Source organism: Vipera ursinii (genome assembly GCF_947247035.1).
Source record: "Vipera ursinii genome assembly, chromosome: Z".
NCBI lineage: Eukaryota > Metazoa > Chordata > Lepidosauria > Squamata > Viperidae > Vipera > Vipera ursinii.
In genome coordinates, this window is record NC_139517.1 from 125,691,395 (window position 1) to 125,763,483 (window position 72,089).

Consider the following 72,089-nt stretch of genomic DNA (forward strand, 5'->3'; position numbering starts at 1 on the left):
CTGAAGCTAAAACTCAAATACTTTGGCCACCTAATGAGAAGGAAGGACTCACTGGAGAAGAGCCTAATGCTGGGAAAGGTTGAGGGCAAGAGAAGAAGGGGACGACAGAGAATGAGGTGGCTGGATGGAGTCACTGAAGCAGTAGGCGTGAGCTTAAATGGACTCCAGAAGATGGCAGAGGACAGGAAAGCCTGGAGGAACATTGTCCATAGGGTCGCGATGGGTCGGACACGACTTCGCAACTAACAAACATTTATAGTGGCCCCAGGCATGGAATGCCCAATGATTCTAGGACTGGAATGGCTGAAGAAATGGAACTCAGAGATAAACTGGAGGACAGCAGAACTCAATTTCCCAAAGGGGGGGGGCAGAAGAACTTAGACTCCAAAAGCACCCCCCCAACCCGGAGGGAGGAGGCAGCAGCAGTGGGGGAAGAGAAGAAGTTACCAGAGATACCGGAGGAATACAGGGACCTTGCTGAGGTTTTCAGGGAGGAACGGGCAGATGAAATTTATTTATTTTATTTATTTACTTTATTGGATTTGTATACCGCCCTATTCCCGTAGGACTCAGGGCAGTTTACAGGGCAGTTAAAACCATGAATACAAAAAATTAAAAACAATTAAAACAATTAAATTAAATTCAAGCCCCAAGAGTAAATCTAAAACCCAGTTAAATTAACAACCCCACAGTCTAGACCAAACAGATCGAAGAGCCAAGTTTTCAGGTCCCGGCGAAATAAGCGAAGGTCAGGGGCAGTCCTAAGTTCTGTGGGTAGTTGGTTCCATAGGGCAGGCGCACCCACAGAGAACGCCCTTCCCCTGGGAATAACCTGCCGGCATTCATTAACCGGCGGTACCCTGAGAAGGCCCTCCCTGTGGGGGCGCAGAGGACGATGGGAAGATGATGCCAGCAGCAGGTGTTCCCTTAGATAGTCCGGACCCAAGCCATTTAGGGCTTTATAGGTCATTACCAACACCTTGAATCTCACCCGGAGGGCAACCGGAAGCAGATCTCAACAAAAAAATAGGTATCGGTTCTGCTGAACCGGTGCAAAGCAGGTGAATCCCACCACTCGACATGATAGCTGTGCTGGACCAGACTGTAGCCAGCTTAGGAGTTAAGAACTGTGTTACAGGGTTAATGTTGTATCATTGAAAGAACTGTATGTAAGAACATTTAGCATTTAAAGGGTTAAATGCCATTTCCTTAAGAGATGGCTTCTGGGAAATGTAGTCTAGTTCTTAGTAAATCCTATAGCTCAGACATATCAAACTTGCAACGTCATGTGATATCACGCAATGTATCGGGATGGTTTTTGCCATTGCCAGCAATAGGATGGGTGCGGCTTCCGCATGATGCATCTGGCCCGCGGGCCGGCAGTTTGACACCCCTGTTATAGCTTATCTAGCCAGTGGGAGTTTTAAAGTTTATTGCAAGACATCTTGTTTATGTGCCAGGTCGTAAAAAGCCTTTGTCTAATGAACCATGCTGCATGCATTGACTAAACAGCTGTAACCACGAATAGCTGAGATGGAGAAGTATCCCTTTTTACCTACAAAAATGAACAGATATCAACATTAATATGTTGTAATGACAGGGTGTCTTTTCTGCAAAATGTAAGTCTTTGCTTAAAGTTCCTGGACAATAAAATTATCTGTTATACAATTATTTTCATTGAGTAATACTATATGGATTCTAGAGTTATAAAGCATCGTAATTCTGGGAGCCAGAACAGTAAAAAGGGGTACTTATCTCCATTCTTCATCTGGCTGAAGTAAAAGAAATGACTTAATGTCCACGTCTCTGGCAAAAGCAAAGCTGTAACTCTATCTTCCTGCTAGCCCGCCTTCACAAGCTCCATCTGCTTTGAGTTAACTTTGAAAAAAAGTTAACTAAGCAACTTGCCTACTGCAAAGAGACTATTTGTATGTGTCTAGCTATATCTTCAGTAAGTGGCTGCAAAGGATTTGATTTTTGCAAATAAGTTTCTGCTTGCCACTTTAATCTGGAGAGACTTTAAGCAGCAGCCAAACACTCCCCTGTTTGTGCAAGAAAAGAAACAGCATTTCTGATGTTGCTTCTAAGGCTGAGATCCTGCTCCTTTTGTTCCATTACATTGCTCAGAACAGTTCAGCCAAGAAGAGGCACCCAGCCTCTTGCTCAGCAATAAAGTAATAAATTGCAGTGGCGTAGTGTGGGTTGTCAGCACCCGGGGCAAGGCAAGTAATTTGCGCCCCCTAACCCGTGGATTTTAGCACTCGAGTCTCTTCCACTAGATTAGTTAAAGAAACCCTTACCCCCTAAGCACATGTATTGTTTGTTATGAAAATACTGATGTAATTAAAGTAAAATGCATCTAATGCGCCCCCCCCAGATGTTGCGCCCGGTGCGGCCGGCCCCCCCTGCACCCCCCACGCTACGCCACTGATAAATTGTCATGGTAATCAGGCAACTGGTAGGAGGAAGCTGACTTCTAGCCCAGGCAACCCCCTCCCCTTGGAATGCAGAAAGAAAGAATGACTCCCATTTGTTTTTAACTTGCAAGCCAGTCTTCAGAAAATAAGAGACTCAAGAGAATTCCTTAACTTGTTAATGAAAGGAAAGGTACCTGTTTTAGAACCCAACTCCTGGTAGCATACGTTTAAGATTCCAAAGGAGCCACAACTCATAAGAGGGATCAAACAGCAAAACCTATGCCAAGCATAGTCTAAATGCAGCAGCGCCCTCTGTTGGCCAACCTAAAAACAAGACCTGAATTCAAGCTATCTGCAGACAAACACTTTATCTTTTAAACTGTTTGTGAACAACACACCCCAGGAAGCCCATGTGCGGTGCTCTCTGGTGGCAACCTGCAAACAACATGCCTACATTTATGTTACCTGCAAATAAAGCCTGAGCCAAGCTGCTTATGTAAATGCTACCCAGTCCCTACTAGATCAACTCAAGGGAAACAAAGCTGCAAATTAACTTTCATTAAAACTACAAGTTTTCACAGCCCATGGTTGGAATTTGACTGTAGGACAGGCAGATCCTTAGAAGTTCCAGACTGGCTTACAACTTGGTGGTTCTAAGAAGAAAAAATTTGGCTGACCTTTCTTTCCATGTGAAGTCTAGGAGCAGCACTGACTGGTAGCAACTTGCAAACAGCATGCATGCATTTAGCCACGCAGAACAGTGCACCCCACGTGGCTGATCTGCAAAGAGACTTGTCTCTACCCACAGACAGCACACCCCGGTGGCTGATCTGCAATAACAGGCATGTATTCATGCCATGAAAACAATGCCCTAGTGGTCAAAAACTGAACTTCGCTGTAGTCTCTAACCACGCAAACAGAGCACGCTAGTGGTCAGAGTAAACTTCGCTGAAGTACCCACTCAATGCAAGCAGCACCCACAGTGGTTGATCTGCAAATAAAAAGCTTGTCTTCAAATGTGCAGACAATGCAAACAGTGTCCCCTGGTGGTCAAAGAGCAAAGTTCAGTGAATTAGTTCAAAATAGCTAGGAAGTTTTCTGAGCCTGTCATAGCCATGGCGGAGTGCTCTATTGATTCAGAACAGCTGGTTCAACCAACCAACCTTGGAGAGCTACTCCAAACAACCAGCCATGGAGAGCTGCTCCAACCAACCTTTATTTGTACACAGAAGTTGATGTCCAAGCTTCAGTGAGCACCAGAAGATCTCAGAAATCTTATGATCTGAGGCAACAAAGAAAGCCTACAGAAGTCATGCGGTCAAGCTTGATGTAGAAATGGAAAGTGTTTCATCAACACCATGAAAGAAATGGAGAAATTACAGAAACTCTGCGGAGCATCCATAGAGGAGCTTTTCTACGAATGCGCTCTCTTCTTGAAGGAGTTTTTCTTCAAATGGAAAGATTAGATTAGATTAGATTTATTGAATTTATATGCCCCCCTTCTCCCTAAGGACTCAGGGCAGCTCACAACAAAAATTTAAGAAACATGGAATACAAAACTTTAAAAAGAATTAAACAATAAATCTAATAGATACATGACAATTTAACTCAATAAAAGCCAAATTTAAAAAACATAGTCAGTCCAGACCCGCTTGTTGGAATAACCAAGTCTTCAGGCCGTCCACAGTTCATTCCAGAGGGTCGGCGCGCCCGCAGAGAAGGCTCTGTCCCTGGGGGTCAGAGAAGAAGGTTAAAGAAATGCAAACGCCTATAAAATGTTCAAATTCTTATGTGAGAGATAATGGTGGGGTCCGTTCAGCAAAAATTTAAGGTATATAATTTTGTGTCAGATTGTGTTCAGTAAAGAATAAACAGTAATAGATGTGCACATAACATAACTGAAAATTATTAGGTGCAATGGAAAATTGTAATAGTTTTTGTTGCATTAATTTTCCATTTAAGTTTGTTTCATGAAGATGAGACACATGTGTTCTTTATTTAAAATAGCATAAGTGTGACCTATTTATTCATCACATTTAATTTGATTCCTTAAGTGCTTATCTGCAATCAATATGGCTTCTGAAATAAAGAATAAATTGTGGGTATATATAAAGTAATAAGGAGAGATGCTCTCTGAATTCTTATTCATTGTAAAACAGGAATCCAGGACCTTGACTACAATTCCCAATGAGGTTGGGTATTCACACCAGTGCACGCATGCACTCCCTCACTAACTCACTCCAATTAAAGGAAGAGGTCTTTAAAACATAGAACAACAGGATTGGAAGGGACCTTGGAGGTCCTCTAGTCCAATCCCTTGTTCGAGTAGAGGACCTTATATTATTTTGGACAAATAGCTGTCCAATCTCTTCTTGAAAACCTGTGATAAAGCACCCATACCTTATATAGGCTCCACTGATTGTTAACATTACTTCTTTTGAGCACCTTTAAAATTTATCTTACTAGTTTCTACCACTTGAGTGAGAAGGACTGAGGCACTGGCAATTTATTATAATGCCTTGTTTTTCAAAAGCAGAAAATGTGATTTCAAACCAGTTTGCAAATTTAAGCTGCTTTCCAGATGCAACTGAGTTTATACTTACTTTTTCATGGCAGAGATTGTGCCAAGCATTTTATAGGTTTTCTCAAAGCTTTTAATTTCTATTTGTAGAATACTGCTGATGTAGGTGTGTTACTGCTTTTCTTGCAAAGGTCAAGGGGCTTTTTGCTTTTTCTCAGAAACAACTAAATGTAGTTGCAGGAGATCCACACCTGGACTTGTTTGTTTTACAGTTATGAACCTGGGAGTTATTTATTTATTAGTTGAATTTATATACTGCCCTATTCCCGAAGGACTCGGGGCGGTTCACAGGGCAGTTAAAACAGTACAAAAAAGAATAAAATGGAATTAAATTAGTAAGGTAAAAAGGTAAAGGTTCCCCCGCACATGCATGCTAGTCGTTTCCGACTCTAGGGGCCGGTGCTCATCTCCGTTTCAAAGCCGAAGAGCCAGCGCTTGTCCGAGGACGTCTCAGTGGTCATGTGGCCGGCATGACTAGACGCCAAAGGCGCACAGAACGCTGTTACCTTCCCACCGCAGTGGTCCCTATTTTTCTACTTGCATTTTTACGTGCTTTCAAACTGCTAGGTTGGCAGAAGCTGGGACGAGTAACAGGCGCTCACTCTGCTACGTGGCACTCGGGATTCGACCCGCCAAACTGCCGACCTTCTGATCGACAAGCTCAGCGTCCTAACCCACTGAGCCACCGCGTCCCTTAAATTAGTACAAGCCCACAATTCATAATAACAATAATAATAAAAAAAATAAAATTTAAAATTAATTTATATAATTTAGTATAATTTAATTAAAATACTTTAAAATTTAAAATCCCTCAGTCCAGGCCAGACAGTTTGAACAACCAGGTTTTTTTTTTTTATTGAAAAGTTTTAGAATACAGTTTTCCTTTAAGAATCCCCCCTTCCCCCTCCCTCCTCCCCCCTCCCTACCTCCCCCCTCCCCCCCCCGACTTCCCAGAGCTAAATACAAGGTATATATATAAAAAGCAATCATAAACAATCATATACTAACAATTATAAACTCTAAAATCAATCACTCTCTAGCTTATATAGGATAAAACAAACCTTAATAATATTGAATATGTATAAAAAGAAACTAAGATAAGAAAAAAAAAAACGAAAGAAGACTTATTCAAATGCTACATAAAACTTCTTAACCCTATACTTGTTCTGGATAAAATCAATCCATTTTCTCCATTCCATAATATAGCGTTCTTGCAAATGATCTTTCAAATAGGCCGAAATCTTCGCCATCTCTGCCAGGTCGGAAACCTTTAAAGTCCACTCCTCTATGGTCGGCAGTTCCTCTTTCTTCCAATATTGGCCTATCAAAAGTCTTGCCGCCGTAATTAAGTTCAGCATCAACTTAATGTCCACAACTGTAGCGTCTGCAATTATTCCCAACAAAAAAAGTTGCGGACAAAACTTTATCCTCTGTTTAAAAATCTTCTGCATATTCCACCAAACTTTTATCCAAAAAGCCTTAACCTTCTTACATGTCCACCATATATGAAAATATGTTGCATCTTCATCACCACACCTCCAACATTTAGGCTGATAATTCGGATACATACTTGCAAGCTTTTTAGGATCTAAATGCCATCTATAAAACATTTTATAAAAGTTCTCTCTTAGATTTTGAGCTTGAGTAAATTTTACATTCCTCACCCAAATCTTTTCCCACGTGTCCATTGTGATAACTTCCTGGATATTTTGGGCCCATTTTATCATACAATCCTTAACAAGCTCTGTTTCTGAGTCAATCTCTATCAATGCAAGATATATCTGTTTGATATGTGCTGGTCCCTGATTCCTAATTTGCTTTATCAAATTTTCATCAGTCATTGTAAATCCATTTTTCTGGTCTTCTTTCCACCTGGCCCGTAACTGAGTATATTGAAACCAATTTTGAACAACCTTCTCTTCTCGCAAGAGGCTATATGATTTCAAACACCAAACGTTTCTTTCCAAACTGAGAATCTCCTTATACGTAGTCAGATCATGTTTGAAGCCAGCATGTATATTTTCTATTGCGTGTTTTGGAATTGCCCACAATGGTATCTTGCAACTTAACTTATGTCTATACTTCTTCCAAACTCTCAGCAATGCCTGTCTTAAAATATGCAACAACCAGGTTTTTTAAGTCCCGGCGAAACGAGCGAAGGTCGGGGGCAGTCCGAAGCTCCATCGGCAGTTCGTTCCAAAGGGTGGGCGCACTCACAGAGAACGCCCTCCCCCTGGGAATCACCCACCAGCAATCTCTAACCGGCGGAACCCTAAGGAGGCCCTCCCTGTGGGCGCACACAGGATGATGGGAAGCTGATGCTAGTAGCAGGTGCTCCCTAAGGTAATCCAGACCCATGCCATTTAGGGCTTTATAGGTCATCACCAGCACCTTGAATCTCACCCGGAGGGCAACTGGAAGCCAATGCAGCTCGCGGAGAAGAGGTGTTACATGAGAGTATCGGGACACTCCCATTACTACTCACGCGGCTGCATTCTGCATCAGCTGAAGCCTCCAAGTGTTCCTCAAGAGCAGCCCCATGTAGAGAGCATTGTAGTAGTCTAACCGGGAGGTCACGAGCGCATGAGTGACTGTACGCAGGGCATCCCGGTCCAGATAGGGCCGCAACTGGTGCACCAGGCGAACCTGGGCAAAAGCCCCCCTGGTCACGGCACCTATATGATCTTCCAAACTGAATCCAGGAGGATGCCCAAGTTATGAGCCCTATTGACGGGGGGGGGGGGTAACACCTCACCCCCTATCATTAAAGCTGGAGAAGAGTGATTCACTCGAGATGCCGATACGCACAGCCACTCAGTCTTGGCAGGATTGAGTCAGAGCCTGTTTCTCCCCATCCAAACCCGAACCACCTCCAGGCAACGGGACATCACGTCGAGTGCATCACTGAGTTGGTTCGGGGTGGAAAGAAAAAGTTGGGTATCATCAGCGTACTGATGATACCCCACCCTGAAACCACGAATGATCTCACCCAGCGGCTTCATATAGATGTTGAACAGGAGGGGAGAGAGGACCGACCCCTGAGGAACTCCACAAACGAGAGGCCTCGGGGTGGACCTCTGCCCTCCCATCAACACCGACTGCGAACGGCCCAGGAGGTAGGAGAACCACCGTAAAACAGTGCCCCCACTCCCAACCCCCTGTTGTAATTCCAAAATATCTGGAGGACACCAAATTCAGCAAGATTGATGTAAGCTATTACATGATACATTATCATGAATGCTACTTGTGAAATCTGTTTATACAGGTTACTGGGAGGCTGTGGTAGATAGATTCTCTAGTTCAAATTGCCAGAATATTTAAAATCACATTGTCAGGAGGATCCTTTGGCATACCTTCAATTTGAGGAAATCTTTGAGAACGGATATGGAATTATTACAGTGGAAAGAACAGAAGAGGATCAAAATAACAAAGGAGTCAAACAATATCTGTGCTATTTGTTAGTTACAAAACAGCATTTTTATAGCATGTAAATTAGTTATACTAACCATTAACATTCAGTGACTCAATATAATCCTTTTAGACCTGAACACCACAAAACCATTATTGGCTCAAAGAGATTTAAAATCTGTAGCAAATTAGCAAAGTCAGATTAGTGAAATTGCTTTTGTCTCCTGTTGGGAGACAAATCAGTCATACTGGTAGATAACTTCAATAAAGGGAGGCAGAGTGAGTGTGCCACTATTGATCCTCGACATTTCAATGTGTTTTGATACTATCATCCATCGTATTCTCCTGGACCATCTCCATTAATTGAAAGTAGCCGCTTAAGAGTGGTTCTTGTAGGAATGACCTAAAGGAAGACTACTAGACTTCCAACTAAATGTGCATAATTTTAAAGCAATTTAATCAAGTCTCTCGATTTCAAGTGCACTTGGCCCGAATTATCTTTTCTTGAATTGTGGTTCCCCGTCTTTGCAGATCAAAGCATTTAATGAATAGCTGATCACTGGAACTGCCCAGGAACAAAAGATGTTTTTGTATCTGAAAAGAGACAGTCAATGAAGTTGATTGGTAGAACATTAAAAATTACGGTAAAACTTGACTCAAAAGTATTAACTGTGGGAGAGATCTAGGTATCCTAATGGACCACTACATAAATAGTGATAACATCAATAATACGAGAAGTGCCAAATAGAAAAAAGACTGAGACCTTAGAAAGTGTGCAGAGAAAAGCAACAAAGATGATAAAAGGTCTGAAAGCTAAGTCATATGATGAACAGTTGAGGGAGCTAAGTACTATGTCTAGTTTTGGGTGACCCACAATTCCCTATTTCAATAGAGAATAATTCGTCTACAAAACTTATATTGTTCATTACAAAACATTCATATGTTTTACCATTAAAGTCTAATTTTCATCTTAGCAAGTCACCAGTTATTAGAAATATATTTTTTGCCTTAACCATTCAACAATTATTAAAATGCTATCTTTTATATATAAAATTCTAGATTCTATACTATAGTTCAAAAATAGCCACTGAATATTCTATAAGGCAGGGGTGTCAAACTCAATTTCATGGAGGGCCACATCAGCATTGCGGTTGCCCTCAGGGGGCCGGGTGGGGGTGGCCAGGGTGGGCGTGGCCTACTGGGTGGGCGTGGCTAGAGTGCATGTGGCCTACTGGGTGGGTGTGGCCAGCTCTACATCGTTCGCATCAAGGGTACCTATGGGGGCCTGGGCAGGAGTGGGACAGATCTGAGGGTCTCTGGCAGAAGGAGGGTCTCTGGGCCAGGGCCAAGGCAGTGGGGGCCGTTCCCTCACTGTTTCCAAGATGGCTTCGCGGGCCACATGAAACCACTTCGCGGGCCGGATCTTGCCCCCGGGCCTTGTGTTTGACATGTCTGTTGTAAGTGATCTGTAACTGAAGGTGAGGAGGTTCAAACTTACGTTTAGTGCAGGTGAAAAAGAAAAGAGAAAAAAGGGGAAAATGAAAAAAGTTGAGAGGTAGAAAAGGAAAAAGCAGAAAAAAATGAAGAGAGAAAAAAAAGATATAAAGTGGCTTCCAATCTTTACAGCAGATATAATTATAGCACAATTATAAATTGTACTAAAGTTACATTGTGACTGTCTTCTTTCTATAGTCTAGCCCAGGGGTAGGCAACCTCGGCTCTTTTATGACTCATGGACTTCAACTCCCAGAATTCCTGAGTCAGCTGACTCAGGAATTCTGGGAGTTGAAGTCCATGAGTCATAAAAGAGCAGAGGTTGCCTACCCCTGGTCTAGCCCAGGGGTGTCAAACTGCCGGCCCATGGGCCGGATGCGTCATCTGGAAACCACGCCCACCCTATTGCCTGCAATGGCAAAACCGTCCTGATACATTGCGCGAAGTCACGTATTGTCGGGAATGTGACATGTCTGGTTTAGCTTATCTAACCATCGAAACCATAAATCATAAGCTCATTTTTTTTCTTTTTTATGCAAAAAGTTATTACCAGTAAATATAGATACAGGTTGTCTTTGACTTATGGCCACAATTGAGTCCAAAATTAATGTTGCTAAATGAAACATTTGTTAAGTGAATTTTGCCCCATTTTATGACTTTTCTTGCCATAGTTAAGTGAATCACTGCAATTGTTAACTTAGTAACATGGTTAAGTGAATCTGGCTTCCCCATTGACTTTGTCAGAAGGTCACAAAAGGGGATCCCCTGAGCACTGCATCTGTCATAAATATGAGTCAGTTGCCAAGTGTGTGAATTTTGATCACGAGACTATGGGGATGCTACGGTGGTCTTAAGTGTAAAAAGTGGTCATAAGTCCTTTTTTTCAGTGCCGTTGTAACTTTGAACGGTCCCTAAATAAACTAAACTGTCAAGGGCGTAAGTTGTAGGTATTGCCAGATCTTTTCATCTTTGCACATATAATAATCTTGCTACACTTATTTTATATAAAAACAATGTTCCATGACTTGGAACAACAGAAGCTTGGTCCTGTTCCAGAGGGCATCAACCATTGGTGGAATTCAAATATGTGTGTTATGTATTGTGGGCAGACCGGTGAGACAGATGACGAGACGTCGAGGTTTCAACTGAAAACTTTATTGTGGTTGAACTGAGGAGCCTTCACAACTCGGCTCCTTTAAATACTGTTGCCAACAAACCAGTAACCAATCCACATCCTTAAATGGTCCCGCCAGAACGGGCGGTCCAATGGGACGGGAGTTAGGACGCCACCTGTTGTTGCCAGGCGCCTCAGCCAGCTGAACATCAGCTGGCTGTCAACTAAGCTTTAACTATCTTACTATATAACAATGTGAACAACCGGTTCTCTGTGGATGTTGTTTCCGGAAGTCCATTCTGGGCCTGGGCAATAAAAAACTAGTTCCCGTTTCTGCCGAAGTGGTCAAAGTTGCTGAATCCTACCACTGCAGGGGGGGCCGGCTGCACCGGGTGCAACATCTGGGGGGGGCGCGCTCGCACTTGCAACTCTCTGCCCCTGCCTGGCTCACTCACTCTCTCTCACTGCAGTGCTGGCTGTGCGAATCTGATCTGAGCTGCCGGGTCGCCGCCCACTGTGGAGGGGGGGTGCCAGGCGTGCGGTTAGGGAGCGCAAATTACTTGCCTTTCCCCGGGTGCTGACAACCCACGCTACACCACTGCTCCAGGATGGGGAGATTATGCCATTGAAATTTGATGTCAAAGTTTGGGGGGCATTTTATTTAATTAGGGGAAGTTTTAAAAAGGGATGTAATAACAGTTTCCTTTCTAAAGGCCTCATGCCACTGTTTCCATTAGCTGCGAATCTTGGAAATAGGCTACTCACCATCCACAGATAGCACAGAATTTTTGGATTCTTTCCTTCTAATCCAAAAATGGCACCTCCAGGGCAGGTTTGAACTGTGCACAGTCGGCAAACGAGCACCGCGCAACTCGGGTCTTCTGAATGGCACTTCCAGTGACCCCGAGCCTGGGATCCCAGCTTGTGAAATTGGCTCGGAGTTTCCATTGCAGTACCATGAAACTTGCCAGAAGTAAATGGAGAATAAACTGATGCACCAAAGAACAGCAGAGAGGCAGGAGAAGAATACACAAAGAAGAAAAGGAGAAAAGACGTCAAGCAACAAGTATTTGCCCAAACCCAAGAAGGCATTCATCCAGACACTCGTGGAAGTTCTATCCGTCAACTGTTGTGTGATGATGCAGACTGTAGGGTGTGTGGGCATGCTGCTCAGGAAGCCCAGGCGTTTATCTACAACTGGGGAACCAAGCAGGATAGATTGAAAGTCTCAAGGCTGGTGTTTTCTCGTACTGCTGCTGGCACAAAACATAACTCAAATGTTACGTTGTTATACATTTCTGAATTGTTAAATGATATACATTTCTGAATTGTTTACAGGAGTAAATATCAAAGGAAAGCAACGACTTCAAGAGTTTATACTTCCAGGAGTGCAAGAATGAAATGGCAGTTACTTGAGCGGCGATTAACAGAGATTATTATGCAGAAGATGACCGTATCTAATATGGAAAGCGATATGAATAGATTATTGAAGGTACAGCTTATTTCAGATACTCTATTATACATTTTGGCTTTTAAAATTGTCTTTTTTGCATTACCCCCCCCCCCAGTAATATACATATAAATGTGATACAAACTCTAAAGATTTTAAAGACCAACTACCTTTGCGTTATAGATGCTGAACATTGTTTCTTTCCCACAAAAATACAGTGAACGTAATAGATTTAATGTTCTTCCTTTCCCACCATAAAATATCGGAATGTCTATATTTCCCAGCTGATATGTTCTGTACACTTCTGAATTTTAGCAACGTGAAGAACTTACCAAAAGGAAAGAAAAGCTTGCCAGAAGAAGGGAGAGAATAATCAAAGAGGGTATCCCAGATATAGATAAAAGCATCCATAATATCAACGAAGAGATGGAGTCACTAATGGCCAATATAGATTACATCAATGAGAGTATTTCTGACTGCCAAGCAAATATCATGCAAATGGAAGAAGCAAAGGTAGGCCAGCCCCACATATTTTAACAAAAGTATTAAGTTTCAATAGACAACGTAATTATCTTTTTGAGGCTTTTACTTCCTATGAAATTAACTTTACGTAGGGCTGACTTTGAAAATATTGTGTCTGAGCTGCTAACCCATGTAAGATATAGGGACTGTATGATAACTGAACAGAACAATCTGGATTGGTGAAAACCATTTAAGGTGTTGGTGTTGCTCTTAAAGCTTAATAGAAATTCTGATCCCAGTTTTGGGTTGTAAATTGAGGACTACTTGCATTTTATTAAAACGGGTATAATTTTTCCTGATTGTAATTTTATTATGTTGGTCTACGACTGAAATGAAAAATGGATTTTATTTTTATTTTGCATACAGTTTAGTTGTGTTGGTAACATTTTTTATATCTTTCTTTGTGAACATTTCTTACTTGAAAGAGCAATGAGGCAGTAGTTGGAATTTTGCTTCATTTGTTATTAAACTTCAATATACAGTACATATTTATAATATATTCTGAATATTCTGATGCCTTGTGCAAAAGTATGCATAATTGCTTGCATTGGAATTACAACTAACCCATTTGATTAATACATGTTCAATTTTATAGAAAGTTTTTGTCTTATTAATAAAATTTCCAATTATAAAAATTCTTAAGGTATAATATTTCTGACTGTTTCCTGTTGTTGGTACAGGAAGAAGGAGACACTTTAGATGTTACAGCTGTTATTAACGCCTGTACTCTCACTGAAGCTCGTTATTTGCTTGATCATTTCCTTACTATGGGCATTAATAAGGTAATCAACAGAGTGAAGGGGTTTTTCTGGAATTAATAACATTGAAACCATTGTTTGACTAGGAGGCAGAGGATATATTTCTTTCAAGTTCAATATTTGGTGATTATTCCATTGACTTTTAAGTGGGCTCCCACATCTAACAAAATGTATTCATTTGTGTTGTCAGGACCCACCCCAAACCACGTCTTAGGAAGACAAAACTCTTGGAGCCAAATCTTAGTCCAAAAGAAATCTTTACTATGACATGCTTGGTTGTAGGAATACAAGACAGGACTTAATATTGTTCTACAAACTAAACCCTTATAAAGGGTTTGGTCAGTCCCCCATCATTTACCTCGTATCAACCCTCTCGTGGGAAAAAGGAACTTAGGACCTTTCCCCCTAAAAGATTTCAGTTGTCTATTGAATTGCACAGCTTGTATGTTATATAAAAGGTGAAAAGAATTCTGAAGTGATTAACTTGGTCTTATTTTTTTACATCTCAAAAATTTGACATTTTAACGGGCCTGTATAGATTTTTTTATATCCACTGTAAAACCACTTCTGACAACAGGTAGATCATTCTTCTGGGCACTTTCCTAGTTACTATAGTATATACTTTCTGGAGAGCTTGAAAAGAATTGCTTGCATTTCAGATCCCCACGCTTCTGATGTGCAGAACTAATTTGCCAATTTTAAGACGTGACTCACTCTCCTATTAATATTAGAAGTATTTTGTCAGTGAATTAACCAGTGAATTGGCCTTTTCATTTGACTGTATTTTATTAGCAAAGCAGTACAACTGCTAAAGTTCTCCAGAGCTTCTTGAAAGCTAACCACAATAAATAATTGCCTCTGGTAGAATAGTTTGGATGTGATCCCCAGGACAGATGTTTTGCCGGAAATGTTGCATTTCTCTATCAGTTATTTACAGGTATTTGTGGATTGATTTTTGTTTTTTGGTACAATCCTCTTCTGTAAGGCTACTCCTTTCAGCATACAAAGCGAGTCTATATTCCATGTCTGATAACTTATTGTTAGGTTATTGTAGTGTGATGCATGTGAAATTTCTTCTGAAATAACTTGAAAATTCACTTGCTATAAAATGTAATTATAGGATGTTGCATCTAGCCAAAGCATCCTACTTTCCATTTTTAATTGAAAATATTATTGTCTGCTCTCAATTTTAATATTTCTTTACAAAGAATTTTTGCTGCCTATGTGTTTGTTCCTTTGCTAGTGTTGGCTGTTTTTTTGGAGCAACTTTAAAGACAATTGTTAGATATCGATTTGTATCTTTTACTTATATTTGTGAAAATAGCAATTCATTATGAAGCAACAAATAAACTGAAGGTATGAATGCCTGTACTGTGCAAAATCATCTAGCATGTTTTATTTGTTGCATTTTTTTTTCTTTTTAGATCGCACTTGTAAAGTATGGAATTTGGTTACTGGACAAGAAATCATGTCTCTGAGTGGTCATCCTAACAACGTTGTATCTGTGAAATACTGTAATTATACTAGTTTGGTGTTCACAGTCTCAACATCTTATATTAAGGTGTGGGACATCCGCGATTCTGCTAAATGTATCCGAACATTAACGTAAGTTGGGACGCTAAAAAGCAAAAATGTAAATTTGCAACATTAATAGATTTTGCAGTAAGTGCTAAGTCAATTGTAATTATGCAGAATGTACAGACTCAAAAGAGCTATTTTATTTTCTTTCACTTTGGGGTAAATCTCACTGAGCTGGCAAATTGAAAAATTACTTGTAAGGTGTGCTGTCTAAGGAAAAATAAGGCCCCGATGCGGCATAAGTAAAGAGAAAAAGAAATCCAAACTTCTGCTGGTGAGGAGTTCGAAATTAAACAGTGTAAGCAAAAGTGAAAAAATGATTCAGATTGTAAAAAAGAGAAGTATGTAATTTCTCTTCTGATTTTTCTTATACTGCACCAGCCTCTGAATCCAAGTACATTTTGAAAGTCTTATCAAAGTCAGGGCAGTTGATCTTTATTCAGCCAGAGGCATTTCTCATCTTTTTAACTAGAAAGTTAAGGGCATCACAGATCATGGAAGAAGCCACCAAATTAGGCGTCTTCTATCTCAAAGGTAAAAGAGAATCAATTCACATTAGATTGAGCCTCAAAGTCTACCTGAATGTTAGAACACTGAATGTTAGCAAGATGTGTGATAAATATACATTATTTTTCATATTTTTTATCAAATGTATATAGCTGCCCTCTCATTGATGTACTAGGCGGCACACAATAAACAAAACAAATCTTAAATAACCCTTAAAAACAATCACTATAAAATATAAATAAGATCATGGGAGAATGCACTCAATTCTCACATAGAGTACAACCATCTTGTGGGCTAGTTGCATTATTGTGTTCGTTATTGCTTGTATGCTTTCCAGAGTCACTTTTAGTGAGAAGGGCAGTTTTATAAATGTGTTAATTGAATAAATAAATTGGAAGCTTTCCATGTAAAACAATGTCTTGTCAACCCATCATCTTATTATGCTCGGCAATGGACAGATGAAACTGCATAATGGCACAGTGGTTAGAATGTAGTACTGCAGGCTACGTCTGCTGACTGTCGGCAGTTCGATTCTCAACGGCTCAAAGTTGACTCAGCCATCTATCTTTCTCAGATCGGTAAAATAAGGACCCAGATTGTTGGAGGCAATACGTTGACTCTGTAAATGGCTTGGAGAGGACTATAAAGTATTGTGAAGCAGTATATAAGTCTAAATGCTATTGCTATTAGTACACATTCTTTTTAAAAATCTAATCCAATCTTATCTTGTTTTGTTCTTTTCTCTTATAAAATGTAGATCTTCAGGCCAGGCAATGCCAGGGGACGTTTGCTCTGGAAATACCAATAGAACAGTTACAATTCCAGCTGGTGAGAACCAGATAAATCAGATTGCCTTAAATCCAACAGGCAGCTGCAGGAAATGTGGTCAGAATGTGGGACCTTAAGAGGTAATATTTCCAAATTATTTACTGACCAGGCTAGAACATTGTTGTTATGATTCAGGGTCAGCCTGTGGGTTCGGCAGTTGGGTCGGACGACTCAGAGGAGGAGGAGGAGGATGTTGAAGACCTTGCAGAGGGGGTTGAAGATCTTGCTGATGAGAGCCCTCAGCCAGGCCCCTCCCACTTGGTCACCACGGAGACCCAGCTGTGTGAGCCTGACAGTGTGGATGAAGATGACCCACAGCTGGCCCTGTTCAAGGACGCCCGACGCAGGAGGCAGTCAAGTAGGAGTAAACAGAGGAAGGCAATGGGGCTTCTCGGAAGGAGGCAGAGAGAAGCCATGCCCTGAACTCTATATAAGGGGAATGTCTGGGAGGGCTGGTTTGCTGAAGGCAACCGCTCGGATAGTTCCTGTTTCTTAAAGCTCTTGTTTCTTGGTTTGTCTTGTTCCGTTTGTTTTTGTAGTAATAAATTTGGCAGGTGTAATTCCAGCCTCTTGCCTTCTTGTAAAAGGGGTTGTCCCTGCCTTTTCTGCAGGGCCGTGAGCAGGCTGGTACAGAACAATTGTGATATCTGGTGCCAAAATGAATTGGCAGTTACAATCTGCACTAGATTTCTTCAGTTTGGAAACCAGCAAGGACTAGACACTAACAGGGTTTGAGTCCTTTTCATTAAATGTTTTTGTAGTGAGGACCCTGGTATATCATCATTTCTTCCCATGGCTCAAGTATTGAATTGCAAATGCAGTTGCAATGACTTTGGTCACTATGGTGACAATATACAAGTGTGCTGACTATATGTAAGAGTATGGTGACTATAGTCTTGGAAAAATAAAGGGACAAACCTGAAAAAGGCTTGTCCTTTATTTTTCTTTGCCAAGAGAAAAGTTTATCCTTTTTGCTTTACAAAGGGAAAAGTCAAAGAACAAAGCCAAGAAAGATGCAAATTCTAATAAAATTATGTAAAAAAAAATAGAATATTTAAATTTATTTTAGAAAGACAATTCAGTTTCCATATTTTTCACATGAATAAAGGACAGAAGTGAGTTTTCGAAATATAAATCTAAGGGACAACCTTCTGATGTAAATGACTGTCCTTTAAAATAAAGTTTGTGTAGTCACTGTATATATGAGCAGAACTCTTGATTTTTCTCCCAAAGCCACCCTTCCTTCATAGTGATGCCCAAAAGACATCTGCTGAGGTGCAGGCTGACTCTGCCAGTCTGTACCTTTACCTCCAAGTAAACATACTAAATGCTTTACCAACTATTCTTGTGGAAATATCTTTGGTGCCTGCAGATACTCAAGAGGCCAGGAATTCCTCAAAGCAGGCAGAGAGAAGTGTACAGCTGTGCATGACTCATATCTTCAACAAATACTGTAGATCCAGACAGATGTTAGACTTCTTCGATGATTTGCATTGGCCTAATGTTAATATAGTTCTGAAAAAGAAGTAGTTGAGGTGGTTTGTTTGATTTTGAAATAATGTTAAGTTCTTTTATGTCTCAAAAGTTCTATCTTTTGCTATTCTTCTAGATTTCAGTCTACAGGAAAACTAACTGGTCACTTGGGCCCAGTTATGTGCCTCACAGTAGATCGTATTTCTAACGGACAAGATCTCATAATTACTGGCTCCAAGGATCATTATATAAAGGTAACCTCTTATGCATTTGTTAAACAATCATATGAAAGTAAACTTCTAGAATGAATTTTCCCTGTTTCTCTCCTGACAAGATTTGGAGAGATACTTGTATGAAACTATTTATGGAATTCAGTAGAGTGGAGTGCATTATCAACCTGTCTTTTACAGTTGAAAGGCTTTTGTCAGGCTGACATTTTTCAAGCACATTTATGTATGAAAAATAGGAATTCCCTATTTGCATTGGAAAAACTTCATTTTTTTTCTTTAAATTTATACAGCAACCCATTTCTCATATATATGGCTCTGTTGTATAAAAAGAACAGTACAACAATTAAAAACAAAATAATAATAATAATTAAAAAAAACATAGTAAAATACCTAAAACTCACAGCATAAAGTCATCTGAATAATCAGTTAGTACTGCAACTGCACTGACTCCATTGTGGATCTACGTGCCCATTAATAAATCTGTCTTCAGAGCCTTGTGAAAAGCCAGCGATATCAGGTCCAATCTGATCTCAGGTGTGTGTGTGGGGATGATGTTCCAAAGCTGGGGGCAGCCATGGCAAAAATATCTTTCTTCCTGGGTCTCTCCAGAGAACAATCCCTGGTTGACAGGAATCTAAAAGTGTTCAACTTTACATGGATTTTGTTTGAATGTTTGAGAGTAAAATAGTTTGGTGTTACGTTTTTAATGAAAACAATATTTTCTGTCCACATTTTCATATATAAAGACCCTTAACTTCATAGTCTTATGCTTGGATACATATGTATAACATAACAACCCCAATCAATCCCCAATAATTGCTGCTACTTAGAAATATTTTAAAATGTTGCCACTGACATATTGCATAATTAGTATGTGGACAAGTAATAGTTAAACCATGGTTTAATTTTTGAATAGAATACTGGTATTCAGTAGGTTAATTATTGTTACTCTGTTGCTCATTTGATTATGGATAGAAGCAGAAACGCTTGAAGTCCATTCCTTTAGATACAATGGTAGTGAAATAATTTCAGTAATGAAACTTTAAAAAATATAAATAAAATTAATCAGGCATTTGTGATTGCTGACTGCCCACGTTATTTGAACTCACAAAAATTTAAAATCAGTAATTACTACTAATACATCATCTCAAATTTTCAAGAGATTGTTAAAAGACTATTGTATGTTCATTAAGAATAATGGATGCATTTCCTCAAACATGTTTGTTTAATTGCTAGCAAAAACAATTCTGCAGATATAAAAGTGTATTCTCCCATTCCAGATGTTTGATATAACTGAAGGAGCTCTTGGAACTGTAAGCCCTACACACAACTTTGAACCTCCTCATTATGATGGCATTGAAGCACTTACTATTATGGGTGACAATCTTTTTAGTGCATCCAGAGATAATGGAATTAAAAAATGGGACTTGGCTCAAAAAGACCAAATTCAGGTAATATTCAAGCACAAAAGGCATTAGGATATAAGAGCCGTTGTCAAAATTATTATTAGAAAAATTATAACTTTAAAAAATTACAACTAAAAGCCAACATGGGTTTGTCAAAAACAGATCATGTCAGGCAAACTTTATTGCATTCTTTGACAAAGTAAACTCATTAGTGGTTCAGGTACAGACATAGTTTACTTAATTGTCAGTAAGGGATTTGACAAAATAGACAACAACCTATTTCTTGGTGAGATAAAACCATGTGGGATAGACAGTACTATCCACCAGACCATTACTGGCTGAACAACAACATTCAACATGTAGCCCTCTGTTATATATCTAATGTTAAACAAGTTGCACACCTCACACGTTCGTGAGGAAAACACGAGTTCAGTCTCCTCACACGTTCATGAGGAAAACACGGCAGCCCGTTGACAGCTGTCAAAAGGGCTGCCGCCGCTCACCCCCCCACCAACACAGCAAGCGGCTGATTTTGACAGCTGTCAAACTGCCACGCAGGCGCAGTACACTGACAGCTGTCAAACCGGCCTGGGCCGCGCATGCGCATTCAACCAGAGCTGTCAAAGCTGCCAGCTGGCCACGACAACAGCTCGCTGACAGCCGTGGCTGCCACAGCTGATCTCGCCCGATTGGCTGCCACCGCGTGGCGGGAGAACACCGCCTGATGATTGGTTTATTATTGTTTGTTGTTACCACAGTTCAGTATAAATAAGGGTGAACCCTGGCGGTGCCTCGCCCGGGACCTGAGCCCAAAAATAAACTGTTAACCGTGCCTGCTGTCTCCTGGTCTTCCTTCGGAATAATCCACCTGGCGACGAAGGTGGGATGCGGGTCTGTTTGTTAGAGCTGAAGTCACTGAGCTGAAGCCACAAGCGAAGGAGGGAAGCCGTCCCACCAGCCGACATTGCTGAAGTCGCTCGCTGGCTAGGGAGAGCCCTCCACCTACGCAAACCACAAGCAGACCTGCAGACCGGACAGCATGGCCAATCTTGGGCACGTCAAGAGAGTTTGACGTTTTCCAGCCAGAAGGCTGGGAATCGCATCTCGGGCAAGTTGAGGGGTACCTCCTCGTCAATAAAAGCTTCGAGGACCGCCCCAGGGCCGCGGCGCTCCTCTGCCTCAGCGGGCCAGCGGTCTACGATGTCGGCGTAGGACTCTGCAGCCCGGACCCCGTGGCCGCCATGCCCTACGCCGAACTACTCGACCGCCTCAACTGGCACTTTTCGCCAAGACGGTCCGAACTGTACTGGCGACTGAATTTCGCTCGCCAATTCCAATGACCAGGTGAGTCAGCCAAGTCCTTCATCGCTACGGTCCGCCAGGCAGCCCGCCGCTGTCACTTCCCGGACCTTGAAGACCGCATTAGGGACCAGGTCATCGTTGGTCTGCGGAACCAGAAACTCCAAAGAAACTGGTCACCAAGCCAACTATGGACCTCGCCGAGTTGACAATCAAAATTATGGCTTACAAAGACAGCCACAGGGAAGACGCGACCCCGTCGGGGAACCCCTTCAGCGGGTCAGTCCATCAAGACTACCCTAGGAACCCCCACCCGGGAGCACCAGAAGAAAAAACCGAAGTGGACGCCATCCGTCCGAGACCTGGCAACCCCCAAGCTCACCGAGAAGGCGACAGAAGACCAGAACGGCCGGCCGGAGGCATGAAAAACCCCGCCATCCGCACCAAATGTGCCAGCTGCGGCGGCAACCACGCCAGGGCCTCTTGCAAATTCCGCAATGCCAAGTGCCATGGGTGCGGCAAAACCGGCCACATCCGGTCCGCCTGTCACAACACGAACCGCGAGACCCTCAACGATCTGGAAGTCGCCCCGGAAGGTTAATACTCCCCCCCTAAATTGCCCAGGGAAACCCTAAGGTCATCTATCTTGACCACTAGCACGGACCAGGGGCCCTTAACCACCAGCTACATCCGCCCAAAGGTTAAAATCCAAATCCGCATACAGGGAGTCCCATGTGAGATGGAGGTAGACTCAGGGTCCTCAGTCTCCATCTTATCTTGGGACACACTGCAAGGAATTGCGCATCAATGTGGACGCCGGTTCCCTCTTAGCCCCTCAAAAAATTTTTTAGCTGACTTCCAGGGCGCCCCGATCAAACTAAAAGGGGAAACCAGACTTACGGTCAACTACAAGCAATTTCATGGTGAACTGACAGCCCAAATTGCAGTAGGGAGGCGAGCCAGCCTCATTGGCCTCGATTGGTTCGAAGCCCTGGGCATAAAAATCATTGGCATCAACCACTCTCAGTCCCGTCAATTAGAAGCTGTCTGCCACCAGTACGCTGACGTGTTTGACGGGACTCTAGGGAAATACAATGGCCCCCCCAGAGGTCCTTCCTATTAGAATCAAGGCAAGGAGAGTCCCCTTCGCCCTCAAGTCTAAAATTGAAGCCGAACTCGACAGGCTAGTCGGCTTAGGGGTAATAGAACCCACTGAAGGGGTCACTTGGGAGACCCCTATAGTCACCCCGGTTAAGCCCAACGGGGAAGTCCGCCTCTGCGCGGACTATAAAGCCACCCTAAACCGTGCATTAAATCCCCACGCCTATCCAGTCCCAGCTGTCAGGGACGTGCTCTCCTCCATCCAGTTGGGCACCATTTTTGCCAAACTCGACTTGGCTCACGCTTTTTTGCAATTGCCAGTCTCCGAAAAGACAGCTGACGCCCAGACCATCGTTACCCACCGCGGGGCGTTCAAGGTGAACCGCCTGCAATTTGGGATCGCTGTGGCACCTGGCATTTTCCAGGAAGCCATGGAGAGAACCCTTAAAGCAATTCCCGGAGTCTGCCCCTACTTCGATGACGTGCTCATCGCAGGGGAGTCTGAGGAAATTCTAGCAGGCAGGCTGCAGGAGGTGCTGCAAAGGTTCCGCGCCGCCGGCCTCAAACTGAAAAAAGAAAAATGCTCCATAGGAGTCCCTGCCACCGAATTCCTGGGCTACAAGATAGATGCTAAGGGAATCCATCCCACGGATTCTAAAGTCCAAGCTATCAGGGCAGCCCCACCCCCCAAAAATAAGGCTGAACTTCAAGCCTTCTTAGGACTCCTTAATTTTTATCACGCCTTCCTCCCCCAGAAGGCAACCATAGCAGAACCACTTCACAGGCTGCTAGATAAAGGAGCCCCCTGGCTCTGGACCCAGTCCCACAATGACAGTTTTCAGAAACTAAAACAGCTCCTATCCAGCAAATCCACAGTCACCCATTACAGGGAAAAATTGCCCCTCTACGTTGCTTGTGATGCCTCCCCCTATGGCATAGGCGCAGTCCTCAGCCATCTCCACAGCGATGGAACACAATCCCCCATCGCTTATTACTCCAGGACCCTATCCAAAGCTGAGCGTAACTACGCTCAGATAAAGAGGCCCTAGCAATAGTGGCAAGCGTGAAAAAATTTCACGACTACCTATACGGCCGCTCCTTCACGATTTTTACCGACCACAAACCACTGCTAGGGCTCTTCACCTGGGACAAATTAACACCACAAATCTTATCCCCCAGAATGCTGCGCTGGACCACGTTCCTAGCGGCTTATTCATTCAAACTTGAACACGAACCCGGGAAGGAAATGGGTCACGCGGACGGATTAAGCAGGCTGCCCCTGCCCACTCTCGAGCTGGATCCTGCACCGGCTGGCCAAATCCTGGCAATCCAGGAACTGCCGGATCACCCCTTATCCGCCAGGGACATAGCCGCAGCGACCAGCAAGGACAAGGTCCTTGGAAGGGTCCTAACCTCGGTCCTAACAGGCTGGCAGTCCACCCCCCCCGGGCCAGAATTCCAACCCTACTTCCTCAGGCGGCACGAACTCTCCGCTCACCTTGGCTGCATCCTATGGGGCAGCCGGGTCATCATCCCAAGCCCCCATAGGCAGCAAACTCTACACTCCCTCCATGAGGGCCACCCAGGTGTGGTTAAAATGAAATCGCTTGCCCGCAGTTACCTTTGGTGGCCAGGGCTCGACGCTGACATAGAAAACCACGTAGCCGCCTGCTACATGTGCCAGCAAACCAGACCACCCCCGCCACATGCCCCCGTCCACAAATGGGAGGTGACTAAGAACCCCTGGTCCAGGGTCCATATCAATTATGCCGGCCCCTTCCAGGGCCAATACTTCCTCATAATCATTGACAGCTTCTCCAAATGGCTAGAAGTCATCCCTGTCACCAGCACGACCACCGCAGCCACAATCAGGGGATTGAGGAGGGTTTTCGCCACCCAGGGGTTACCCGATGTCCTAGTATCCGACAACGGCCCCCAATTTACCTCTCATGACTTCCAGATTTTCACCAGGAACAACTTGATTAGGCACACCACGTCCGCGCCCTTTCACCCTTCCACGAACGGCCTCGCAGAGGTCATGGTGAAGGCCACCAAGGACTCCCTGAAGAAAATCATCTCTGGAGACTGGCACTGCCGGCTGGCACAATTCCTCCTAGCCCAACATTCCACTCCTTGCTCCTCCACCGGCAAGTCACCGGCTGAACTCCGCTGGGGTCGCCGCCTGGTCACCAAGATGGACCGTCTACACCCTGACAGGACAGCCGCGGAATCAGACGACACGCCACCTGTCAAAACCTTCCCTCCCGGCCAACTCATCTGGGCTAAGAACTTCGGGGCTGGCGACAAATGGCTTCAAGGCGTGGTATTAAACCAAACCGGCCCAATCTCCTATCTAATTGACTTAGGGGGAGGAAGGCACATCAAACGACACGCCGACCAGCTGAGACCCAGAGTGCTGCAAAGCCGCCTTCCCCAAATACCCCATCACGTCGCTCAACCCACCCCCACCACAATCACCGCCAAGCCCAGCGCCGCGCACCCGATGTCCCCAACAATTCCGAACCTCCAAGCCCAACAACTTCCACTGCCGGGGGAAGGGAAGATCAGCTCAGCAAGAATCTCCGCCGCTCCACCAGACCACGGAGAACTCCAGCATACTTAGCCGACTACGAATGGGCCGGTAGCAGAACCAGCGAAACTGAGCCAAATTAAAAACATCCAAGGGGAGGGGGAAAGGGGTGTTATATATCTAATGTTAAACAAGTTTTACACCTCACACATTCGTGAGGAAAACACAAGTTCAGTCTCCTCACACGTTCGTGAGGAAAATACGGCAGCCTGTTGACAGCTGTCAAAAGGGCTGCCGCCGCTCACCCCCCACCGACGCAAGCGGCTGATTTTTGACAGCTGCCAAAACTGCTGCGCAGGCGCAGTACACTGACAGCTGTCAAACCGGCCTGGGCCACGCATGCGCAGTTCAGCCGGAGCTGTCAAAGCTGCCAGCTGGCCACGGCAACAGCTTGCTGACAGCCGCGGCTGCCACAGTTGATCTCACCCGATTGGCTGCCGCCGCGTGGCGGGAAAACACCGCCAGATGATTGGTTTGTTATTGATTGTTGTTACCGCAGTTCTATATAAATAAGGGGGAACCCCGGTGGTGCCTCGCCCGGGACCTGAGCCCTACAATAAACTGTTAACCATGCCTGCTGTCTCCTGGTCTTCCTTCGGAACAATCCAGTCCGGGTCCTCCTGAAACCTTGGGGGGGGAGGAGAAAGGTAAAGGAATCAGCGGGTTAATATAAGGAGTGATAGCCTGCGGAGTCACAGGCTATTTCGGGCTCTTCAGGGTCTTTCCAGGCTCCGATGGTTTTCTCCAGGGCTCCCACGGCACCGACAATAAGCTGGTCTGTGCCGTCTGGAGCATAGTTAATCCAGGCTCTTCTGGGCCTTCCAGGCTCCAACGGTCTTCGCCGAGGCTCCTACGGCACCGACAATCAGCTGGTCGGCGCCGTACGGAGGGTGGTTATGGAGAGCGGCTTTTTTGAGCTTTTCCGGTTTCTCCCAGGCTCCGATGATCTTAACCGAGGTTCCCACGGCACCGACAATCAGCTGGTCGGCGCCATATGGGGCTCGGCTATTCTGGGATCTTCCGGGCCTTCCCAGGCTCCAGCGATTTTCACCGAGGGCTCTCCGAAGGACCGGGGATTCTGGAGCAGCTCTCATAATGGAGAACTGTATAGCCGCCTAAAAACAGCCGTTAGCAACTTTTCCTCCATCTCCCCATCACAGAAGATACATACGCTTTTGTGAGGCTCCCTGGGACGCCAGGTTGCCGAGACTCCTCATGGAGCTCAGCTGATTCCGTCCGCCATCTTGGGCAAAAAAAATATGCAGATGCTGTGTGCTGATGTTGAGAAGCAAAAATCACATTAACCAGGTAAAATAATTATTTTAATTTGCTATTATTTTGCAAATATATATTTGATGTTCTTCAGTGAGAGTGCTTTTTTTATTCCTTGCCAGCTGACTGCACACTCCAGTAGAGATGGACTGGCAGACGGGCACATGGACTGGTGGACGAGCAGACGGACGGACAAGCGGACGCATGTGCAGATGGACTGACGGGTGGACGGACGGACAAAACGACAGAAGCAGACAGCATTTTTTGGTTTGCTACAGGCGGATAAGTTAAGTTTGGATTTTTATTTCATAAATATGAGGACTCAAATAGACGTTGAGTATTATATTTGAAATTGACATTTAACTCAGTGTCTTTTTTGGAGTTCAAAATGTTTCTGTTGCATGCTGAAATAAAAATTGGCTATTATTTTGCAAATATTTATTTGATGTTCACTGAAATAGACCTTTTTTATTCATTTTCAGCTGACTGGATGCTACAGTACAGACATATGGACTGGCGGAGGGGCAGACGGACGGATGAGCAGGCAGATGGACTGGTGGACAGATGGCAGATGGCCTGGCAGGCGGATGGACAAGAGGACGATGGGCAGATGGACTGGCAGACAGGCAGATGGGCGGGTGGGCAGACGGACAGAATGACAAGCAGACAGCATTTTGGGTTTGCTGCATAGGGAAAAGTTAAGTTTGTCTTTTTATTTAATAAATATGAGGAGGACTCAAATGGACATTGAGTATTTTATTTGAAAGTAAACCTTCGACCCAGCGACTTTTTTTTGGAAGTTCAAAATGTTTTTGATGTATACAAAAATAAAAAATTTTCTTTGTAGTTCATTGATTTCATAAATTTTGCAGCTCCCAATGTTTTGTTTTTGGTGAGAAACGGGGACGCCAAGTGTTATATATTCAGACACAAACAACCCCTCACACTCATAAGGAATCCCCGGCAGCCGTTTGACAGCCGTCAAATGGCTGCCGTGGCATTCCCCCCACACACACACGCGGCGAGCGGCCGAATCTGACAGCTGTCAAACTGCCACGCATGTGCAGTGCAATGACAGCTGTCAAACCAGCCGGCTCTGACAGCTGTCAAACTGCCTGTCAGGACCCACCCCAAACCACGTCTTAGGAAGACAAAAACTCTTGGAGTCAGGTTTTTAGTCCAAAAGAAATCTTTACTATGACATGCTCGGTTGTAGGAAATGAGACAGGGCTTAATGGTTCCACGATGTAAATCCTTATAAAGAGTTCACGGTTTAACCCCCCTTAATCCCCATTTGGTCAGTCCCCCCATCCTTCCTCTCGTGGGAAAAAGGAAGTTAGGACCCTTTTGTTTATTGCTGTCTACCGTGACAAAAGCCAGATGCTAGCCCCCCCTTTTGTTTCCCCAGTTCAAAAGGCTTCTCCTTTCCTTTGAAATGCCTATTGCCGGTTCAATACACATCTATCCTCTTCTCTTCGGGAGATGGCAGAATCCATGGGATATGTTTGAAACATTCCATTTATGAATATGATATAAATGGATTCTGACAGTCCGCTCTCCTTAGAAGAAAGATGTGTCCATCTGTAGGGGGAGAAAAGAAAAAATAACATGTGTAAATGTTAACTCGGTTTGTTTGGATATTCTGTATGAAATCTCTTAAGCAGCTTTTGTGCTTTAACGTGGTGTTTGCTGACCCATTCATTTTCTGAGGAGGGGAGGTGTTTCCAAGCCACTAGATATTGAGTTGTTCCATGATGTCTCCTGGAATCCAGAATTTCCTTCACCTCGAAATGTTGTTCTCCTTCCACCATGATGGGAGGTGGTGGTGGTGGAATTTTTGTTCGTAGGGGAGATTGTGGTTCTCTCTTTATTAGACTGCAGTGAAAGATTGGGTGTATTCGTCTAAGATATTTAGGTAGTTCTAATTCAACTGTTACTGGGTTTATGATTCTTTTAATTGGAAAAGGTCCAATGTATTTTGGTCCTAGTTTTTTACAGGGTTGGAGAGACTTAAGGTATTTTGTAGACAGATATACCATCTCTCCCACCTTGAACGGTGTGGGATCAGATCTTTTCTTGTCTGCCTGTGTCTTGTGTGCTCGTCTAGCCTCTGTTAATGCTTTTCTGACAATAGGCCAGGTGTATTGTAACTGAGCAATCCATTCCTTTAGTTCTGGAATTACCGGTTCTTTTGGAGTTAGATCAGGTATGGGGTTGAAGCTCTGGCCTGTGGCTACTTGAAAAGGAGTGTAACCTGTGCTGGAGTGAATTGCGTTGTTATATGCCACTTCTGCGAAAGGCAGCAGGTCTGTCCAATTGTTCTGCTGAAAATGTACATAAAATCTTAAATATTGTTCAAGTACAGAGTTAGCCTTTTCTGCTTGCCCATTACCCTGAGGGTGATGACTAGATGTCAGTCCTTGGGTGGTTCCTAACAGAGATAAAAATTCCTTCCAGAATGCTGAGGTAAATTGCACCCCCCTGTCAGATATGATGCGTTGTGGTGCCCCATGCAATCTGTAAATATGTTGTACAAAAAGTTTTGCTAATGCTTTTGCAGTAGGAATTTTTGGGCAAGGTATGAAATGGACTTGCTTAGAGAACAGATCAGTAACAGTCCAGATAACGGTGTTTCCGTTGCTTTCTGGTAGTTCCACAATAAAATCCATGGCTATTTCTTTCCATGGGGCTGAGGGATTCGCCACTGGTTTTAACAGTCCTGGCGATTTCCCTTGTAACCTCTTGGCCATTGCGCAAATTTGACAGCTACCCACATAGCTTTCTATGTCCTTTTTCATAGATGGCCACCAAAATTGCCTTTTAGTTAAGTGTAAGGTTTTTACAAAGCCAAAGTGTCCTGCTGATTTTGTATCATGGCACAGTTGCATGAAATTGATTCTCTGTGTGGCCGGTATATATAGCTTCTCCCCCACCCACGGCAGTCCATCTTTAATTGTGCACACATGTTTATTTTTCTGGAACCATTCATCACTTTCCAAAGATTTCCTGAATTCTATTCCAGTTTGGCTATCTACCTTCGGCTTCATTTTTTCTTGTGCCCTGGTGGTGACTGGTGCTGCCAGTTGTTGTTCCGGTACAAGTGGTTTAAAGTCAGTAACTCTTGTGCTCTTATATTGGGGCATGCGGGATAAAGCATCTGCCAGGAAGTTCTTTCCTCCCAGTAAGTGTTTGAGAGTGAAATTGAATCGGTGAAAGTGTTGGGACCAGTGGGCTTGCTTAGGAGTGAGCTTCCTGGGCGTTTTTAGTGCTTCTAAATTTTTGTGGTCAGTCCAGACTGTTGTGACTCAGGGCCAGCCTGTGGGTCCGGCAGCCGGCTCAGATGTCTCGGATGACTCAGATGAGGGGGAGGAGGAGGGTGTGGAAGACGAACTGGCTGATGACGGCTTGGAGGCTTCGCAGAGCCCCCAGCCGGGGCCCTCTTCTCAGCTGCGTGAGCCCGATAGTGCGGAGGATGATGACCCACAGCTGGCCCTGTTCAAGGACGCCCGACGCAGGAGGCAGTCGAGCAGGACCAAGCAGAGAAAGGCTGTGGGACTCCTCGGGAGGAGGCACAGGGAGACCACGCCCTGAACTCTAAATAAAAGGAGTGTTTGGGGAAGGGCTGGTTGCTGAAAGCAACCCTTCCGTTTGAGGATTCAAGTTCCAGTGTTTTTGTTTCTTGTTCTGTTGTTTGAGTAATAAATCTTGGCAGACGCTTTTCAGCCTCAGACGCTCTCCAGTCTCTACTGTTTGAACAGGGGTTTGCCTTATTGCAAGGCCGGTAGCAGGCTGGTTCAGAACACAGACTTGGAAAGGTATTTTATTTCCTTCCAAAAATTGACGCCAAGTTAATAATGACCACCTTAATGAGAATGCTTCCTTCTCCCATATTGGCCATCGTTGTTCAGTTTCTGTAAGTTTCCTGGATGTATATGCGCAAGGTTGCAACGCCCCCTCATCATTTTCTTGTAGTAATACGGCTCCGACTGCTACGTCGCTCGCATCTGCCTGTATTACAAAAGGTTTGTTGGGATCTGGGTGTTTAAGTACAGGTTCCGCAGAAAAGAGTCTCTTTAGCCTCTCAAATGCTGCTTGACATTCCATTGACCATTTCAGAGGCTGGCTGGGCTTCACGGGTGATCCCCCCTTCGTTTTCAACAAATTTGTGAGGGGCATGGCTATTTGGCCAAATGCAGGGATGAATTGGCGGTAGAAATTTGCAAACCCCAGGAAACTTTGCAATTGCTTCCGTGTGTGGGGGGGTGCCCACTCTAGTACTGCCCTGACCTTCTCTGGGTCCATTTCGATGCCCTCTGGGGATATGCGATATCCCAGATAGTCGATTTTTTCCTGATGAAATTCACACTTCGATAATTTAGCATATAAATGGGCAGCTCGCAATTTCTTCAGGACTGCTCTGACTAGTTTGATATGTTCCTCTTTGGTTTCTGTGAAGATAAGGATGTCATCGAGGTAAACCAGGACCCCCTTATATAGGTGCTCTCTCAGCACGTCATTAATTAATTGCATAAAGACTGTGGGGGCCCCTTGCAGTCCAAATGGCAATACTTTGAATTGATAGCACCCCATTGGGCAGTTGAATGCAGTTTTCCATTCGTCTCCTTCCTTAATCCTAATACGGTAGTATGCTTCCCTCAGGTCTAGTTTGGTAAAAATCTTTCCTTTCGATAGGTGGGATAGCATATCCTTCATTAGGGGAAGGGGGTATAGATTACATTCACTAATTGTATTTAGGTTCCGGTAATCCACAACCAAACGAAAGGAACCATCCTTCTTCTCCCTGAACAGAACCGGGGCGGCTACTTTGGGTTTGGCGGGCTCAATAAATCCTCTTTCTAAGTTTTTCTTTATGAATCTTTCCATTTCTGCCATTTCCCTTGGGCTCATGGCATACATCCTGGGTTTTGGGAGTTTTGCCCCAGGTTTGAATTCTATGGTGCAGTCTGTGGGGCGGTGGGGGGGGAGCTCATCTGCTCTTTCCTCACTGAAAACCTCAGCCAGGTCCCTGTATTCCTCCGGTATCTCTGTTAGCCCCTTCTCTTCCCCCACTGCTCCTTTTTCATCCCTCTGGGTTGGGGGGGGTGTTTGGGGGTTTTACGTTTTCCTGTTCCCCTTTTGGGAAGTTGAGTTCTGCAGTCCTCCAGTTTATCCCGGGGTTCCATTTCTTCAGCCATTCCAGTCCTAAAATCATTGGGCATGCCATGCCTGGGGCCACTATAAATTTTATGTCTTCCTCATGGGACCCCAGGGACATGTGGAGTGGTAGAGTGGCTAGGGTAGCTGGTCCCCCCCTGCTATAGACCCGTCTAATTGACTGAAGGAGATTGGTTGTTTTAGCCTCCTCACTGGGATGCTCAGTTCCTCCACCAGCGTTGGGCTGATGAGGCAGCGGGAACTCTTTATAAGGATTTAAACGTGGAACCATTAAGCCCTGTCTAATGTCAGGACCCACCCCAAACCACGTCTTAGGAAGACAAAAACTCTTGGAGTCAGGTTTTTAGTCCAAAAGAAATCTTTACTATGACATGCTCGGTTGTAGGAAATGAGACAGGGCTTAATGGTTCCACGATGTAAATCCTTATAAAGAGTTCCCGGTTTAACCCCCCTTAATCCCCATTTGGTCAGTCCCCCCATCCTTCCTCTCGTATCATCCATCTCGTGGGAAAAAGGAAGTTAGGACCCTTTTGTTTAATCCACAGAGCCGCGCATGCACAGCTCGGCCGGAGCTGTCAAAACTGCCAGCTGGCCCCGGCAACAAGCCGCCTCAGCCGCAGCCGGCCTCCTGCTTATTGGGTGTCCTATTCTGGCGGGAGATTCTTGCCTGTTTATTGGTTTTGAGTGTTATTGTTGCTATCCCAGTTTACTATAAATATGAGATCCCCGGCATTGTTTCGCCCGGGACCTCTGCCCAAATAAACGCTATTGTTTTGAACCTGCCTGCTGTCTCGCTGTCGTTCCTCAAGACACTACACCTGGCGACGAAGGTGGGATGCGGGTCTGCTTGTTAGCTGAAGGTCACTAGCTGAAGCCACAAGTGAAGGAGGGAAGCCGTCTCACCAGCCGACACCGCTGAAGTCACTTGCTGGTCGGGAGAGCCCTCCACGCACGCCTTACAAAGCAGACCCGTGGTCCGGACAGCATGGCAAACCTTGGGCACGTCCGAGAATTCGATGTCTCCCAGCCCGAGGGCTGGGAATCGCATCTCGGGCAAGTGGAGGGGTACCTCCTCGTCAACAACATTGTCGAGGATCGCCCCAAAGCCGCAGCGCTCCTTTGCCTCAGCGGCCCGGCGGTCTATGATGTCGCCGTAGGACTCTGCGATCCTGCTCCGGTGGCTTCTGTGCCCTACGCCGAGTTGGTCGACCGCCTCAATCGGCATTTCGCCCCGAGACGGTCCGAGCTGTACTGCCGGTTGAACTTCGCCCGCCAGTACCAACGTCCAGGCGAGTCAGCCAAGGCATTCATAGCCACGGTCCGACAAGCGGCCTGTCGCTGCCGTTTCCCGGACCTCGAGGACCGCATAAGGGACCAGGTCATCGCCGGTCTGAGGAACCTGAAGCTCCAGAAAAAGCTAGTCACCAGACCGACGATGGACCTGGCCGAATTGACTCTAGAAATCATGGCTTATGAAGACAGCCATCGGGGAAGACGCGCTGCCACCTGGTCATCCCTTCACGGGGTCAGTCCACCATGACTGCCCTAGAGGTATAGACCCCGAAGCAACCGAGCAGAAGACAGATGTGGACGCCATCCGCCCGAGACCCTCAAACCCCCAAACCCGCCAGGAGGGAGGAAAAGGGCCAGATCGTCCAGCCGGAGGCCAAAGGCAGACCACCAACCGCTCCAAGTGTGCCAGCTGCAGCGGCAATCATGCCAGGGCATCTTGCAAGTTTCGAAACGCCAAGTGCCATGGCTGCGGCAAAACTGGCCACATTCGCTCCGCCTGCTGCAGCACCGGCCGCGAGACCCTTCACGACTTGGAGGCAGCCCAGGAAGGTAATATGCCCTTCCCCAAATTGTCAGGGACGGCCTTCCGGTCATCCGTCATGACCACTAATACGACCCAGGGGACCCTGACTACCAGCTTTGTCCGCCCTAAAATTAAAATCCAGGTCCGGATCCAAGGGATCCCCTGCGAAATAGAGGTGGACTCTGGCTCCTCAGTCTCCATTTTGTCCTGGGACACCCTCCAAGGGATCGCGCGCCAATGCAGGCGCCGTTTCCCTATTACCCCCTCAAAAATTCTGTTAGCTGATTTCCAGGGCGCCCCTATAAAATTAAAAGGGGAAATGAGGCTCTCTATTAGTTATCAACATTTCCAGGGGGAATTAACAGCCCAAATTGCAACAGGGAAACGAGCCAGTCTCATTGGCCTCGACTGGTTCGAGCCCCTAGGAATAAAAATTTCCGGCATAAACCACTTCCAACCTCGCCATTTACAGACCGTCTGCCAACAATTCGCAGACGTGTTTGAAGGGTCGCTGGGGAAATTCAATGGCCCCCCCATTGATTTAAAATTAAATCCAGAAGTCCTGCCCATTAGGATTAAGGCTAGGAAAGTCCCCTTCGCCCTCAAACCCAAAATTGACGCAGAATTAGACAGACTAATCGGGCTAGGGGTCATCGAACCAACAGATGGGGGCACTTGGGAAACCCCCATAGTCACCCCCGTCAAGCCAAATGGGGAGGTCCGCCTCTGCGCGGACTATAAAGCCACCCTGAATCGGGCTTTAAACCCCCACGCATACCCAGTCCCAGCTGTCAGGGACGTGCTTTCCTCCATTCAGGCAGGAACCATATTTGCCAAACTGGACCTGGCCCATGCATTCTTGCAGCTGCCAGTCTCAGATCAAACCGCCATTGCCCAAACTATAGTCACCCACCGCGGAGCGTTCAAAGTGAACCGCCTGCAGTTCGGAATAGCGGTAGCACCTGGAATATTCCAGGAAACCATGGAGCGGACTCTTAAGGGAATCCCTGGGGTTTGCCCCTATTTCGATGACGTGCTCATCGCAGGGGAATCGGAAGACATACTAGCTGACAGGCTGCGAGAGGTGCTTCAAAGATTTCGCACCGCCGGCCTCAAACTAAAAAAAGAAAAGTGCTCCATTGGAGTTCCTTCTACGGAATTCCTGGGGTACAAAATTGATGCTAATGGAATCCACCCCACGGATTCCAAGGTCAAATCAATCAGGGCAGCACCACCCCCCAAAAATAAGGCTGAATTACAAGCCTTTTTGGGATTAATAAATTTCTATCATGCTTTCCTCCCCCACAAAGCCTCCATAGCAGAGCCGCTCCACAGGCTCTTAGACAAAGGAGCCCAGTGGCTCTGGACTCAAGCCCACAAAGATAGTTTCAATAAATTAAAACAACTTCTTTCTAGCAAGTCCACCGTCACACACTACAAAGACAAAATGCCTCTCTGTGTCGCCTGCGACACTTCCCCCTACGGCATAGGCGCTGTCCTCAGCCATCTCCACAGCGATGGGACTCAGTCGCCCATCGCATATTATTCCAGGACCTTGTCCAAAGCCGAGCGCAATTACGCGCAAATTGACAAGGAAGCCCTAGCACTGGTGGCGAGCGTGAAGAAATTTCACGATTACTTATACGGCCGCCACTTTACAATCTTCACGGACCACAAACGCCTGCTAGGGCTCTTCACCTGGGACAAATTGACCCCGCAAATTCTATCCCCTAGAATGCTCCGCTGGACAACATTCCTAGCAGCATACTCCTTCAAAATTGAGCATAAGCCAGGCAAGGAAATGGGCCACGCAGACGGCCTCAGCAGGCTGCCCCTGCCCACCCTCGACCCAGACCCTGCACCCGCCGGCCGAATCATGGCCATCCAAGAATTGCCTGACCATCCTATTTCAGCCAAAGAGATAGCTGCAGCAACTTCTAAGGACAAAATCCTAGGCAGGGTTCTGACCTGGGTCCAAAGCGGCTGGCAATCCACATCCCCGGGGCCAGAATTTCAGCCTTTTTTCCAGAGGCGCCTGGAGCTGTCAGCCCACCTCGGCTGCATCCTTTGGGGCAGCAGGGTCATCGTACCCGCCCCACACAGGCAACAAGTCCTAGCCTCCCTTCACGAAGGCCACCCAGGGGTGGTCAAGATGAAATCCCTCGCCTGCAGCTACTTGTGGTGGCCAGGGCTCGATGCAGACATCGAACACTTTGTTGCAACCTGCAACATGTGCCAACAGACCAGGCCACCGCTCCCTCACGCCCCTGTCCATAAGTGGGAGGTGACAAAAAACCCCTGGTCCTGAATACATGTCGATTACGCTGGCCCCTTCCAGGGACAAAATTTCCTAATAATTGTAGACAGTTTTTCAAAGTAGCTCGAGGTCATCCCGGTCACCAGCACGACCTCAGCAGCCACAATTAGGGGTTTGAGGAGGGTATTTGCCACCCACGGGTTGCCTGATGTCATCGTATCTGACAACGGCCCCCAATTCACTTCTACTGACTTCCAGGTTTTCATCAAGGCCAACTTGATTAGGCACGCCACCTCCGCGCCTTTTCACCCCTCCTCGAACGGTCTCGCAGAGGCCATGGTAAAGGCGACCAAAGATGCCTTAAGAAAAATCATCTCCGGCGACTGGCACTGCAGACTGGCAAAATACCTCCTGGCCCAGCACTCCACACCATGCACCACCACCGGCAAGTCTCCGGCAGAACTCCGTTGGGGGCGCCGCCTAATCACAAAATTGGACCGATTACATCCCGACAGGGCAGCCGCCGAAGAAACCATTGCACCGTCCACAAAGGTCTTCCCTCCCGGCCAGCCCATCTGGGCAAAGAACTTCGGGGTCGGCGACAAGTGGCTGCAAGGCGTGATCTCCCACCAAACTGGCCCAGTCTCCTACCTCGTCGACCTAGGAGATGGAAGGCTCATCCGGAGACACGCTGACCAACTGAGGAACCGCACACCGCAGAACCACAGTTCCCGAGCCCAACCGGGCACCTTACTTTTCCCACCAGCGCCATCAACGCCACCCAGCCCATTGCCGCTCGTTCCTGACGCCGCCGACGACCCCCATCCTATTGACCCCGAAATTCCCCCCACCGGGGAAAGGGAAGACCAGCCCTGCACAAGTCAGCCCAGCCCAAACCTCCATCGCTCCACCAGAACGCGGAAGGCTCCCTTGTACTTGGCGGACTATGAATGGGCCGGCAGCAGGACTAGAGGAACTGACCCCACCTAAACTTCCAGGGGCAAGGAGGGAAGGGGTGTTATATATTCAGACACAAACAACCCCTCACACTCATAAGGAATCCCCGGCAGCCGTTTGACAGCCGTCAAATGGCTGCCGCGGCATTCCCCCCCCACACACGCGGCGAGCGGCCGAATCTGACAGCTGTCAAACTGCCGCGCATGCGCAGTGCAATGACAGCTGTCAAACCGGCCGGCTCTGACAGCTGTCAAACTGCCGCGCATGAGCAGTACACTGACAGCTGTCAAAATCCACAGAGCCGCGCAAGCGCAGCTCGGCCGGAGCTGTCAAAACTGCCAGCTGGCCCCGGCAACAAGCCGCCTCAGCCGCAGCCGGCCTCCTGCTTATTGGGTGTCCTATTCTGGCGAGAGATTCTTGCCTGTTTATTGGTTTTGAGTGTTATTGTTGCTATCCCAGTTTACTATAAATATGAGAGATCCCCGGCATTGTTTCGCCCGGGACCTCTGCCCAAATAAACGCTGTTGTTTTGAACCTGCCTGCTGTCTCGCTGTCGTTCCTCAAGACACTACACCAAGGTGTTCAAATCTGGGTGGGCTCCCAGCAAACAAGCACCAAAGAAGTGATGGGAAGACGGGACAGGAGTGCCCCGTTTCTTCTTCAGGCAAAAACTGCTGAAGCCGGATTGGGGAGGGGGATGATGAGGAAGAGCTGATTGACAAACTGCCAGCCAAACTCTTTGGGAGTGGGGGCGCAGGATGGAGAGGAGGGCAGCTTGCCTTGGAGAAGGAGGGGAGAGCCAATTTTAAAGGTTGTCCAGCTAAAAGGGAGCAAAGAATCTGGGCTGGAGTGCCTTGGAAAGGCGAGCAAGCAGCACATCTGCACGGGCTGGTTGGGCTTTCTGCAGGTTTTGCCTGCAATTAAGGCAGGGTGAGTTTTTTGGCTCAGGGGAGGCTGGGGGGGAGGGGGAGCTGCTTGTGGGGGGACATGCCTGCTCACATAAGTGCAAATGTGTTTCTACTGCACGGAAGCTGCTTTGCTGAAGGTTATATCTTCTTTCTTTCCTTCCTCTTCTTCCACGTTCTTCGCCTCTCTGCTTTGTGCCGCCTCTGGGGATGGAGGGGGAAATTTGCTCTGCACCTTTTCCTCGTGTTTGTGTGTGTGTGTGTTTGAAGCCTCTGTTTGCCTGCCTGGCAAGGTGGGGGAAATTTGCTCGGCCTCCTCTCCGGTGTATGTCTCGCTTAGGTAAGCTCCACTTTAATCAAATCCTGTTCTGCGCACGTGTGCGTGTGCATGCGTATTTTGCGGCTCCCTGGGTTTTTTTTAGTGAGAGAACCGGTTCCAAGTGGCTCTTTCACCAATTCAGGTTGCCTACCCCTGGCCTGGGCAATAAAAAACTAGTTCCCGTTTCTGCCGAAGTGGTGCAAAGTTGCTGAATCCCACCACTGGCATCAACCCGAGGCCATTATGTGGCCTCATGCACCTCATTTATGGTCCTCCAGGATGGGGAGATTATGCCATTGAAATTTGATGTCAAAGTTTGGGGGGCATTTTATTTAATTAGGGGAAGTTTTAAAAAGGGATGTAATAACAGTTTCCTTTCAAAAGGCCTCATGCCACTGTTTCCATCAGCTGCGAATCTTGGAAATAGGCTACTCACCATCCACAGATAGCACAGAATTTTTGGATTCTTTCCTTCTAATGATGCCATCGTATTTCTCTGATCCCAAAAAGCAGTCAGCTGAGTTACGAACCTTAGCGCCTCAGAAATTGCCTGTCATACCCCATATTGAAATGTTCTCTGTTGTGTTTTTCACATTGAAAGAATTGCATTGTTGGCTTACTATGCTTGTTCTTCTTTACAGCATCAGCTAAAACTTCTGGAAGCCCAAAAGAAGAACCAGGAAGTTATTCTACGCCGCAGAACTGAAGAGGTACCAGAGTAATTCAGTTCTGCCATCTATATGTAAATTATGATACATAATCTAATTTTTTTAGTTTTTTAGTTATTAAAATAGTTACCTATTTTAGGTTACAGCTCTTCGTCGACAAGCCAGACCTATATCTGATAAAGTGTCTGGGAGAGTGAATGGGAAGCTGAGTCTACCTGAGCACTCAAATCAAGAAGCTGCAGGCAGCGCATCTGCACGGGCTGGTTGGGCTTTCTGCAGGTTTTGCCTGCAATTAAGGCAGGGTGAGTTTTTTGGCTCAGGGGAGGCGGAGCTGCTTGTGGGGGGACATGCCTGCTCACATAAGTGCAAATGTGTTTCTTCTGCACGGAAGCTGCTTTGCTGAAGGTTATATCTTCTTTCTTTCCTTCCTCTTCTTCCACGTTCTTCGCCTCGCTGCTTTGTGCCGCCTCTGGGGATGGAGGGGGAAATTTGCTCTGCACCTTTTCCTCGTGTTTGTGTGTGTGTGTGTGTTTGAAGCCTCTGTTTGCCTGCCTGGCAAGGTGGGGGAAATTTGCTCGGCCTCCTCTCCGGTGTATGTCTCGCTTAGGTAAGCTCCACTTTAATCAAATCCTGTTCTGCGCACGTGTGCGTCTGCATGCGTATTTTGCGGCTCCCAGGGGTTTTTTTAGTGAGAGAACCGGTTCCAAGTGGCGCTTTCACCAATTCAGGTTGCCTACCCCTGGTCTAGTGTCAAAGGCAACTGAGAAAGCTCTGCAGGTATGCAAAACCTATTGCATACCTACAGAGAGAAGAGTTGGAAGACGCAAGATGGATGGTGAGAACGGTTGCGATGCTGGCTTGACCTTAATGCAGGAAAGAAGCAGAGAACAACTGGAAGCAATTGATCAGCTTCAGGCAGAAATTAAAAAACGTACTACGCAGATGAATACGCTTCACCAGAGATTTGCTTTTTTGCAAATCCAAACATTGTTGGATACTGGAAAAGATGATTTTATTAAGAAACAAATTCAGCACACGTGTGCTCAGTACACAGAATTGAATGCTGCATCTATGCTCACCAAAATAACTCGACTTCGGCACCACATTATCTTGTATAAGGAGGTCAATCCTGATGAGCAGGTTGCAAACTGGTCAGCTTTAGATTTGCTTCGCTGGGTGTATAAGTGGAAGCTGCAAGAAAGTTTAACTAACTTTGTTGTCACATTAAGAATCTTTCTTACTATCACTGTTTCTACAGCGAGTTGTGAAAGAAGTTTCTCAAAATTTAAACTAATTAAAACATATCAGAGATCTACAATGAGCCAAGAAAGACTGAGTAATCTAGCAATACTGTCCATTGAGAGAGACTTTAATGCAGATTTCAATTCCGTTGTTGAAAAATTTGCGCTAATTAAAAGCAGGCGAATTTAAATTAATCTGTATTTACAGATTGATATCTTGCACTTCTATTAAAGAATAAAAATTAGAGGTACAGGATTGAGGAAGTTGGCCCCATCTAGCCCAGTCTTGGATCATCTCCAGGGTATGGTTCCATTTTGATGTTTAGTTTCTGTTCTTGATATTTTTTGTCGTTTACAATGGTTGTGAGATGACATATAATAGCATGGCCCATGTTAGGTTACTACATTTGTAGATTTGTATTCATAGACCTGCTGAAAATGTGGAGAATGTGTAATGCATGTTCGCACTCAATAAAGTGTTTGAAAATAAACTTGTATTTAGATGCATTTTACTTTAATTACATCAGTATTCTCAAACCTCGTCCGGAGAGCAGGAGATTCAAGCAACCGAGACGAAAGCTGAGTTTCCAAAATGGTTTAATGAGCAAAAGCAAACGATCTTCAAACGGAACAAAGCCAGCGTTGGCTGCTACCCGCATCCAACGCTGTTAAATACACACTGCGTGTATACACCCACGGCCCACCCAGCCACACCCACTTCTGCCCCTTCCCTACTTAACTCCCGTTTCCCCCAAACACCTCCTTTTGCGATACGCCCCACCACCCGGCACCCTCTACCTCCCAGGTGAGTTCTCTCGCGAACGCCAGCCTCCACCCCCACCCCCGTCTCTGATCCCGCCACCTCCCATCCTGTTGCGGACACACCTCTACCCTGCTGTCCGGCCCCCCCTCGGAAAGCTGTCAAGCCCCCAGTCCGTTCTTGCTGCAACCGAGCTTTGCTGCTGAGGGCCCTGCCCGCCAATGCCGCAAGGCAATTGCAATTCGGCCTGGGCCCATGACCCTGCGAGGCCACCATAGCCGGCAGGGCGAAGCTGATGTCAGGTCCCTGTGAGGCCTCCGTAGCAGGCAGGGTGGGGCCAGGTTGCTCCACGCGCGTGCGCACAGCCGGGGCGTCTGCCGGCTCGGCGGCCGTGTGTGGAGGCCGTTGTCGCTGCCGCAGCTGTTGAACACCTTCCCGATCCGAGCCGGCCCGATCTGGAGACGCAGGGGCGGAAGAGTCCAGCGCGGGTGTCGCGCCCGTGGTGCCGCTGGGCGTCGAGCCGGCCCGGCGGCGCGACATGCCGCCCCTCCTACCAGGGCCCCTCCTGAAGGGGAAGACACAAAAGGTAAGCAAACGTCCACCCTGTCCGCGGTGTCCCCCCGACCCCCCCCGGCTTGCCAGGGTGCGACCGGTGAAATGCTCGCACCAACCGAGGAGCATGGACATCTGCCTTCCCCACCCACGTTGCTTCGTCCACGGGATATCCCTTCCACTTGATGAGGTACTGGACGCCCCCCCTACGGGCCCTGGAATCAAGGATTTCTTGGACCTCATAGTGGTCGCCATGAACAGGCCCAGGCCCACCCTCCCCCGCTGCCGTGGCACCCGAGGTGACAGGCTTCAGTAGGCTACTGTGGAACACTGGGTGAAGTTTGCCTAGGAACTTCGGTAGTTGTAGCTGTACGGTTACGGGGTTAATTACCTGTACCACCCGGAATGGTCCGATGTATTTGGGCCCTAGTTTTTTACAGGGAACTTGGCTACATACATACTTGGTAGATAGGTAAACTAAGTCCCCCACTTTCGGGACTGCGAACGCCTTTCGCTTCCTATCAGCCTGCTCCTTATATGTTATCGCAGCCCGCTCCAACGCTTTTTTCACTGCACCCCAGGCCCCCTCAATCTGCCTCATCCATTCCTGTGGCTGGCAAGGATCCTCATGTTCCGGGCTGCATTCAGGGATGGGGACAAAATCGTTACCCATAACCACTTTGAAGGGGGAAAACCCCGTACTGCTGTGTACAGCGTTGTTATACGCTACTTCCGCAAACGCTAACAGATCTACCCAGTTGGTTTGCTGGTACGAAACGTAGCAACGTAGATATCGCTCAACGGCAGCATTGGCCCGTTCTGCTGCGCCATTGGTGCTAGGGTGGTACGCCGTACTGAGTCCTTGGGTTGAGCCGATGAATTTAATAAATTCCTTCCAGAAACGTGCCGTAAATTGAACTCCTCTGTCCGAAATGATACGGCGTGGCACTCCATGCAAACGGTAGACGTGGGTTACAAAGAGCCAAGCCAATCGACGTGCTGAGGGCAACCCTTTACAGGGAATAAAGTGGGCCTGCTTAGAGAATAAGTCTACCACCGTCCAAATAACGTTATGGCCCTTGCTGTCGGGTAACTCAACAATGAAATCCATAGCTATATCCTGCCATGGACGAGTAGGGTCAGCTACCCTCTGTAGAAGGCCCAAAGGTTTTCCCACCATAGGTTTTGTGGTGGCACAAATGTGGCATCGCCGTACATAGTCCTCCACCGTTTTTGCCATGTGCGGCCACCAAAATTGCCGACGTGCCAAATGCAGGGTCTTCAGAAACCCATAGTGTCCAGCTTGCTTGGTGCCGTGACACCGATACAGCACTCGCTCCCTCAAAGGGGTTGGTACATAAAGTCGAGTCCCATGCCAAGCCAAGCCATCACGCATGGCTACGAACTCTGGGTGGGTCTGTAGCCAGGTATCCGCCTGAAGGGCTTTTCTAAGTTCTGCTACCCGCATCCAACGCTGTTAAATACACACTGCGTGTATACACCCACGGCCCACCCAGCCACACCTACTTCCGCCCCTTCCCTACTTAACTCCCGTTTCCCCCAAACACCTCCTTTTGCGATATGCCCCACCACCCGGCACCCTCTACCTCCCAGGTGAGTTCTCTCGCGAACGCCAGCCTCCACCCCCACCCCCGTCTCTGATCCCGCCACCTCCCATCCTGTTGCGGACACACCTCTACCCTGCTGTCCGGCCCCCCCTCGGAAAGCTGTCAAGCCCCCAGTCCGTTCTTGCTGCAACCGAGCTTTGCTGCTGAGGGCCCCGCCCGCCAATGCCGCAAGGCAATTGCAATTCGGCCTGGGCCCATGACCCTGCGAGGCCACCATAGCCGGCAGGGCGAAGCTGATGTCAGGTCCCTGTGAGGCCTCTGTAGCAGGCAGGGCGGGGCCAGGTTGCTCCACGCGCGTGCGCACAGCCGGGGCGTCTGCCGGCTCGGCGGCCGTGTGTGGAGGCCGTTGTCGCTGCCGCAGTCACCTTCCCGATCCGAGCCGGCCCGATCTGGAGACGCAGGGGCGGAAGAGTCCAGCGCGGGTGAGTGTCGCGCCCGTGGTGCCGCTGGGCGTCGAGCCGGCCTGGTGGCGCGACAAGTATTTTCATAACAAACAATACATATGCTTAGGGGGTAAGGTTTTTTTTAACTAATCTAGTGGAAGAGACTCGAGTGCTAAAATCCATGGGTTAGGGAGCGCAAATTACTTGCCTTGCTCCCGGTGCTGACAACTCACCCTACGCCACTGGCACTGTGACACTCACATTGCGTACTACCGCTTGGATCGTCTTGGAGACAGGGAGGGCTGGGCAGGCAGGCAGGGACAGCTGACTCACCCAATCCAAGCAGACTTTGTATGCAGTGTGCACAGGAAATACATCGCTTGCCGTGATTGGCTGGTTGTTGTATACTGGGATTAGCAATTCATTAGAAACTCTAATGAGTTTTGATATGGTTGGAAATAAAACTGTCCATCCAAAAGGTGAAAAAACAATTTTAATTAAAGCAACAGGACATGAGAAGTCCAGTTTTACAGTGGTACTAGAATGCACAGCTGATGGCGCCAGACTGAGACCAATGATTATTTTTAAAAGAAAAACAATGCCGAAACTCAAGTTACCTGTTGGTTGTTTTGTACATGTGAATGAAAAAGGCTGGATGGATGAAGAAGGGGTAAAGCTATGGCTTGAGAATGTATGGAGCAGGCGACCAGGTGGACTTATTCAAAAACATAGTCTACTGGTGTGGGATATGTTTAGGGCTCATTTAACTCCCAGCACCAAGCAAAGGTTGGCAAGAATAAACACAGATGTGGCAGTTATTCCTGCAGGATTGACATCGTTGGTACAGCCACTGGATGTGTGCCTAAATAAGCCATTTAAAGATCGCATTCGAGAACAGTAGAATGAGTGGATGGTTAGCGGCGAAAAGTCATTCACAAAAGGAGGAAACATGCGTGCTCCAGTTGGATGTTTTGTGCAAGTTTGTCATAAAAGCCTGGAATGATATTGATGCAGAAACAGTAATCAAGTCTTTCAAAAAGTGTGGCATATCAAATTCATTAGATGGTATGGATAAAATTGTAACATATAAGGACTTACTGGATAATGAAGGAAGATTAAAATCTAGACAAGACTCACAACAAGGTATTGATTTACCATGGTGGCCATATCTACAAATTCAATCAAGATATGAAAAAGACGTGAAAGTAATGGAGTTCTATAAGGAACAGACAGAACTTGATTTTGCATTATTAAAAACAGATGAAAAATTTATTAAAAAACGTTATAGATTACTGCTTAACTTAAAGATGGAGGAGGAGCAAGTTAAAGAAACAATGATAATATGGGCAAAAAATGTTTGAAGAATGGGAAAAGCTATGGGATAGAAATATTAGACTAACCAAAGCTGCATCATATCATATAAAGAAAATTTGTATAAAATGTTTTATAGATGGCATATGACACCAGTAAGACTAGCTAAAATCTTTGTTGGAAATGTAAGGAAAAATCAGGTACTTATCACTGTATTTTTTGGACCATAAGACACACTCCCCCCCCAAAAGTGGGGGAAAACAAGGGTGCGTCTTATGGTCCGAAGGTGTGGTACCCCAGAACATTTGTTTGGGGTCCCATGTGCCCGCTTACTGTCCACGTGCTGTGGATTGCTATGTGTTCGGGGGAAGTCCCGCCTCCTGGAGTCTCAATGTCAGTCAGTTAGGTCACATGATCGGCATAGTGCACGCCTCTCCTGCATGTATGTGTGCGACACTGACAGACTGACAGGATTAGAACGTTGAGACAGGAGGCAGCTAGGTACGGTACCAGGTAACGTCCCGGCTGGGACTATGTGATGCAGCACAGTGCCCTGACATGCAGGCAAGGAGCCTGTCGTGGCAGGAGAGACACACATAGTCTCTCCTGCCATGCAAAGCCCTGCCTGTCAGGTTGGTTGGTGCCCTTTAATAGTAATACCAAGCGGTATGAGTCAAATTACAGTATTGATATGTGTGGTAATATGTCTCTCATAACAACTGACAATTCTTTACTACTCTATTTTCCTCAGAAAAACACCATTTCTCTAATGGTACAAAATGTCAAAGATGAAAAGATTAGCATATAAAATTCCGTTTAAACTGGAGGTAGTAAAATATGCAAAAGAACAAGGAAACAGAGAGACATTTTGGGCCACCTCCAACTGAAAAAATGATAAGAGAGTGGAGAAAACAGGAGGATCAGCTGCAAAAACTTGATAAAATTAAGCACACTTTTCGTGGGCACGCTGAAAATGGCCAGTTAGAAGTGGACATGAAAGAATATGGGCTTCTCAGTTTCTACAAAAATGATCACCTATGAAACCAAATGCATTGTAGAGAAAGGCATTAAGGATTTTACTGGCTCACCATCATGGTGCTACAGATTTGAGAAGCGGACTTGCTATGCGCACCAAAACTAGAATTGCACAAAAAATGCCACAAGAATATGAATCGAAGATTCTGTCTTTTCATAAATTTGTAATTGATGCTAGGAAAAAAATGATTTTCCAATGGACCAGATTGGGAATATGGATGAAGTCCCGCTAACCTTTGATGTGCCATCTAATAAGACGGTTGACCTCAAAGTTGCCAAAACAATAACCGTGAAAACCTCAGGACACGAAAAAACATATTACACTGCTGTGTTGTCCTGCTGTGCTGAGGGCACCAAATTGCCACAGATGCTAATTTTCAAAAGGAAAACCTTTCCAAAAGATGTTATTCCATGAGGAATTGTGCATGTTCATGAAAAAGGATGGATGGATGAAAATGGAATGAAAGTATAGATTGAAAAAGTGTGGTCCAAACGTCCTGGAGGACTTCTGAAAAAATCTGCTTTATTAGTGGTTGACCAGTTCAGAGCACATATTAGTGAAACAACAAAAAACAGATTTAAAGAGGTGAAGACTCATCTAGCTGTAATTCCTGGGGGTCTTACCAGCCTGTTGCAACTTCTCGACAGTTCAATCAACAAACCATTTAAAGTCTTTATGAGAGAAAAGTGGAAACAAATGGATGGCTGCTGGGAATCAAGATCTGACTCCTACTGGACGAATGAAGAGGCCCACTATCACTCAAGTTTGTGAATGGGTTAAAACATCATGGGTCAGTGAAGGAGGAAATTGTTGCACAATCATTCAAAAAATGTGGCATTAGCAATGTCTTAGATGGAACTGAATATCATATATGAAGATAGTGAAGAAAGTGATATATGTGACTGTGAGCAACAGAGCTTCATAAATTCTGACACTAGTGATGAGTTTTTAGGGTTTCCAGAAAACTAGAAAAGTGCCTGAGCCTCTAAGTCTTTCCTCATTTCTTAATGGAAGTGATGATGGTTCTTAACACCACTGTTGAGTTTACGCTGTTAAACATTTCTGTATTTTGCTTTATTTTAATAAATATTTTAGTATACTGGTACTATTTGTTTCAGAATATTTTTGTTTTCCTGCTCTAAAAACTGGGTGCGTCTTATGGTCAGGTGTGTCTTATGGTTTGAAAAATACGGTATCTTATCTGGTGGACATGACCTAGAGCAAAAAGGTTCTGGCTTAAGATACATTTATGGTTAGAGAAGATGACTAAAAAACAAATAGAATTTAAACCAGAATTTAAACCGGAGTCTAGGTGGATCTAAGTTCCAAGGTCTTTTTGATGAACTTTCCCAATTCATCTAATTCCCTGGGGGTCATAAAGTACATTTTTGGCTTTGATAGTTTTGCTTCTGGGATGATTTCTATAGCAGTCTGTGGATTGGTGAAGGGGGAGTTCGTCCGCCCTCTGTTCACTAAGCTTCAACCAAATCTTGGTATTCCATTGGAAGGCTTTTCAAGTCTGACTCACTGATGGCGGAGGCAAAATCGTGGTGTAATCCACATCTCCTGCCGTTTCCTTCAGAAGTAGGTGGGGGTCCCCCTTGTAGGAATTTTAACTGTCCTTCCCTCCAGGTTAACCACGAGGTTCCACTTTTTTAACCAAAGCCAAACCCAGGACTAATGGCCACTCCATCCCTGGGGCCACAATAAATGCTAAAGTGTCTACGTGATATCCCAGGTCAATACATAGCGGTTAGTGGCAAAGCTGGCGGGAAACCACCACCACCCCCTGCCACCAAGCCATCCAGTTGGCAGAAAGTAATTGGGGTTTTTAGTCTCGAGAGGTATACTCATTTTCCCCATTAGTTCTGGGCTAACCATGCAGTGGGTACACCCTGAGTGAGTCCAGGAGGGTGGCCATGGGGTCTTCAAAGGGCTCTCACAGGGCTTGCATGAAGGCATTGAGATTGACCAACTCTGGGGCATCTTCGTCATGCGATGACACCAGCCACTCCAAAGCACTCGTCCAGGTTGATGCAGACCTGGACTGCATCACTTGAGTACATAGCTCCATAGCATTCTATGTAATGCCAGGCTTGAGCCAGGAAGTTGGCCAGATGGCCTGGGCATCCATCAGGGCCACAAAGGGGGGGTGGCTGGTTCTTTTCCTGTACCAGGACAAACCCATAGGTGGAACCCCAGCTGCTGGCATTGGCACCGGTGCTGTGGCTCTGGCTGCAGGCACCGCCAGCTGAAGAGAAGTGGTGAGGCGTAGTGCCACTGCTGTCAGTACTGGGACTCTGGGCATCTAAATTGCCAGTTGAAGGTGAGGGCCAACCCAATGGTAAATGGCAAGAGGAGTGGGGAGATGAAGGTTGTTGTTGTTGGCTTTTGCTGTAACCGCTTGTCAATTAAGGAGGGAGATGCAGCAGAATCCTTCCCAGCCGGTTCCAAGGCCGTCATGCCCTGAGGGCGGTGTAATAATGCCAAGGTGGTTTCAAGTCTGTGCTCCCCTGATGTGGAGCTTTTGACCATCAAATGCAGACCCTTCTATTTGCCTAGAGAATTTTCTGTTATCGTTATCACAGCTATGTATATTCCCCCATGCAAAGAAGAGGCCCTGAATATTCTCTATCATATCATCAGTGACTTACAAACTACTTACTCAGAGGGGGCATTTATTGTAATGGGGGATTTTAATCACGTTGATTTGAAAGCTACTCTTCCCCATTTTCATCATATGTGGAATTTGCAACCAGAAGGAACAATACACTGGATCTTGCTTATTCCAACATCAAGAATGCATTCGCAAAACTGTAAATGATTTGAAGCAGGACTGGGGTAAACTAGCCAGTGTGACAACTAACGGTGCTCCTAGCATGGTGGGGCGTAGGAAACATGTGATATTTCCACCTTAGGCTCACATAAAATGGCACAGGTCTGGCTCAGAGCAGAGACAAGTTTTGTTTCTGTGCATAAGTTGCAGTTTACCAAAAATCAGATGACCTTGCTACGTGCAGACGGACACCCGTTGGAACACGTACAAGAAAGTAACACATACAAGATAGTTACAGGAACAAAGACATTCCATACAGATATGTAGCTGATTTATAACCTTAAGATAATTGCTTAGTGCATGGCTGAGATGTAACCATTCGTAACCTTAAGATAACTGCTTCATGGATAGCTGAACGCTTAGATAATTGTTTGTTGCTAATGCGTTGCTGGTATCTCAATAAAAGAGAGCTTGGGACTTCGGTCTGGGCCCTCATCCCGAGAACGCTCAGAGAGACATGTCCTCATTTATTGGCAAGTTCATGAGGAGCCCGCCGGGTGCGAAAAACCCACAGTGGGGGTCTATGAAAGGTGTAGTTGCATGCATTAACCAAGAGATGGACAAACCTAACCATTCGCATCCACTGCCTCATCCACCAACGAGCACTATGTTGTAAATCACTGAAGTGGGACTGTGGCATCTTCTGTTAACTTCATTAGAGCTCATGCACTAATCCACAGTTAATTTCAGGAGTTTCTGTCTGAGCTAAATGCTGCCTATGAAGATATTCTGTATTACGCAGAAGTCCCTTTGGCTGAGTCAAGGGAGTTTTGAACCGTTTTTATGACTTATTTCCACAGGTTCTGCTTTTTTGCTTTCAAAAAAACAAGGAAATACCAGAGCTCAAAGATGCTGAATGGAAATGGTGCCTTGCCTTTCTGACAGATACAACAGAGCTACTCAACAATTTCAATGTGCAACTTCAAGGAAAGGAGAAGCTCATCTGTGATATGCGTTCACATGTGAAAGCATCTGAAGTAAAATTGGACAAAGACATTAATTAAGTGAGTGAGGAAAACTTCTGCCATCTTCCCACAACTCAAAAAGCTTCAGTAGGCAATCTCAAAACCAAACTTTCTAACAAATGTAGGCAAAATATACTGGGATGGCTCCAGGAATGTATCTAAGCAGGGTATTTCAAGCCCTTCATGTTCGAGGTTACTTCAAAGCCATGTTTTAGCATCTTTAATTCAAATCTAGCTGTCCCACATATAATCTCTTGCAGAATCCTGAGAGGAAAAATCTCTCCACCTCAGGATCTAAATGAGGAAGGCTCATTTCTTAATGAAGTTAATTCTTATTACCTGAATGTTACATACAACACTCTACAGTAAGTCAGCAAATATTGAAAATAATATCCCTCTCACACAAAAAATAGAACCAAATTAATGAATTACGGTTTATTACATTTGTAATCCTCCATATGTAACTAGGAGTAAGTCTCATGGAACGAATAAGATATGTATCCCCTTCCCTCTGTTGCGCCACCCCCCCCAAAAAAAAATCTGCTTTTGGAATAAGTTTCCTAACATCAAGCAGTTCTCATTAGTTAGCTAAAAATCCAGCTGCATATCTAACCTTCTGATTTTTCTAGAGAAAGAAAACTGAGGAAAGGAGCAGTCTAGGTCATTGATGGAGAGAAACTAGTTAATATGGTGTCAGAGTCAAGAGCACAAAAGATGCTTTGTGAGTAGCTAGCAAACAAATGCAGAGGTTGCAAAGCCACAAGGTAAGAAATAAAGTCTGGAAAAGATGAACCCTCAGTTGCTGGAAAACATACTAAACAAGGACTGGCTTAAAAGTTGCATAGACAATCTGAAAACCAAAAAGTGCAAAGAATCCAGGCCAAATATATTGGGATGGCTTCAGAAATCTCCAAAAAGCCTGAGTTTCTTCTAAGCATCAAAACACAACATGGCGGAATGATTTAAAGGATCCCTGAGAAACCTTCAAAATGAATGTTCTGAATCATCCAGGGAAGATGTGAACAATTGGCTAAATGTGTGCACAAATCAATGGAAATGTCCCATCTGAATGTGCAGGAATGGCTTGAAAAATCTATTCAAGGCATTCAAGATCTACAGAAATCTGAGGCAGAGCCTCAAAGCAACCTAAGAGAGGGGTGACTTGAATAATCAATAGAGAACCTTAAGAAGCCTTAGAAAGCCTCTTACTTTCTGAAGAACTTAGACCAGTTCTAGAAAAATGGATTCAACAGTCCTTGAAAAAACTGGAAAGTCTTGAATCATCTAAAGATGCAAAAAATAAAAGGCTTGAAATATGTACAACCTTGAGGAGAAAGCACTAAAGCACCCCCTTCAGGCATTCAGGAATCTGTTAAAGGCTTGCAGTATCTACAGAAGTTAAGGTGGAGTTTCGAGGAAGCCTAAGTAATACATGTGTTTAAAAAACAGCAGAGAACTTCAAGAAAAATCTGCTGAAGGACCTGTGCAAAATATATTATAATGGCTTCAAGGATCTTTAGAAAGCCTCTCATTTTCGTAAGAATCCAGACCAGTTCTGGAGAAATGGCTTCGGGATTCCTTGGGAGAAGGAAACTTCTGCAGCATCTAAACAAGACGCCAAGAAATGGCTTAAAATATCTGTACATAACCTTGAACAGGAGAGATCCTAAATCACCTCCCAGAGGAAGGGCCTAAATTATCCCATCTGAGTGTGGAGGAGTGGCTGGAAGCACCAGTATAAAAGGTCTGTGGTGTAGCTTTGCTTCCTCCTGCTGCATTGACATCGAAGGATTTACAAGATGCTCTTGAAAAACAAGCCCAGGTAATTTTGGAATCACTGGGTGATAAATTGGCAAAGATGGAGGAGAAATTGGAGAAATTGGAGGAGAGAATAGAAGAGAGGATGGAAGAGAAGTTCAGTGCGATGAGGGTAGACATTTTGTCTACAGTGCATAGTGTGGCTGAATGTGTGCAAGATCTGGATGAAAAAGTGGAAGACCTGACTCAAAAGAATGCCATATTAGAAGCAAAGGTACTGGAGAATGAAGATTTAAGAGACAAAATGGACAGAGAACTGAGTCTTGTTCAATATCATCAGATGCAGTATACTGTTAGAATCAGAGGCTTAAAAGAAAATATTAAGGAAGACCTAAAGCAGCTGATTTCTGAGGCTCTGGAAGCAGTATTGGGTCAGCCAGCATCTGAAATAAAGGGATGCATGGATAAAGTGTTGCGTGTAAATTCATGGATTGCTAGACAGAGAAAGCTACCTAGAGATGTGGTGGTTTATTTTGCAAAGAGGGAAACTAGAGATGAAGCTATTCAAGCTGCCTATGATACTAAAGTTGTGATTGCTGATCAAGAAGTTTTGGTTTTAAAAGAAATTCCTCCAAAGATTTTAAGGAGAAGGAAGGATTTTGCATTTCTTGTGCAGGAACTCAAACAACGTGATATAAGGTTCAGATGGGAGATTCCAGTTGGATTGGTGGCGATGCATGAAGGCAAAAGGTACCGTCTGGTTACTGTGACACAGGCGCGTGATTTTTACAATAATGTTTTAAAAGCAACCCCACTACCACTTCTGGAAGCTGCAAAGGGATCTGGAGAAGGAAAACCTCAAGAGGCTGAAGCTAGACAGACAGAGGAGAATGGTCCTGGAGGAGATCAAGCTACAACTTCTTTGGCTGATCCTGGAGAGCAGAGGGTGACGCGTGACGCTTTAAAACGAGCAAAAAAAATAAAAGAACAAGATCAGCAGAAGTTTATGGAACTTTCAAAACGTACTTACAGCCAAGCAGTGGGAGGAGCACGGCCTAAAGGAGATAGTGGGCCTATTAAAGATGTGCTCCAACAGCTTTGGGATGACATGCATGGCGACTAAATTTTTAACTTGGAACGTTAATGGACTAAATTCACCACAGAAGAGGAAGAAAGTTTTTCAATATTTAAAACAATTCAAGATAGATGTTATATGTTTGCAAGAAACGCATATTAGGGTTATGGACCAAAAGTATTTATCGAACTCAAGGTTGGGCACGCAATTTGTTGCTTCTGCAATGAATAAGAAAAATGGAGTGGTTGTTTATGTTAAAAGTGCTTTAACAGCGGACTTAATTGAAGCAGATAAGCATGGAAGATACGTTATGATAGAGTTGCTGTTAGAAGGTAAAAAGACGCTTTTAGTTGGATTATATGCTCCTAATCAACAACAAGCTGATTTTTTTAGTTTACTTCACACAAAACTTACTCAGTTGGATTATAAATCGTTTATTTTTATGGGGGACTGGAATGGTGTTTTGGATGTACAGATGGACAAGGCTGGTTCTTTTAAGCGCGTTCCAAGTCATGCTAGACTGCCTAAATCCTTTTTTGAAATGGATGATTTGGAACTGCGAGATATTTGGTGTGATATACATTTGCATGAAAAGGATTATACTTTTTTTTCTGACAGACATCAATCTTTTTCCAGGATCGATTTTATTTTGCTGACTAATGACTTTTTTTCTAGGATTAAGAAGGTGAAGATATGTGCAAGAACTATTTCTGATCACAGCCCAGTTTGGCTAGAGATTAATAAGGAGAATAGAGATAGGCGCTCGTGGCGCGTAAATGAGAATTTGTTTAAAAATCAGAGAAATGTGGAAGAATGTAAACAGCGGATGAAGGATTTTTTTGAAATTAATATGAATAAGGATACTTCTATGGACATGGTTTGGGATGCTAGGAAGGCCTATATGAGAGGGGTGTTGATATATATGAATAATAAACACAGACGTACTTTGGAAGCCAGGAGGAAAGAATTGGAGAATGAAATTAAGGAAAAAGAAAAGGCTTTGATTTTGAATCCAGCGGATGTGAAGACTAAGGAGGTTATTAAGCTATTAAGAGGACAATTTGATAAATTAATGGCTGACCAAGTGGCAACCAATTTGCGGTTTGCCAGGCACAACACCTTTTGCAATGCTAATAAGCCAGGTAGATGGCTAGCTTATAGACTGAGGAAAAAGCAAAGGGCTTCTAATATAGATAAAATTGAGCATAAGGGAAGGGTTGTGTTTCAACAGGATCTTATTAAGGAAGCTTTTGTGGATTTTTATTCTAAATTATATGCTAAGGAGAAGATTAATGAAAAAGACATTGATGTATATTTGGAGAATGCTAGCATCCCGGTTCTTACGCAAGCACAAAAAGAGGGGATTAGTCAATTGATAACAGAAGAAGAAATTCTTATAGCAATTAAGGAATTGAAGGTGGACAAAGCGCCAGGTACGGATGGTTTGACTGCGGCTTATTACAAAAATCTACAATTAGAGATGATAAAACCGTTAAAGGAACTGTTCCAGACAATTCAGAGGGGGGGAAAGGTGCCTCCGTCTTGGAGAACTGCTTTTATTTCTTTGATTCCGAAGGAAGACCAAGATGCTACTCAAGTTAAAAATTATAGACCGATATCACTTTTAAATACAGACTACAAGATATTTGCTAAGGTGTTGGCTAATAGACTGATGAGGGTTCTGCAACAGGTGATTCATGGGGACCAAACGGGGTTTATTAGTGGTAGGCAAATGAAAAATAATGTGAGGCATATAGTTGATGTGTTAGAGTTTTTGGAAAGGAACAACCAGATCCCTGCGGCGCTAATTTTTTTAGATGCTGAAAAAGCTTTTGATCAATTGAATTGGCAATTTTTGATGAAAGTTTTAGATAAAATGAATTTTGGGGATAATTTTTTGCAACCAATTAGGGCATTATATCAAAAACAAACTGCCCGAATAATAGTTAATAATAGCCTGACAGAAGCATGTAATATTGAGAAGGGCACAAGGCAAGGGTGTCCGTTATCGCCCTTGTTATTTGTGTTAACATTGGAGATATTATTGGTTAAAATACGGAATTCGGAAAAAATTAAGGGTATACAAATTAGAGATCAGGATTATAGATTGAGAGCATTCGCAGACGATCTGGTTGTTACAGTGACCCAGCCGGAGAACTCTGTTGTGGACCTGATGGAGATAATAATACAATATGGGAAGGTTTCTGGATTTAAAGTTAATATACAAAAAACTAAAATCCTGGCCAAAAATATGACAGCTTCGCAAAAGGCTCTCTTAGAAGGATTAACTGGATTTGAGATTTTTAAATGGGTCAAATATTTGGGGGTGCTTCTGTCGCCCTCTAATACAAAGTTATATAAAAATAACTATGAAAAATTATGGGGGAAAATTCAAAAAGAAATGGAGAGCTGGGAAAAATTGCAATTGTCTTTGTTGGGGCGAATCGCAGCAGTGAAAATGAATGTCCTGCCTAAATTCTTATTTTTATTTCAAATGATACCGGTTCTTAAGAAAGATTCTAATTTGGAGGAATGGCAGCGAGGTATCAATAAATTTGTTTGGGCAGGGAAAAGGCCGCGAGTTAAACTTAAGATTATGCAGGATACTCGTGAAAGAGGTGGTCTTAAAATGCCTAATTTTAAATTATATTATGAAGCTGCTGCGTTAGCAGGAATAAGTGATTGGATCAATTTGACACAAGAGAGATTATTAAATCTTGAGGGCCACGACTTGTTGTTTGGCTGGCATGCATATTTGTTGTATGATAAGAAGGTAGATAATGTGTTTAGAGTGCAAAGTACAGACATAAGCTAGATTGTAAGATACCATTGTGGGCAATCCCAAAACACGCAATAGAAAATATAAATGTGGGTTTTAAACATCATGTGACTACGTACAAGGAGATTTTAAGCTTGGAAAGAAATGTCTGGTGTTTGAAACCATATAGCCTCTTGCGAGATGAGAAGATTGTTCAAACTTGGTTTCAATATACTCAGCTACGGGCCAGGTGGAAAGAAGATCAGAAAAATGGTTTTACAATGACTGATGAAAATCTGATAAAGCAAATCAGAAATCAGGGTCCAGCACATATTAAACGGATATATCTTGCTTTGATAGAAATTGACTCAGAAACAGAACTTGTTAAAGATTGTATGATTAAATGGGCCCAAAACATCCAAGAAGTTATTACAATGGACACGTGGGAAAGGATTTGGGTGAGGAACGTAAAATTCACACAAGCTCAAAATTTAAGAGAGAACTTTTATAAAATAAAATGTTTTACAGATGGTATTTAGATCCTAAAAAGCTTGCAAGTATGTATCCGAACTATCAGCCTAAATGCTGGAGGTGTGGTGAAGAAGATGCAACATATTTTCATATATGGTGGACTTGTAAAAAGGTTAAGGCTTTTTGGATAAAAATTTGGTGGAATATGCAGAAGATTTTTAAGCAAAGGATAAAGTTTTGTCCGCAACTTTTCTTGTTGGGAATAATTACAGATGCTACGGTTGTGGACACTAAGCTGATGTTGAATTTAATTACGGCAGCAAGACTCTTAGTAGGTCAATATTGGAAGAAGGAGGAACTGCCGACTATAGAAAAATGGACTTTAAAGGTTTCTGACCTGGCAGAGATGGCAAAGATCTCGGCTTATTTGAAAGATCACTCGCAAGAACGTTATGTTATGGAGTGGAGAAAATGGATTGAGTATATCCAGAACAAATATGGGACTAAGAAGTTTCATGTAGCATTTGAATAAGTCTTCCTTTCTTTTCTCCTTTTTTTCCTCTTTTTTTATATATATTTTATATTAATAGTGTTTGTAGTTATCCTATATGAGCTAGAGATAGATTTTAGAGTTTATGGTTGTTAGCATATGGATGTTTATGATTGTTTTTTTTTTGTTTTTTTATACCTTGTACTTAGCTCTGGGAAGTCGGGGGGGGGGGGAGGGGAGGGGGGGAGGGAGGGATAGGGGGGATTGTTAAAGATAAAATGTATGATAAAACTTTTCAATAAAAAAATAATAGGTGTATGAAAAGCATAAATGCTTAATAGATAATAATCTCTTAATGTAAGACACGATATTTATATTAAGGGTGGACTAATAAGGAACAAGAAACAGGGAACAAGAATTCCTGATATATTCCATTTCACAGGGATGGGAATTCTTTCACTTAAGAGGGGCAGTTACTTTTTTTCCTGGGTAGTAGGAGTGATGGAAACACCACCTTCAGATGGCTTTATCTGGCTATCATGAAGCATCCCTCAGGAAATAGAGCCTCTGCGAAGGACTTGAAAATTGTTTCAAGGCTTATTTGAAAGGGAAAGGCGGAGAGAAATTCAAGTACTATTGTCCATCATAAGATTAAAAACAGTTTGAATTTAGAGACTCAATAATACAAAACCCTTATCTGAGGAATTAAAGTAAAACTGATCTGTTTTTTTCACTGGTCCTCTTGTAAATTAATGAAATCTAGCATTTTTAAAAAAGTCTTGCATTTCAGAGAATAGTGCTATGTGTTATAATCTGCATATTACTTTTACTTGGGAAGTTTCAAGAGTTGCAAAAAAGTACTGGATACTACAGATGGAGCAGGGTTAAGAATCTAGAAGCAGATTTTCCAATAACACATTAATAAAATTAACCTTTCAATAACATTTGGTAGTTGGAAAAGGTGGTACCATATATCAACCTTCAGAGAAACTGAGATTCCTTAGCATTAATTTGTCACTGTATTATTGAAGGATGCTTTCTTGAGCAGGCAATCCTGGAACGACATTGATCATGATTTTACTTGAATCTACTCATTCTGTATATTTCTTTTAGAGCGAGCAGATTTTAACCAAATCACTGTCTCCCAAGGTTGCTTGTGGTGATTTAGAAGTATGTTATTAATTGAATTCTTATGCCTTCCGTCTCCCCTACAAGGTTGCCCTTAGCTACTAGCCATTGCAGAGTATTGAAGTATTTCAGGCTTCTCCTGTTCATTTACAGATACTTCAAGCCATTGTTTTTGGCAACTTTGAAATCTAGTTGTCTCACATATCTTGCAGAATCCTGAGGGGAATTCTCTCCATCTCAAGATCTCCCTACTAAACAAGGCTCTTTTCTTAATGAACTTTTTCATTAAGCTTCCTAAGACCCACCCACCCCCCATTTTGGAAATGGGGACATGGCACATTAACATCTACAGTTTTGCTAGTCCTGTGATGCACATCATCTTGATGGACAAAATCAGCTCACCTCTTCTTTTAATTTCTTACGTGGCCAATATTTCCAGAGGGATTAGGAATAAGAAAGTCAACAGGCAGCCATCAAATATCTTCCAGAAACAAAGATTTGGAGCTCTTTCCAGGTTAGCTAAGCTATGTTTAATTAATAACTTGGTTAATGTGATAAACTTCTAATATTGCCTAAATCTTCCTTCTTTCTCTAAATCTTACTTCCCTAAAGGAAAGGATGAGAAAGAACTTAATGCGCAGGTTTGCCCAACTGGCATTTTGAGAGAGATCCCAGAATGGGTGGTGGCATCCTTGAGAACATACTATATATTGTAGAATTTAGCGAGTCCACGTTTAAGGGCTTTCTTGCTGGCAAAATCCCAGATTTCTAAGGAAGTAGCTCACCACTTCAGAGGATGGATCAAGTTTCTTTTGTTCCTTGGCTATCCCAGAACAGTCCCTGAAAGGACCATTGTGTTCTTGCTAGGCAGCTTTTAAATCTGCCATTGTCTTATGAATGGGACTTGCAGTCACCTTGAAAACCCATCTAGTGATGGGAGGGTTAAGGGCTTCAGAGGAGGAAGAGGGAAGCACAAAATTCATATGGAAAAGCACAGTCCTTCTGCCTCAGGCCTAGGAAGGAGAAGGCCTGGCAAACCCCTTCTGAAAATCTGCCAAAAATGAAGACTTGATTCTAAGCATTAAAAGAAAAAGGTAAGCAACATTTTAAGGTAGAAAGGAATCTCTCTGGGCAATAGGGAGCCTAAAGAATTCAGAAACAGAAATAAAATGGTTCAGGAATTCCCCCCAATTCTCCCACAACCTCCCCAGTCAAAAGACTGAAATGTGTGAGGCAAATCCTGAGAGGAAAAATCTCTCCTCCCCAAGATCTCCCCACCCTTGCCTGTGATTGGATGGCTAACAATGGCCTGATATTACACACTTCCCTCTGATTGAGCGTCAGGCCTGTCACTCATAGAAGTCCAGGTCCCTTCTGCTCCTGCCTCACAAAAGGGCCATGAAAATGTCAAGACATAAAACTCACTCAAAATGGTTCCTTAGTCAAATACATTCAGTAGCTTAGTGAGGGCCGTGCAGTATGGAGTCTGTAATAACTGCAGTATGGTTTATGTGATACTGGCTAACTAACATGGGTTTTCTTGAATTTTAAATTTGAGGTTTTTTAAAAAATGTACTGCTATTAATTCACCATAAGTCTTAATTTTCAAGAAAACCCTTCCTTTTAGAAATAAGGAGAGGCAGGAAATCCCTTACAGATAAAAGTTACATTTTCTCAGTATACAAGCTCAACTTACCCATTGTGACATTTTTCTCTTGCAAATTTTCATTCAGAATGTAATGCTCTTTTTAATTCTAAATGCTCACATGGCATTGGATGCTTTAATTCTTACCATGTAACTGGACAGATGACTTTTCCTTACTCAAATCAAAATGTTTCTTGTACTGTGGGAAGTCAGCCCCACTCCCACGAAAAAAATATTTTTGGGAATATTAAAAAGCAGAATATTATATTTCCCCAAAGGATCTTAAAGGCAGAAATGAACCCTCCCCCCCAATTCTCTCTGCCCCAAACAGAAACCAGGTCTGCAGAAATGCAGATGTGATAATCTTGTCAGAAAGATTGGAGCCCGGAAGCTTGGATTTGAAAGACAAAGATCCCTAGAATCAACAATCCCTCACACCAAAAAAATCTAACACAGGACATAGTCATCAGCCACAGCCCCACAGAAGCAGGATATGACCCTTGGGACATAATAGGATTAACCCACCACCATCAGAATACCAAAAAGACAACCCAGACTCAGGTCAGAATACATGACACAGGAAATAGCCTCAAAACAGGAACAGGAACCACTCCAAACAAAAGGCTCCAGAGGCAAACTCAGACTCAGGTCAAAGTTCCTGCCACAGGAACAACTCCAAATAAAAGCCCAAGAAGGTATAAAACCCCACCTTTCCCAGCAACAGGTCGTCAGCTTTCCCAGAGCCATATTTCTGTCTGGCTCTGCTCTTCAATAAACTCCAACCTTCTTTCTAAAGCAGTCTCCATTTTAATTAGTCGCAGCTTGGACTGGATCCTGATGAAGATTTTTCTTTCAATAATACTTTTTATTATGCAAACTATACAGGTAGACTTAACGATTGAATAACAACAATAAAATTATTCTTAAATCAGATCCTCTGGTATTACACTTATCTGTCATAATTCTAAAATTGGTTGACAGCCGTACTGTTGACTCTGTCCACAAGCAGATCTTAATTCAGTTACAACTGCCTTTTGTACAGTCCTTTCAAGAGGCAGGCAGAGATATGGTATCACTGCCAATCACTTCTGTTGTCTTGCATTAACTTTAGATAGTGATTTTTTTCATTTCTTAACTGAAAGCAGTGTGGGAAGTCAGCCCCCCAGAGAAGGAAATATTAAAAGGGCAGAAAAATATATTTCCTCAAAGGATCTTGAGGAGGCAGGAAAGCATGCCCAGTTTTCTTAATAGCCCCAGATCTCCCTCCCCAAAGCAGGGACCAGCAGATGTAAATCCAGGGAGCTAGGAGATTAAGAAGACAAAGACCTAAAATCTACATACCCCAGCCCCAGGGAAGCAGGATATGACTTTTGGACATAATAGGAGTAACCCATCACCATCAGAATACCAGAAAGACAAACCCAGACTCAGGTCAGAATACATGACACAGGAAATAGCCTCAAAACATGAACAGGAAAGCACTCCAAACAAAAGGCTCCAGAGGGTATAAAAACCCACTCCCTACATGTGTTCAATCTCTTTTCTGCCAGCCATCTTCCTGTCTGGTTCTTCTCTTCAATAAACTACAACCTTCTTCCTAAAGCAGTCGCCATATTTGTTCCTAGCTTGGACTGAAACACGATGAAGACTTTTCTTTCAACAGCAGAATATTGTCCTGTCAATTAGTTTCACTGGAGAAGTTTCTGCGGATGTAAAGACAATCACATGACTAATATATTGCAACACAATATTTTTCATTTAAAAAAGATTTTGTAGACATTTTAGCAATAGGAACAAAATCTTCCTGCCGTTTTTTTGGCAGTAATGCGTGGCGATGATTACATTAATCTGCCAGATATAAAAATCTTCTCTAGTAAGATTTACAGTATTTAACGTTTATTATTATTTATTATTCTTTCTAGCATTTCTATTCTGAATGTCAGAAAAACTATAAATAAGAGGTTTGAGGGGGGGGTGTCTGAAAGAAATGACAACAAAAGCGCTACTCAAAATGGTCTAAAAAGTGGTCTAGAAAAAACGGCAGCACCAGAAGCCTTGACATGTTAAAAACCACAAAACCAGCAGCTCCTTTTTAAAGAAATAACCTAGCTAGAATAATCCAGCTAGAACCACCATTGCCTTGTATGCCTTTTTAAGATGGCTTGGAGACTGCAAATAGTTGTCAGGCTTTCAGAGTTTGGTATTCAAACCAATACAAACCATGATCCGAACTAGCACAACAAATGGACCAGCAGAGATTTTATCAACAACCCACTCTTCAGAAATCCTGGAGGCAGGGGGCCTGATCAATTCTGTTCCTCAGATGGGCAAGAATATCCTGCACAAAATGTCCATTCAGTTCTATCGACAAATGGCAGGTCCTGAAACCTGAATATCTGGGTGGGAAAAAGGTGTTTAGATGCCATCTGAGACTCTCAGGATCTCTGTTTTTAGCTTGCAACCTTTCATATTCAAAGCTATACAAAGCTACTGTGGAGGATCTGGGGGATGCACAGCCAGCATCTGTCCTCAGCTAGATCAAAGATTATGACATAATACAAAATGTCAGGAAACATTTCCTACGCTGTCATTGGACTGTGCTATACTGGCTATTCAAGAGGTGCCATCTCTTGGGTGCGTGATGAAGGCATCACAGTGGCAGCTCTGTCCTTGCTGAAGGATCCCGGTAAGGAAACAGGTCTAAAAGGATGGTTCAGTGGGTGACAATTTCTCTAACAGACATTTAAAATGAAGTTAAACAACAGCAGAGATTCTGTTTCAGCACATTTATTTTGTTTTATCATGAAAGGTCAAATACAAAACAGAAAAAGAAACAAAACATATGTCCAGCATTAACAACAACAAAGAAAAAAACGATGTACAAAAAAGAGAGAAAAAGATGATCCAAATAACCAAATAAATTTAACATTTAACATATAGAATCCACCCTGGCTGGATGCTGGAAAAAATATATATGGAAAAGAGCAGTCAACAGATTAAGCTAAACATTACACTAATCTTCAAATCCCTCTGTTAACCATCAGTTATTGTATTTGGCACGTAGAAAGTCCACAATGGTTTCCATTCTCTAATAAAGCTGTCTAGTTCATTATCTCTGATCAATGCCATCTTTCAGCATCTCTGCTAATTCAGTCAATTTTAAAATCGATTCTTCAATGGACGGCATCTCTTTTTCTTTCCAGTGCTTGGCAAGTACAATCCTTGCAGCCGTCCTCATGTGAAGGAAATCCCAAATTGTTTTTCAATGGGCTTGTCCATCATACCTAAAACAAAAGCAGAGATTCAAGTCCATCCTTATTTTCTTAGAAGGTCTTCTCCTATGCCATGGGTCCTTTTGCCTTCTAGGAAGAGGGAAGGCAGTAGGAGTCTCTCTTCTAAATAAAGCATGAGATGTCAATCCCCACCCCGTGTTTTCTAAAAGTGGTCCTGCAGGCCATAAAAACATTCCTGGAAATAAAGGAGACTGAGGCTGGAGCTCTGCTTTGCAGTTCATCAAGACTTTACTACATTTTTGCTTTCAGTGTTGAATTTTTACATCCAGATTAGATGGCAGACATGTAAAACTCTGGTTGCCAATCCCCATTGGCAGATAAATTGTAGGATGAATGTAGAACACTAAAGAGGCTTCTGTTCTGGTAAAACTTTGGTGGGGGGGGAAAGCTGGGAAGAGCAATAGTTGAGGGGTTTTTTTTTATATGAAGCCTCTCATAACCTTTGCAAATTTTATTGGTACAGTTTTGATCTCATACGACTTCACAAACAAGGTACTGCCTAAACCATGAGAAAGCAACTCGTTAAGCTACCTTTACAGTTTGGCTTTTGGGAGCAAAGTGAAAGTGTTTCACACACACTGCAGCCAAAGCTAAAAATTGTTTTGAATTGTTTGTGTCTGTTGTGGTCTGACAGAGAAAAAAAGTTCTTTGGTTCTAAAGACTCTTCACAGGGATTATTCACGGCCAATTATATAAATTATAAAAAATAGTTCAGGAGATCCATGCTATATCTCTTATACAATAGGATTTAGTTTAGTTTAGTTTTAGTTTTATTCGATTTTTATACCGCCCTTCTCTCGAAGGACTCAGGGCGGTGTACAGAGCAATAAATATAAAAGCGAAATACAAAAGTTAAAAGACAATTAAATATATGCCCAAATATAAACAATAATTAAAAGCCATATTAAAACCCCAACCCTAACCCATCAAACCAGGTCAGATTGATCGAATAAATAAGTTTTTAGATCGCGCTGGAAGGAGCGAAGGTCGGGGGCCATCCGGAGCTCGACTGGCAAGCGGTTCCACAGGTCTGGCGCGCCCACAGAGAACACCCTCCTCCTGGGGGCCACCAATTGACATTCTTTGATCGGAGGCACCCTGAGGAGGCCCTCTCTGTGGGAGTGCACTGGACGGAGGGAAGTTGACGCCGGCCGCAGGTGTTGCCGTAGGTAATCCGGACCCATGCCATGTAGGGCTTTGTAGGTCATTACCAACACCTTGAATCTCACTCATTTATATTATTAAAACACCCTTAGTGTTAATAATTATTATTTTAATGTTTTAATGCTTTATCTTGTAAGGTACTGTGGGAAGTCAGCCCCCCACCCCCACCCTGAGAAGGAAATATTAAAAGGGCAGAAAAATATATTTCCTCAAAGGATTTTAAAGAGGCAGAAAAGCAGGCCCAGTTTTTCTTAATAGCCCCAGGTCTCCCTCCCCCCTCCAGCAGAAACCAGCTCTGTAGAAATGCAGATGTGATCATCCATTCAGGAAGGTTGGAGGCCTCCAGCTAGAAGATTAAGAAGACAAAGACATCTAAAATCTACATACCCTACCCAAATTCTAAGACAGGACATAATAGGATTAACCCACAGATGCCAAAGTGGCACACTCACACTCAGGTCGGAATACATGACACACGAAATACAAAGCCTCAAACAGGAACAGGAAACAACTCCAGAGGGTATAAAAACCCACTCCCTACATGTGCTCTCTCTCTCTCTTCCAGAGCCATCTTTCTGTCTGGCTCTCCTCTTCAATAAACTGCAACCTTCTTTCTAAAGCAGTCGCCATGTTGTTTATTCCCGGCTTGGACTGAACCATGATGAAGACTTTTCCTTCAACTCTACTTAGAGCTGCCTGTAGATGAGATGAACAGCATATAGGTTAAACAAACAAATAGGAAGTTTAATTTTGTATGGTTTAGATATACTTTTGTTGCAATTAGAAATATAGGTTGTAGTTTCTTTTCAATTTCTTTTCAATTTAACTGGTGAAAATCACTTGAGGAAACAAGAACGTCTCCCACGTGGTGAATTCTGCTCACCCATCTGGTTTCGTGAAAAGAATCATAAATTTCCCCTGTCATTTAGAATATTGAAAAATAGCTCAGAGCTTCTAGGACCCCATCAATTGGAAAGCGAATACCAAAGATTTAGCTAAAACAAAAGAGGAAAGTGAAAACTCCTGTATAGGGATGGGCGTCTATGCTGTCCAAAAAGCTTGAATGGCGTCTAGCTTGGTTAACAGAGCTTAACCACCTAAGACAGGGGTCTTCAAACCTGGCAACTTTAAGACTTGTGGACTTCAACTCCCAGAATTCCTCAGCCAGCCAAGGGTGGCTGAGGAATTCTGGGAGTTGAAGTCCACAAGTCTTAAAGTTGCCAGGTTTGAAGACCACTGACCTAAGAGAATGTATTTTAGCAGACGTTGAAATCAGAAGCTGCTCTGCTTTTTGAGATTGGTGATATTAGGCACATGGAAGATGGACTTTTCCTGTATTATTTACCCATTAAGCAGTTGCCCTTGGCTACCATTCTCTCTGTCTTTCTAAAATACACAAAAGCACTTATTTTCAGTCTCAACTTTAGGGGCCAATGGTTTTATTGTTTGGATTTTAATTTACCAATCACATTTTTCGTTATTGTGACTATTCCTCTAGTTCAGTCATGTCAAACACAAGGCCCGGGGGCCAGATCCGGCCAGCGAAGTGGTTTCATGTGGCCCGCGAAGCCATCCTGGAAACAGTGAGGGAACGGCCCCCACTGCCTTGGCCCTGGCCCAGAGACCCTCTTTCTGCCAGAGACCCCCAGATCTGTCCCACTCCTGCCCAGGCCCCCATAGGCACCCTTGATGCGAACGATGTAGAGCTGGCCACACCCACCCTGCAGTCCATACGCACTCTAGCCACGCCCACCCAGTAGGCCACGCCCACCCTGGCCATACCCACCCGGCCCCCTGAGGGCAACCGCAATGCTGATGCGGCCCTCAATGAAATTGAGTTTGACACCCCTGCTCTAGTTCCTCTAGGGCGCTTATTTATTTTTTTTATGTTATTTGAAATTATAAATTGGCCTGGCTGTTGAGCACTTGTTCTAAAGCAGGGGTCCTCAACCTTGGCAACTTTAAAACTTGTGGACGTCAACTCCCAGAATTCCTCAGCCAACTCCACAAGTTGAAGTTCACAAGTCTTAAATTTGCCAAGGTTGAGGACCCCTGTTCTAAAGGATCATTCAAATTAAATGAACTGGAGGACAATTACATTTAATATATTACGGGCTATTCTGGATATTGTCTCCCCAAATCTCTATTCTGATTTCCCAAAAGAATTGTTAATTATATCCCTCTTCCTCACCTATTATTTTATCTTCTAGCCGCCAATCATCATTATATATCATTATACAGTGATGGAAGACAATTTCAAGCGAAGAATGAGAAACACTATGAAGCGTCTTCAAGAAGAGGTAGGAAAAACCTTTTGTTCCTGGATCACAGCTACAGAGTCTGAATTAAATGCTGGTATCAAAAGACAGACAGACAGAGGAATGTCAAAATAAAACTTCTTTTAGTTAGTAGTGTACATTTTCAGGCAAGTATCCAGACTTTAGATGCCAGAGATATCAGTTGGCACTTAAGATTTAAGGATAGAGAAACAATGGTTAATATCAACCCCAAACAAAATGTTGTTAGAAAAATTAAGTGTTTTTATTTGCTAACAGTAAGTTTATCTTTTTAAAATAGTGTATTTTGTTAATGCTGCAGGAAGAACTGTCAAGGCTTCCCAAAGTAACAACTTCAGGAGCAGAAAGGAGACGTGTTGAGGTATATAATATATAGTGGTAGTCAGTATACAAAACATTAACCATGAAAATAAATAAGACTCCTCTTGACTGGGTTATCTTTACAGGAAGTCCTCAACTTATGACCACAACCGAGCCCAAAATTTCTGTTGCTAAGTGAGAGTTTGTTAATGAGTTTTACCCCATTTTATGACCTTTCTTGCCACAGTTGTTAAGTGAATCAGTGTACTTGTTAAGTTAGTAACATGGTTGTTAACTGAATCTGCCTTCCCCATTGACTCCGCTTGTCAGAAGGTCACAAAAGGGCATCACGTGACTCTGAAGCATTGTAGCCTTCCTAAATATGAGTCAGTTGCTAAGCATCTGAATTTTGATCACATGACCATGGGAATACCACAATGGTCGTAAATGTGAAAAACAGTCATACGTCTTTTTTTTTAGAATGAGATTGTAACTTTGAACGCTCACTAAATTACCTGTATTTCCTTGCAAATTAAATCAGAGTCTGTACTTAAGGTGCCAAAATGGAAAAATTTGTGGTCCTGTTCCCTAACGTTTTAGTTACTTATCATTGCTAAGGCATGCACTAAGGCATGTACTCATATATCCAATTTTATATCCATATATAAAATATCCATATATCCAGCCCATTCTGGTCACCCTATCACAAAAAAGATGTTGAGAGTTTGGAAAAAATTCAGAGAAGAGCAACTAAGATGATCAAAGGCCTGGAGGCTAAAACATGCAAAGATCCGTTGCGGGACTTGGGTGTGGCTAGTCTAAAAAAAAGAAGAAACAGGGGCGACATGATAGCAGTCTTCCAGTATTTGAGGGGCTGCCACAAAGAAGAGGGGGACAGATTGTTCACCAAAGCACCAGAGGGAAGGACGAGAAACAATGGATGGAAACTCATCAAGGAGAGAAGCAACCTGGAATTAAGGAGAAACTTCCTGACAGTGAGGACAATTATTTATTTATTTTATTTATTTATTTATTATGGGACTTATATGCCGTCCTATCTCCCAAAGGACTCAGGGCGGCTCACAACAATAAAAAACCAGCAGTACAAAAGTTAAGAAAAAATTAAATAACAGCCCCAAATATTAATTACACAGTTAAAATTAAAACATTTTAAAAACCCATCATCAATCCAGGTCAGCCTCATGGAAAAAGAACGTCTTGAGGTCGCGGCGAAAGGACCGGAGGTCCGGGGCCATCCAGTGGAAAAGCTTGCCTCCAGAAATCGTGAGCGCTCCATCACTGGAAGTTTTTAAAAAGAGACTGGACAGCCACTTCTCTGAAATGGAATAGGGTCTCCTGCTTTGGAAGGGGGCTGGACTAGAAGACCTGCACGGTCCCTTCCAGCTCTATTCTATCCTCATTTATCAAAGATTATTAAATTACAGAGTAAATCTGATCTCAATTCTGGTTGGTGCCCCCTCACTACCTGCTGGGAAAGTGACAAAGGAAATAAATCTGATCTGATAACTCTGATATTTCTATTTCTAAATCTGTAGGACAACAAAGACGTCAAAACCAATAATGAAGTGTTTTAACAGTGGCAGAGTCCACTTACAAAACCAACATTTCATTATGCTTGCTAGCATATTTTATTGATCCTTATGACTTTAATTGCTTTCCAGCTATATACATCACGCAGCTGTCAGTTTTCCAAGCATTTGGGAGATTCCACCACACACGATTTCAGCGAGGAAGAGGCAGATCATGATTTACGTTTCACCAAGCTTTGCCAGCAGGTCAGCAATCTGTCTTCTGAGGAATTGGTTGAGTATATGTTATCGAGAAATGCAAAGAGATTTCACAAGTGAGTGGTTGGTTTTTAGAAAGGAAATGTGTCCCACTTTTGGTGGGCATGATCTCTTAGCCAGGTTTCCTGCGAGGAGTCTCCAGTAGTGGCCTGTGCAAAGAGCAAATGGCCTCACTGCCTCACACACAAAAACTTCAAACTCTGCCCTTTTATGACTTGTGAACTTCAACTCCCAGAATTCCTCAGCTAAGTGCCTGGCTGAGGAATTCTGGAAGTTGAAGCCCACAAGCAGTGGTTTTCAAACTTGGCCCTTTTATGATTTGTGGACTTCAACTCCCAGAATTCCTCAGCTAAGTGTGCCTGGCTGAGGAATTCTGGAAGTTGAAGCCCACAAGCAGGGGTCTTCAAACTTGGCCCTTTCAACTCGCATAATTCCTCAGTCAGGCACACATTTGAAGACCCCTACTGCCGACCTAGCAGTTCGAAAGCACGTAAAAATGCAAGTAGAAAAATAGGGACCACTACGGTGGGAAGGTAACAGCGTTCCGTGCGCCTTTGGTGTCTAGTCATGCCGGCCACATGACCACGGAGACGTCCTCGGACAAGCGCTGGCTCTTCGGCTTTGAAACGGAGATGAGCACCGGCCCCTAGAGTCGGAAACGACTAGCACGCATGTGCGGGGGAACCTTTACCTTTACCTTTACACTAGGAGATCTTAGTTCCACTTTCCAAGCAAGCATTTTGAGAGGCTAAGAAGAGTATCCCAACATTGAAAATCACTGGGGCAGCACTAGACTTTCTCTAAATTTATTCTGCTTTCCATGAATGTAAAAAGTTGGAGATAAAAGAGGGGAAAAATAAATTATGTGAGGAAAGAATGCAATTGCCAAATGTGAATTAAGTGCCGATGTCAGTACAGACAGAGCAATATCAAAGTAAATCTTGTTTTGTTCAGTGAGGTGTGCATCCTGGCAAGTGTGCAGAATTTAAACACCAAAGGTATCAATTGGCACCTGAAGTCTGAGGATGAAGAAACAGTAGTTAAAGGTGTTAGAAAAATTAGTGTCTTTAATTGCTGATAGTCAGTTTGTCATTTTAAAATAGTGTATTTTGTGAACTTTGCAGGAAGAATACCTTGTATTGCAAAGACGTTTGATGGAACAAAAGAGAGAGATTGAGGTATATCAAATACAAGACATTACCCATGAACAGAATAACAGTTGGAAGGGACCTTGGAGGTCTTCTAGTCCAACCCTCTCCTCAAGCTGGAAACCCTACAACATTTTAGATAAATGGTTGCCGAAACTTCCTAAATGTCCAATCTCTTCTCAAAATATGACTACTTATGATTAGGTTATTTTGATGTCCTTGCAAATGAAATCAAACTCCAACCTTAACTGATCAAAGAGAGAAGCAACCTGGAATTAAGGAGAAACTTCCTGACAGTGAGGACAATTAACCAGTGGAACTGCTTGCCTCCAGAAATCATGGATGCTCCATTGCTGAAGATTTTTAAGAAGAGACTGGACAGTCACCTGTCTGAGACGGTATAGGTTCTCCTGCTTGAGCAGGGGGCTGGACTAGAAGACCTTCTAGGTCCCTTCCAGCTCTATTCTATTCTATTCTGTTCTGTTCTGTTCTGTTCTGTTCTGTTCTGTTCTATTCTATTCTATTCTATTCTAATTCCCTATTCCTATTCCCAATTCTATTCCTATTCCAAATTCTATTCTACTCCACTCTACTCCATTCTCTTCCGTTCCATTCCATTCTATTCTATTCCTAATTCTATTCCTACTCCTAATTCTATTTTATTTTATTTTATTTTATTCTACTCTACTCCGCTCCACTCCATTCCATTCCATTCCATTCTATTTTATTCTGTTCCCATTCCATTAATTCTATTCTGTTTTGTTCTATTCTATTCTATTCCTACTTCTACTTCTACTACTCCTACTCTTAATTCTATTCTATTCTGTTCTGTTCTGTTCTGTTCTGTTCTGTTCTGTTCTATTCTATTCCTACTCCTAATTCTATTCTATTCTACTCTGTTCCGTTCCATTCCATTCCATTCCATTCTATTTTATTCTGTTCCCATTCCATTAATTCTATTCTATTCTATTCTATTCTATTCTATTCTATTCTATTCTATTCTATTCTATTCTATTCTATTCTATTCTATTCTATTCTATTCTATTCTGTATTTTTGAAAAGAAGCGTGACCCTGTTCCCCATGATAATTGAGGAAATCAGATTAACCCTAGAAATCAGCCCCTTTATCAGAGCTGTGCAGCTTTTTTGTGGTGCAAAACAATATGCCCTTCTCTGTAAACTGAGTGAGGCACTTAATTAAAATGGCAATTACAACAACACTCTATGATTAACCTTCTAGGCATTTACTCATCACACTTGATGAGTAAGACCCTCCTCTTGAAGACCCTCTCAGTTTGAAGGGCTGCCTACTCATCCCAGTTTTAAGACAAAGAACCTTTCTAGAAAAAACAGGGAGTGCAGACATCGGCCACAGTTTTGTCTCCAACCGTAAAATTATTGCATTCTTTTTTTATTATTATTAGTTTAACATAAAGTTACCCCTTCATGGATTACTGCCTTGTCGTGGCAAAGGGGCTTGCGTAATTCAATGAAGCTATGAGCTATGCCGTGCAGGGCCACCCAAGACGGAAAGGTCATAGCAGAGAGTTCTGACAAAACGTGATCCACTGGAGAAGGAAATGGCAAACCACTCCAGTATCTTTGCCATGAAAACCCTATGGACAGTACCAAAAGGCAAAACGATATGACGCTGGAAGATGAGCCCCTCAGGTCGGAAGGCGTCCAATATGCTACTGGGGAAGAGCAGAGGACTAGTACTAGTAGCGCCAGAAAGAATGAAGCGACTGGGCCAAAGCCGAAAGGACGCTCAGCTGTGGATGTGTCTGGTGGTGAAAGGAAAGTCCGATGCTGTAAAGATTTTTTCTCCATAGGAATCTGGAATGTAAGATCCATGAATCAAGGAAAGCTGGACGTGGTCAAACAAGAGATGACAAGACTAAACATCGACATCTTAGGTATCAGCGAACTAAAATGGACAGGAATGGGTGAATTTAATTCAGATGACCATCAGGTATACTACTGCGGGCAAGAATCCCTCAGAAGAAATGGAGTAGCCTTCATAGTCAATACAAGAGTAGGAAAAGCAATACTGGGATACAATCCTCAAAATGACAGAATGATCTCAGTTCGAATCCAAGGCAAACCATTCAATATCACAGTAGTCCAAGTCTATGCCCCAACCACCAGTGCTGAAGAGGATGAAATTGACCAATTCTATGAAGCTCTACAGCACCTTATAGAACTAACACCAAAAAATGATGTCCTTATCATCATGGGGGATTGGAATGCTAAAGTAGGAAGCCAAAAGATAACTGGAATAACAGGCAAGTTTGGCCTTGGAGTACAAAATGAAGCAGGGCACAGGCTGATAGAATTTTGTCAAGAGAATACGATGGTCATAGCAAACGCTCTTTTCCAACAACCCAAGAGACGGCTCTACACATGGACATCACCAGATGGTCAACACAGAAATCAGATTGACTATATGCTGTGCAGCCAAAGATGGAGAAGCTCTATACAGTCAGTAAAAACAAGACCAGGAGCTGACTGTGGCTCAGACCATGAGCTTCTAGTTGCAAAGTTTAGGCTTAAATTAAAGAAAGTAGGGAAAAGCACTAGGCCACTCAGGTATGAATTAAATCATATCCCTGTTCAATATACAGTAGAGGTGACAAATAGATTTAAGGAATTAGATCTGATAGACAGAGTGCCTGAAGAACTATGGACAGAGGTTTGCAACATTGTACAACAGGTAGCAGATGGGGACTGCAGATGGGGACTGTAGCCAAGAAATTAAAAGACGCTTGCTCCTGGGGAGGAAAGCCATGGCAAATCTAGACAGCACACTAAAAAGCAGAGACATCACCCTGTCAACAAAAGTGCGTATAGTCAAGGCTATGGTCTTTCCAGTTGCAATGTATGGTAGTGAAAGTTGGACCATAAGAAAGGCTGAGCGCCAAAGAATTGAGGCCTTTGAACTGTGGTGCTGGAGAAGACTCCTGCGAGTCCCTTGGACTGCAAGGCGATCAAACCGGTCAGTCCTAGAGGAGATCAATCCTGACTGCTCTTTAGAAGGCCAGATCCTGAAGCTAAAACTCAAGTACTTTGGCCACCTAATGAGAAGGAAGGACTCCCTGGAGAAGAGCCTAATGCTGGGGAAGATCGAGGGCAATAGAAGAAGGGGACGACAGAGAATGAGGTGGCTGGATGGAGTCACTGAAGCAGTAGGCGTGAGCTTAAATGGACTCCAGAAGATGGTAGAGGACAGGAAGGCCTGGAGGAATGTTGTCCATAGGGTCGCGATGGGTCGGACACGACTTCGCAGCTAACAACAACAACAACAACAACAGGTAGCAACCAAAACCATCCCAAAGAAAAAGAAATGCAAGAAAGCAAAATGGCTGTCTGAGGAAGCTTTGCAAATAGCTCAGGAAAGGAGGGAAGCAAAAGGGAAGGGAGAAAAAGAAAGATATGCCCAATTAAATGCAGAATTCCAAAGAATAGCTAGAAGAGATAAGAATGCCTTCTTAAATGAACAATGCAAAGAAATAGAAGAAAACAATAGAATAGGGAGGACCAGAGATCTTTTCAAGAAAATTGGAGAGATGAAAGGAATGTTTCATGCAAAAATGGGCATGATAAAGGACCAAAATGGCAGGGACCTAACAGAGGCAGAAGAGATTAAGAAGAGGTGGCAAAATTACACAGAAGAACTATACAAGAATGAGCTTAACGTCCCTGATAATCACAATGAGGTGGTCACTGACCTCGAGCCAGACATCCTAGAATGTGAAGTGAAGTGGGCCTTAGAAAAGCTGAGCAACCACAAAGCTAGTGGAGGTGACAGTATTCCAGCTGAGCTATTCAAAATCTTAAAAGACAATGCAGTAAAAGTGCTACACTCAATTTGCCAGCAAATTTGGAAAACTCAACAGGGGCCACAGGATTGGAAAAGA

General features: G+C 44.0%; 1 protein-coding gene across 1 annotated transcript; it reads left to right on the forward strand.

The window, feature by feature from the left end:
- The first annotated feature begins 16,709 nt into the window (after positions 1-16,709).
- LOC310648429 (kinesin-like protein KIF21A) lies at positions 16,710-26,274 on the forward strand. Its single transcript, XM_083376256.1, has 4 exons — positions 16,710-16,737; positions 18,267-18,384; positions 19,641-19,811; positions 26,151-26,274. Exons 1-4 carry the CDS (start codon positions 16,721-16,723, stop codon positions 26,247-26,249), a joined length of 405 nt encoding a protein of 134 aa, XP_083232382.1. The 5' UTR covers positions 16,710-16,720; the 3' UTR covers positions 26,250-26,274.
- Positions 26,275-72,089: the final 45,815 nt, after the last annotated feature.

Excerpts from the sequence above, each read along its gene's own strand:
- LOC310648429 (XM_083376256.1), top strand. Across the intron at positions 18,385-19,640 it reads CCAAGGATCATTATATAAAG|ATGTTTGATATAACTGAAGG; the intron begins GTAACCTCTTAT and ends CTCCCATTCCAG. Across the intron at positions 19,812-26,150 it reads CTCAAAAAGACCAAATTCAG|CTGACTGCACACTCCAGTAG; the intron begins GTAATATTCAAG and ends ATTCCTTGCCAG.